The following is a 72,089-nucleotide window of genomic DNA, read 5'->3' as shown; positions in this document are numbered from 1 at the left end:
TCAGTTCCAAACAGTTGCTATTGTTGAATGGAAAAATTTGGAAAAAAAAAACTAAAGTGTCTGAACTTGAAAAAGTACTTATCATTTCTCATGGAAGCATTTTAGCAAAATTACAGGAGCATTAGGGAATGTCCAAAGTTTGAGCAAGATGGGCTCACAGAAACCTTTCTATTTATGGCAAACATCAGAGGATGGAGTGATCAAAAGGGAATTTAAAATTAATGCTTGCTAATCCAGATAGATGTTAATTCCATTTCGCGACTGGTAATGACCCCTGGCTATAATTTAATGAACCTCAATCCAAATTAGAAAGTATGAAGTGGAAGCACAACCTATCTCCAACCTCAAAAACGTTTCGAACTCTACCATGATCCGGTAAAATGTTGGCTTCAATTTTCTGAGGCGCAAAAGGATTATTGTTAATTGATTACCTTGCACCTTAAATCATAAAAATAGGGGTATTTCAACAATTAAATCCCCTCTCTCGTATAATTCATATTTGACCCCAAGTGATTATTATTTGTTAAGAAATTCCAAGTCTCATATTTGTGGAACTCATTCTAAAGATGATGAAGAGCTAACAGCCGCTGGAAGACTAATTTGATGCCCAACCTTAAGATGTTTTTAATGGACTAAACAAACTCTCTGCAAATTACATATAATAAGTGTATTGAACTTCGAGGTGAATTCATTGCATTTAAAATGGTGGCAATGTCTTTTATATGGAAGGACTGCCAGTTTACATAGATTCTATTGGCGTTTAATAGATTCTCTTTTATTTTCACGGTAACCTCCAATATCCAATTTGTCAATTTCTTGTCTTTAACCTTATTTATTGCCACAATATTTACACAGTCTTGAACTTGATCTTGTGTCCACCCAAATTCCTCCAAATCACGTGTCCATAACCGTTCAATAAAAATTTCTTTTGGAATATCTTTACCCACATCAAAAACTAAATCTTTGGTTTCAGCTTCCCAGGCTTCTCTATCATGAAAACTAAGTCCTGAAAAGTTTACTTTTCACAACTTTTTATTTTCTCTGTGTTGTTGTTGTAGGGTTCAGGAGCATCATCGACTAAGGCCATATTGCTCTATGTATACTGTCTGTAAATTGCGTGTGTTCTGTAGGCCATTTTCTGTTTTCTGGACGGGAGAAAAAACTGTGCTAACCCCCGCCTGAGACCGATGAACTCCGCCACTTTGAGAAAAAGGCCCATAAAAATTCCTCACCTCATCGACAGGAGTCGAACTCAGGTCTTTTCCACCCTGTGTGGGAGGATGGCGATTTTACCAGCTGTGCTACTCATGAGGTATTGTCTCTATATCCTGATCCGTGCCCGTTTATAATATAACTCTTATTTCTAATAGTCCTCATACCTTTGCTCTTTAACATCCTTCAAAATGGGTCTGATAGACTGCAACAGATCTTACTTCATATCTTCTCTATTTGGGTGTTTCTCATTCCTAGTTGTTACAAGCACCATTTGGGCTTGGTCTTTTCTTAAATTTCTTTGTGTACTCAAGAACAATGTTCACATATGTTTTAGGGGCCTGAAAAACTTTCCTTTTATTCTAATCTCACAACTCGTACTTTATTTTCTATTTGTAACTCAGTAGTTGTTAACTCCAACTCGTCCCATAAGTCTAATATTTGTTGTAATCACTTCTAAATAGTATCAGTCGCAGCTTCAAATGTGTATTATTTAACTTTGCAATATCCATAAGCTCCAAATATGTTTAGTTTCCAGAACTATCCGGATCCTCACGTGTCCTTTTAACTGCAGGTTTAGGCTGTTCACTTCTTTTACTTCTTGCTGATGTCATAGCATCAGAGTGTAATTCAATCTCATCCTGCTCCATAACTTCTAAGTCAACCGAAGACTCCGTTATATCAACGTTTTTAGACTTGGATTATTTTTCACTCTTAGATTTCTTCTTTTTCCTTTTGGAAGCTGAAGCTTCAATATCTTTATCAGCTGTTAGCTTAGTTACAATGCCCTCGCCTGTGTGATCGTCATTTCGGCTGCTGTCGAAAGGATGTCCCGATCGATTTGCTCTATTTCTTCCTCCAGTATTTCTGCTACATACGCCTGAAAAGTTTTCTGAGACATTATCAGCGTAGCAGCTGTGAAGAATTGTGATATTATACTACCAACATCCGATTCATGGCACCTGCACGAAGCATAGTCCTTCAGGTGAGGAGATCTCTGATACAATGACATTAACATCATTAACGACATGTCGTATCGGCTAATTCAGAGCAGTTGTTGAGGAGACCGGTGATGCTTTTCGGGCGTATTAAGGTATTACTCTTTAGTGTTAACTGTTATACTGTTGGGACTACTTAGATTTGAGAACCAAGTTGAATTCTTCTTTGCTTCAGTTCCTGGTTTGCACTTCTACTAATGATTTTGAGTCTTCGTGGTGGATCTATAAGTGTTAGTTGGTTCCTTGGAGGTCCTCACAACCTTATGTTGAGACTTTTATGGTTTCTGCTGCCTTCATGGTGTTGCTTTGTGGTACCGACATTACATTGAGAACGAACCGAAAAGGGAATCTAAGATAATTGCCCTCGTGGGCAGCACAGTTGATAGGATCGTCGTCCTCCCCATACAGGATGGAAAAGACTTGAATTCCAGTATCATCGATGACGGAAGGAATTTTTATGGGTCTTTTTCACAACATGGCTGAGATAGTCGGTCTCAGCAGAGGGTAACATGGTTTTTTCTCCCGGAGACTCGGATATTTCGTCCAGCAAACAGGAAATCGACCTCAGAACATATGCAATTTACAGACAATATACACGGAGCAATATGGCTTAGTCACTGATGCTCTTAAAACCCTTCAACAACAACAAAGATAATTGTATATCAACTTGTTCAGTGGTTGTATATGTACGACATTGTATATAGTGGTCGGGTTGCCAGGAGAACTAACTGGAACTACCTAATACAATAAATAAATAAATAAAAATATCAACCTATTCTCAATGTCATCTTCAGTCAAGTCAGGAAGAGAGCCAGTGAAATATATGTCGAGTTTGTTGATATTTCTTAGTTAATATAATATAAAACTATAACTATGTACAATTTAAAGGAGTAGACAAAAAATTGACAAACACCAACTATAAACAAATATACAACAGTGTTAGTATGGGGTCAGTCTGCAAAGCCAGTGACCAACATCTCAGTAATCGATAAAATGCTCAGAATAAACTTAAGGCCCAGAAGCAAATTCGTTCAACAAGGACTCAATGGGTGGAGAAATGTGGCAGATGCGTAAAAACTAAATGTCTTTGGTTGACGCATAACAATCGTTGCTTTTTAGCTCTTTTTTTTTTTTATAAATTATGAATCAATCCTATTTGCTGATTCGCCTGAAATGTGGCTGCGCACATTAACTCGCCTATTATTAATTTTATTCCAAAAAAGGGGTCTGAGCCAAACTAGTTACATTCTTTCTAATATGGACAGTAAAGAAATTTACTGTAATTGGTGACCGCCGTTCTAGGACATAAATATGTTGCTTGATAGAGCTTTCTGGTTATCTATATAATAACAAAACTTCCTTCAGATTCCCTTTTGTACCACAATAACTGTACTGGAGTGCAGGTCGAATATAGTCGGGTTGACTCATCTAAGCAGCAAATTGGGAGTTGATTATTTATTTAATCGACGGTCCCTCTCTCTAAACTCCACTTAATAAAGATCTCTGAAGCATATGAATTATTTGTATTTCTTATTTGTTTAGTTGCTGTCCCATTCTCAATCCCTTTATGACAATTTCTTCTTGCAGCCTCTAAATTGGTCCATTAACTGGGAGCGAGCGAAATAATCTGATTTTGATTCATTAAAGAAAATATTTCTTCGTGTGGAAGTGGAATTCTTATTAAGTATTTTATAATAATTTAAATTATAATTTATAATATAATTTAAAAAGAACCGACCAGATATATTTTGTTTAAACAGCATTTTAAACATTAATTCAAAACGGTGGAATAAATGGACAGATCATCGGTTTAGAGGTATTACTCTTCACTTTGGAGTGAAGTGGGTACTGAGCACGTGCAGTCACCAGCGCGCGAGCACCACGTAAGATTTACACAAGCAATTAGGGAACCAAGGCCCCCTGAGAGATCTAACGAACGGATAGACAAAATCAACAACCTTTTCGAAATTTCATTAATGAACTTCTACTGATTAACTACTATGAATTTAACGTTGTAATTAGAACTTGAATAATGAATTAATGTGAAAGGAAAGCTGGAGCACACACACAGACAGTCTCAGTAGCTTATTTATATAACCCAAGTTTGCGTGGTATCATTGATGGACTCTCTAAACTTCAAGTCTGTTTCGTGCAAATTTCAAAATTAATTAAATCCTTGACCATCTTCTTACGCTCTTGGAGTAATCGAATTTCAGGGGAGAAGACGCTAGGAGATTACAACGGATTCCATATGGGTAAAAGAATACCTTGCGAATTTCATGTATACCATGAAAATATTCTTTCCACATGATTAAGCAGAAATACAAAATGCAAATTCCTTGAACAGTATGAATAAGCTGCAAAAATAATTTGCTTAAAACTTAGACAGTAAATTCAGGAGGCACAAATAAAAGTATATTTGACCACTCGCAAAACTAGCATGAATCTACATTTTATCAAAGTGGTTGTGTTTCTAGTACGCGATGGAATGATAGTAAAAGTAATAACTATCTGGTTTGGCGTAATAAAGAAGATACTTTTATAGAACTACAAAACTTAACAGATTTAATCCTCAATGTAGATCAAAAAGTAATTATATAATCAATCAACAGTGATACATCATTCCATGAGGAACCACATCATTTAAATGATATTTAGGATAAACAAGGTTCCTCAAGTGGATCGTCGATTTTTCTTTTTGGTTTGAAAAATATATTAAGGAACCTTCGCTATTCTGCTCATTATATGTATACAGTCATTTTCGGATTCTTGTCAACAATAATAGCAGGCCGAATTTTGGAAAACAGAGTAGGGACCATCTTTGTAGACAACCACACAGATGTCTACAACCATCATCATCAAAATTCCTGAACAAATACTGGAGCTCCTAAAATTTTATAACAGGGATCCTTGAATAACTTATCTATTCATGAAGAGACTCATCTCGTAATACAGTGGTTATACATTAAGGAAGCAACGTCCAAAGAGGTCACTATTCCTTGGGAACCTTGAGAACACGGAGATTAAGAGGGTTTCCCCATGAATACTATAGCTTCTCTTGATCTTAAAGAAGTAACCAAACAAATAATCTCAACCATCTGCACAGCCCTTCATCATTGAGAGTTCAGAATTATCAATCTAATTGCAGTGCCCACTTAATAAATGACACCACGTTTAGTCTTTCATAAAAATTCACGAGAAGTGTTCTAAAACCAAATTTAATCTACGATTTTTTTCATAAGAGTATAAATTCTATGAAAAATTGGTAGATTTTTATTTATCTGATTTCAGTGTACTTTGGTTTGGCTCGACACATATTTTTAACAAGACGAAATCCAAATTTACGAAATTCCATTGACTGGGAGACCACCTGTTACATTCGGACGGATATGATGAAGAAATTCTGTAGACGTTTAGCCTCTACAGGGACACCTTGAAAGTGGCAATAAAATTCCCGGAAAACAACTGAAGAAAAATTGTGGTCACGTTCGATGAGTTTGAAAATAAACAGAAGCGATATATTGTAGTTCAAACTTTCACCAACAAATGATGGTGCAAAGATTGTCCAGTAGGCTGGCAGGTTGAAAGTAATGACCAGCTTCATTAAATTGCTTTAACGTTCCGTGTTACGATTTTGTAATGGAGCAACGAACAAACGAATATGAAATTTTGCTTTATTGATCAAACTTTAAGTTGTACCACTGTGTTTGAATGCTATAAGCGGTTCAAAGACAGACGTGAGGATGTTCACGATACCCAAGAAGTTGGTGTACGTCAATCTCTCGAAATGAGATCATAGTTGCTAAATTTCGGAAAACTGTGTCAAGAGATCCAGATCGTCGTTTGACTCTCAGAATGATGGTTGATTAGTTGGATATTAATAAGGAGAACATTCGTAAAATTTTGAATTGAAATTAGGGAAAAGAAAAGTCTATTCAAAATTTGTGCCACTCAATCTCAAGTATAAGCAGAATCAAATAAAAGAAGAGTATCATCATGCGAAGACTTCATCTAGACTTCTCAAGACAATCCTAATTTCTTAGAATGTATTGTTGTTGGGAATGAGTGTTGGGTGTTTCAGTACGACCCAAAGACGAAGCGTCAGAGCATGCAGACTTCAAAATCATTATAGAGACCCAAAAAGTTTCGTATACAAAAGTCCAGGATCAAGACGATGCTGATCATATTTTTCGACAAACAGGATGTGATTCACAAGGAATTTGTACTTGAAGGGGAGAGGTCAATGTTACGATCTACGTACAGGTGCTTCAAAGACTATTGAAGCGCATTTCCCATGTGAGGCAGCAATTTTGAGAGAAAGGCAGCTGGTTCTTTTTGCTCGACAATGATTCTGTTCATTCCGCACTTGTTGTGAAGACATTTCTGAACAAACATGGCACAAACATCCATCCACCATACTTTCCCAATATAGCACCAGCGGACTTTTTTCTCTTTCCCAGGGTGAAAACTGCCCTTAAAGGAAAGAGATTTCAGGATGTTGTGGACATAAGGAAAAACGTAACCTACGAACTGAACGATATCTCATTGGAAGCCTGCGCTGACTCTTTTCAGAAACTTTTATAACGGTTTAATAAGTGCATTCAAGTATGGTGATTACTTTGAACAAAAATAAAACCATTTTTGAACTCATTCACTTTGTGTTCCTTTTATTGAACCAGTCCGTGAACTTTATTGCCACACCTCATGTATATATTGTCACACCTCGAGTATACACGTTTAGCAGGAGCCACGATTCAAGAAAAGAAAGACATTACTGGTTTCTCCAAAGCATCCATCTCAAAGGTTTTTAATGATTGGAAAGAAAGCCATTCTTCAACATCTCAAAGGTGTAAATGTGGTACAAAAATAATAATTCGAGAGCGAAGCAATCCTAAGGAGGACTCTACGGAAATATAGGATATCTCCTGTGCAGCAAATAACATCTGAATTTAACTGAGCTCAGAACTGCCCTATTTCAACCCATACAATGCGCAGGGATTTGAAGATATTAGGTATTGGTAGTCGCCTGGCTATTGTGAAGCCACTTGTTTCAGTGAAAAACAGAAAAATCCGCTTGCAGTGGTACTGAGAACGTCGTGATTGGACAGTAGAACAACGGAAGAAAGTCATGTGGTCAGACTAATCACGACACACTTCGTTTTGCACTGATGGTAGGCAGAGAATGTGGAGAACCAAACGAAGCGATGGACCCTATTTGCCTTGTTAAGACCACCCAAGCATGGAGGTGGTATCATGGTATGGGGAATGCTGTGTTGGGTCCACTGACACAGGCGGAAAGTCGAACGTTGTCCAGGGAGTACCTGAATTCTGTATGAGATCTACTGTACCATGCAAGTTACACTTTTATAAAACAGCACATCGTGCCAGAATCGTGCTATGGTTCTGAGAACATGACACGGATTTCCACCATCATCCCTGGTCCCCACATTCCTCCTAATCTCAATCCTTTTCAGAATGTGCTGGAGAGAACTATTCGGCAACGAAGTCTTCAACTTTCTTGCACTTGCGCAATATTTTTCTGGAAGAATGGTTACAGTTAGATCAAAACGCACTAAAACATTTCAGAGAATCCATGTTACGCCGTATGCTTACCGTTGTTCGAGACAAAGGTGGCCCGATTCGATACTGAATGAAGGTTTATATCTTTTTGACCAGTATGTTTATTATAAGTATCCTGGAATTTGGATTCGAATGCTATTATACGTATTACGTAGTTGGTAGTCTCTTAAAGCTCTGCAAATTAAAATAAATTTTAATTTGCAGATCTTTAAGACAAACCCTCATTGCTGATATGCATCCTGGAAGTTTATCCACATACCATCAGAATTTGTTGAATGGCGCCAGATGATTTTGATTGTAAGGTCGTTGTAACGGCTGTACTAACGTCAGACCTGTTGATAAACGAAGAGGATTTCTATTATTTTTGCTATAATTTATATTTAATAAATTATTTAAAATGTACTTTTAATAGGAACATATGCTGCCACAGGCTTCTACCAGCCTGTTTGATTTTGAATAGTTTGCCAAGACTTGTGTTAAGACTGTCATGTGTGGAAAGGGGCCAGTTTCAATTGGCAGCGGTGTCGTTAATTATAAAGCGAACCCGCTCTTAATTGATTGGCAGCATAACACCGACATTTAATAAGGCAGTGGATAGGTAGTAATTACTAAAAGTTCGCGAATTATCTGCTCCCAGTAAATACTTTTGCGACCTTTCTAGAAACACTCAAATTAGGGAGTAAAATTTTAAACCAAATAAAGAACTTTGAACATTTATAGGGCAGAATATTTATTTATAACAGAAGATAAACATGAACCTGCGGTCAACCCTTTAATTCGTAGAGCTCAGCCTAAACTTGTAGGTAAAACTTATTTGAAAGGAAAATTGTTTTAAATGTATTTTACTGTTTAAAAAAATATTCAGAGATTAGTATAGAGGGACAGAGGAAGTTAAAAGTTCAATATGTCAGATTCTGTGAACAAAGATCGTCTAAATAACAAAATAATACAAGGGCTGTTCGGAAAGTAGTGGCAACACTACTAAGCACATGCATGGATTAGCAGGAATCACGTAGACTACGTATAAAATGAGATGAGACGACAGCAGTATCAGCAATTTCGTATTCGTGCATGAATGGGTCAGTTGTTTCGCTGGATGGAGAGTTGTAAGTGCGTGCTGCAGGTGTTCTGGGCTATGTTTAAAAAACGAGATCTTGGATGAAATTGAAGTTATGATTTGCAGGAAGAGTACTGGCATGATACATTGACCTATTGTATCGTGGGCAGTAACCAGGTAATGTGAAAAAGGTGATGATTATTGTGTAAGAGCTAAGTTCGAATATTAAAATTGGATGCATATTTCAGGAATGCTATTTATTTAAATTATGATCATGATTTTTTTTTTTAAGGAAAAACATAAAGCTCTAAAATTTTTTTTTTTAAACCGTGTACTGTAGGGAACCTTTCGTGTGCAGCAAACCTTTCGTGTGTCAGAAAAAAAAAATTTTTCATATTGGTTCCAAGGGTTTTGCATATTTTAAAAAAAATAAAACTAAATTTTAGTTTATTTTAGAACAAAAATTAATTTTTGTAAAAATTAAGTTAGCATTCATAATAAAAAGATGCATTTTCTTAGTTAAAATGATATTTTCAATTTTTATTTAGAACCTTTTGACAGAAAGAACAACCACTAACTTTCATTTAGAATACATTTTACAGAAAATGAGTTGGATGAAATAACTAATAATTCGATAAAAATCGAATTATTAGTTATTTCGTTTGTACCAATACAAAGTTGGAGAATTTTATGTCTCTGTGAATTGTCTGTGGATTGTCTGTCTTAAGAGGAATTTTTGGATCTTCAAGGAGAAGCGTTTCAAGCCCCTTGAGTGATGAAACTGGGGGTAATCTGCTTCTCAATCTTCTATCCATATATGGCCAGAGTGGCTGAATAACGTTTAAGTCTGATGATTGTGCAGGCCATGGAAGATACAATACTTCGGGACGACTACAAGGGCAGAGGATTTCACAAGATACAGAGAATACGAGAAACAACACCGTATTTAGCACTCACGGACTTGAACCCCGGCACTCAAAGGACGTGTGATAGGACATAAAGAATACCAAGATATTGCTGCTCAAACCATTATTGATCCTTCTACAGGTTTGACTGTTGGCAAAAGACAATTACGATGATTTTCCTTTGGCATTGCCCTACGTAAACTCTTTCTGATGATGAGTGATAATTGTCTGGAAATATAATGGTGTGCAAAACTTAAGGATCAGTCCGGTTTTCACCTGTAGCTTCTAATCGGAGTGACCTGGATATGTAAAAAGCATATCAAAGGAACCTCGTGAGGTACAGAAATGATGAAGGAAGCAACACTGACACAACGGAAACAAAACGGTACAGAGGGACTTTATTCAAAAATGGCAACATAGCACTGGCTGCCATTATACAGATGCATCACTGCCAAAGATGGAACAAAGGGAAGAGGTGGTCCTCAGTAGAGATATGGCCACCCCAAGCCACCACCTGTACATACTTAGAACAATGTTGTTGATAAGTTCTTGCGGTAACATCGTCCATTCCTCTGTCAGCGCCATCTTCAGCTGGTGAACATTTTCTGATGGGTGTGGACATGCCTCTAGATGTCTCCCTAGGGCGTGTCATATGCGTTCGATTGGGTCTAGATTGGAAGAACGGGCAGGCCAATCCATACGAACAATGTCTTCACTTTCTGAAAGCATATCAACAGCTGCAGTGCGATGGGGTGTGGTGTTATCATCCATAAACACGAACTCGGCGCCAATGGCACCTCGGAACAGATGCACATGGGGAAGAATTACCTCAGTACAATAGCGTGCGCCGGTTACAGTACCGCCTTCCATTATCTGGAGTTGTGTACGTCCATCCAAGATAACGCCTCCCCAGATGAGAACACCTCGACCTCGACCATATCGATCCCTTTCAGTGATGATTATCGATCCCTTTCAGTGATACCGTGTGCCAACCTCTCGCCAGATTAACTGACGTCCAGAATCGCTGCCGAGATTGAATCTACTCTCATCAGTAAAGAGTACCTTAAGTAAAGATTTTGTGGGTGTAACCTTTAGAAATAGTGTTGATCCTAGAAATAGTGTTCATCATAAAGTTTTGCACACTAGTGTATGATGTGTTTCCAATCGTCACGTTTTTCTACTGCATCCTCTTTTTTAGCATTACTATCATTAGCGAGTGGCTTTGCCATACATTTCAGCTTTATGAAGTTCTCGAAGAACTGTTTTGAAGAACTTCGGATAGGCATAAGGGATTTATAGGGGACGTATAAGAATTACAAAAAACAGTAACATTACAGAAGTCGATACAAGATGCTGGAAAATATGGTCCCATGACATCCGCTGGGCGTATGATCGCCTCCAATGGATAAACAGGTCTGACAGCAGTGAATCATGCTCGAAATAAGGACATAAGGGCATTATATGATTCTGTTCCAATAAATTCCATTCTTCCACCTGCGTAGACATCAGCTCACCAAGTGACCGAGGATTAAACCTTAGCGTGCAATGAGACGCCCAAGGGAGTCCCACACATGTTCGAAAAGAAAATCTGGGCGAACCGCACCTCTAAAAAGTCACACATCGGGTTCGAGGATCTGTTTGCGGTGCCCTACTCAGTTACGGTACCCCTATCAAAATCATGAAGTTGCTTGCTGTTAGCACCTTTTGCTGTTAAAGCCAGATAGCGGTCCGTTCTGGTTGACGTAGCTAGCTCTTCTTGTAATGGTTCCTGTCTCCTGAAACTGGGTTTCTGTTGTTTCCATAGTGCCGAGACCACTGGAACCTCGAGTTTGCGGAGTTCGATTTAACGGACTTCTGATTTAATTGACATAAAAAAGTGACTGGTACCAACAGAGTGTATTCTGAGGTGCTCACAAAACAGAGGAAACAAGGAACTCATGACTCACAAGGTCCCATTCTGTTTATGGATAAGCTTGCTATCATTCTGTTTCTTTATTATAACCTCACTTAACAGCATATCACTATGGTCCTAAGAAACCTGATGAAAACAGGAGTACATAACTGAGTGTTGCGCAGATATTAAAGTTGTTAGAGAGAAATTACTGTAGTGTGTTTCTTTCTGAAATCTGTGAGGAATGTGGCTTGAAAAAAAAACCAAATCGTATTAGATTTAATGTATAAAGCAAGGTTAAGCTTTTAAATCTACAGGCAGTCTCTTCTTTGTGCTCACAGCAGAACAAACTTTGCCTTCATAACGAGTTGTATTGATATTGTACTATTTTCAAAAAAGAATCAAGAAATAGCTTGGATAAAAAGGGAAAAAATGTTTATGACTGACTTTGATCACCTATACTCGAAGTAATTAAAACACAGTTGATATTATTTTATCCCTTGCACTACTGGTTCAACTATAATCCTGATTTTACAATTACTTAATTTCGTATTTAAAATATTAACTAATTAAATTCAAGCTAATATCGCAAATCGATTCCTGGATCTATGAAGAGTTTGAAAAAATTCGAAAACTAAGTTTTCGAATGATATATATGATTAATCATTGTAGGTGCAAAACTCGAGGCCAATATCGTGAACATATACATTCAAAAGGATTTGTTATTATGGTCTTTCGATGTTTTTTGGTGAAGATGTAATAGTAAGTTTACAATCATTGGAGAAGAGAACACTAAAACCACAGGCGCTTCAATTCAACTATTTAAATTGAAATGAAAGCGTTCAATTACCCAGTAAACCTATTGCCTCCTTTTAATTTGGTAAATTGTATCCTGATAAAAAACATTCTAACCAAAAATGGTCTCCATTCATTACGAGCATGTTCTTGTTTTGTTATAAAAATTTACTAGCAGTTATTCGAAGTCCAGTTTTGAAATACCCTGTTTGTTATCAACTCATGGCGTTGTTTACCTGCTCACATTGCCTTTTAAAGGGAAATCAAATCTCCAAGCCTTACATTTCCTCCCAATACACTCAGAGAGGGTTCAACACCCCTCTAATTGAAGTTAATCGAGGGAAATAAACAACACACATTTAATAATAGACTTCCGGCGAAGCCATTACCTCTGTCCTTTGTCCTGTATTTCCTGGCTCTGCACCACAAGGAAGAAGTAATCAGATATAGCACCTGTTCCATTTACTTACGGAACAGGTGAAGCTATTTCAAAATCCTAAGGGAGTCAGTAAATTTAATGCCAACACCCACTCACGTTCGTAGTGACTAGCTCCTTTCAAGCACAGACACTCGATCAGTTTTCTACTCGCTGTCCTGTCCGTCTGTCTCCTGATGGAACGTGTGTGATCATTGTTTGGATGCCTCACTGAACGTATCTCTGAGAGTTCCCCTCGGTTAGCGACAGTCCCTTACCTTACAGCTCTCCTACGCTATTTCTTGGTTCACTGTGTCCACCCTCTCGTTCTGTTTTCCGCCTTGACTGCCATTAGTGACTTCGTGCGACCTCTATCAAATACAGGTGTAGATACCTTTCTCTCTCTGCCTTGTAGAAAAGTCTTTGTTGGCTCTTGAAAGACGTAGTGGGAATAAAAACCCCATAGAATAGCTTTCAAAAGTCAGGCAGACTCATACGTACATGTGTGTGTCATAGCAGAGACTCTATAGAAAGTATACAGGAGAAAGTCGTATTGAATTTTTCCCTCGAGAGTACAGTCCTTCTCATGAATAACTTTACAGAGATCCCAAGTGCGAATATTTTAAACGGAATTGCTAAAACACAATTTCCTTCTTACTGTATACCTGCAAACAGTACTCAACCTTTTTTTCATGGGAGGAAGGAGTTTATTCATCAAAAATCCAGGAGAAACACCAGCCAAATCTTCACCATGGTTGGATCAACAATCAGTTTGAATAGTAAGAGAAACTATAATTCTGTCAACTATTTCAAGAATCCCCTCTCTTCCTCTGCACACCGGGTGGAAAAAAAAACTGAGTTCGAATCCCAGGAGGAATTTGTATGGGTCTTTTTCACAAAGTGGCCGAGTTTGTCGGTCTCAGACGAAGGTAGCGAGGTTTTTCATCCAGCAAACAGAAAATCGACATCCGAACACACACACAGTTCACAGACAATATACACAGAGCGTATGTCCTTAGTCGCCTATGCTTCTAAAACCCCAAAACAACATCATCAACAACAAATACGGTCATAAATATCCTAATATTCTTTCGAAAACCTTGGTATGAGGTGACCACGATAGAAAATCGTCATGGAGAAGCATTAAACGCTCTTCTATAAGTCACCTGTTTAAATTAAAACTTCTGAAGAAAGCTTTTTATTAAAAAGAACAAACTCGCAGAATTACTGCTGCAGTTTAAAATAATATAAATTATTTTCAGTCCGAGAGAAACGTCACATTGTTCTTGAAAACTAGCCAAGTTTCTTGATGATTTGTGACATATTGTCACATTCGCTAAACCTAGTGGAAGAAAATGTGAAGTGTGAGAAATTTGTAACACATCAATAAATACGTCCAAGACAAGAGCTGTTTGTTTCTTTCGGCACCAAATTACCGAAGGAACTGTGAAAGGCGTGTCATCCGAACCGTTCAATTTTAAGTTTTCTCTGAGCGTTTTATATTGATGTAGCCCGTGCTGTTGCTACTGGCAATCTCAGATGGCGTATGCGTTGTTTATACGCTGATTCATGCACTACTCGAAAAAAATAATGGAACACGTAGAAAACATGGTGGAACTCGTTCAGCTAGCGATGAAGCAGGACAAAATTTGGTTTGTGGTGTACCATAAAATAACTATGAAATGAGGAGACATCGAGAAACTTCGGACATGTATAATGGATATTTACAGGGATTGCATAAAAATGCATAAGAATTACCAAAAATCACATTACAGAAGTGGATTAAAGATGCTGGAAAAGATGGTCACATGGCATCAATACGGCGCATGATCTCCTACAACGGCTAAACAGGCCTGGCAGTAGTTAACCATGCTCAATATAAGGGCATCTATAAGATTCTGTGGCAACAAATCCCATTCTTCCACCAGCGCAGACCTTAGCTCACCAAGTGATCGAGGAGTTGGCTGTCGGGGTGCAATGCGCCGCCCAAGAACCTCCCATACATGTTCAGTTGAATTTAAGTCTGGCGTTCATGCTGGCTAAGGCAGTTGTTGTATATCTTCAGTTTCAAGATATTCCTCCACCCCCTTGAGCTCTACGTTCAGTGGCGTTGTCGTGCATGAAAAGGAAATCTGGGCCAACTGCACTCCTGAAAAGTCGTACATACGGTTCGAGGATCTGTTCTCGGTACTTCTGCACAGTTACGGTACCACTATCAAAAACATGAAGAGGGGTGCCACAGTTGATCATTATTCCACCTCACACGAGAGCACCGCTTTCACCGTAAGTGTCCCTTTCTCTGATGTTGGAGGGATGGTACCGCTTTCTTCCTTGTCTCCAGATGAAATAGACTCGTCAGCAAACTTTTCAGTAGTATAACATTATTTACCTCTAGAAATAATGCAGGAAATGAACATTCTATGTGCACTTAATGAACAGTGGTTTCCGATTTTCAGAATCATAAATTTTATAAAATTTCAGCTGACAGCGGTTTTTTATTTATTCAGAGACGATAGATAAAAGTAGAATCGCCATCCTCTCCACACCGCGTGGAAAAGACCTGAATTCGAATCCCGGCAATGACGCGAGGAATTTTTATATGCCTTTTGCACAACGTGGCTGAGTTAGTGGGTCTCAGGATTGCTAACCAGAAAAACTTTCGAGCCTAAAGGCAAGTAAGTCGAGTCGAAGGGGTTATTTTACTCGAGAGAGAGTCCTCTGGATTTGAGAAATGCTAATGTATCACCTGTATACTCGTATAAAGACAATTATAAGAACGAAATGGTAACTATACACCGGTCAGTGGGACTTCAGTGATAGAGAAAATCATGGAGATACGAAATGGAATTCTGAAGGGTATATAACATAGTTTTGTTAATGGAAAATCATATTTAGCTATTTTGACAGTTGCTCAATAAGCTGAAAACAGGGTATGATTTCGACATTGTTATTTGGATTTCAACAAATAATTTGACGTTCTCTCACAAGAGTACTGTGTAAGTTGGAACATGATGGAACACTGGTAAGATTCTAAGATGGATTTCAGGGTGGATGTAGAGCAGGAGTCTCTACATCCACCTTGTATGTAGTTTTGATGAACGGTGACTCTTCTGATTGGTATAACGTTAGAGATGGGGTCCCCCCCAACGATCGGTTATGGGACTGATTTTCATAAATGACATGATGACGAGATAGAGAGTGTGATGTCACAAATTGCAGATGATGTAAAGATTAAGAGAGTGGTTAATAATCAACGCCAAACAGCGCTCATTCAGGATAACTCGATTAAGCTTCAAAGACGATCAGAAAAGTGGCAGCTATGTTTTATTGCAGCAAACTTCAAGATCTTACTTACCCTTGGGAAACAGCAACCCCAGAATAACTTATACAGTTGGTGAGATTGAATTAAAAACAGAGGAAGGAAGAAAAGAATTTGGGAGTTACGATGCAGGCGGACATGAAATTCTTCGAGCATCGACAGTCGGAAAGGAAAGCTCATGGTATCCTATTGAACTTTTACTTGTAGAGACAAGATGTCAAAACTCCACTATATAAGGCATTAAGGGTCCAAAGAATGGCAGACTAATTAGTGAAATCTGCAAAAGGGACATCCCTATGAGGAAAAACTTCGAATATGTGGGCTACTGATCTCAGCAATTAGGCATCTTGGAAGAGGGGACCTGAGTGAGGTCTATAAGACTCTGAGAGGGGATCCTACCTATCTTATTTTCAGGCCACGAGAAATCACCACATCTGCCCATTTGTATATGTCCATAAATTGCATGTGTTTTCTCGTGGATTTTCCTGTTTTTTGATGGACGAAAACTCGAGTTTCAGGGAGAGAAAAAAAAGCTTGCTGTCTACGCCTGAGAACTTTGAAAGGGACAGCAAGATGAATGAACGCGAAATTTTCACTCTTCTATGAATGATTGCAAATTACGGGTTGTCGGTAGTTTTCTTTTAGGCAGCGTTTTGTTATTTACTGGAACAAGTTTTTCCCAGGGTTAGTTGGGGCTAACCACTTTGGGGAAACGCGAAGGTCAGCTCAACTCTGTATAATTACTGACGTGAGATAGGACCACATTTTCTTTCATTATTATATTTTTGTATGTAGAATTTTTTTAAGAAAGATGCCAGAATAGGAGTAGCACCTGCCTTCCCCAGAAGTTGATTAGCAAAAAGAAACTTCAGTTGAATTATCTTATAAAAAGGCGTATAAATAAATTAGCAATTAAATTACAGGAAAAATTAAGTTTTATTTAGTAAATTTAAATTATTAGAACTTTAAATACGTGATTTTACATCACTGTAATATTGTCTGGAAATAAAGTAGGAAATGAAGATTCTGTATTCTTTTGATGAACAGTTGTTTCCGATTTTCAGAACCATAAGAAAGAGCTTTCAAGAGTTTCCTTAAATTTCAGCTCACCGCTCTTTATTTATTTAGGGTTCATCTCCCCGAATTGCTTTATATTTCACTTAATATTACATAACACTTATCCCAAAGAGTATGAAGGCATCTTTCATGGATCTTGCTTACCAAAGGTGTATTCTGATCCCTCTACGTATACAGGAACCTGTACGACTACCGTCTAGATGCTCAAAGAATTAACGGATCATGAAAGAAAACACTCCAGACGGCTGTATATTTTAGATTAGATAAAACGCACTACTCTTGCACTTGAGCACGTAAATAACATAGCCATTATAGATTGTAAGACACTCCAGAAAAAGTGCTGGTTTCACGCATGTCACATGATTGATGGGCAAGATGAATATAAAAACAAAAATTAAACCATAAAACGGTCAATCACGCAGGCGTCCAATGAGAAAACGAATATTACGACCCAATACGCCAGCATCTTTATTGTCACCATAAATTACTTCGTGGTATTAAGATAACAGAGAAAAGAACAGCTGGGGTTGCTCTTTCGAAAGATGCAGCTATTTCTCGTTAAGGAGAGATATTCCCTATCACTGCGTTCTCTCTCTCTCTCTCTCTCTCTCTAAGTCACTAATAAAAAGAAAAGGGAAGTTTGAGAGGCGCAGTTATAGTAATGATGTACATTCTACTTATCCGTCTTTTTTCTCCAGAAAAATCTCCAACCATAGCAGCTCTTTGGCTTTAGAAAAGCGACATTTAGAATAATCGATATGTATCATCTGTTCACAAAGGCAATTACTAACTCTTATTTCTGAGATTCGCATAAAATCTTTCGTTTTCCTTCTCTTTTTCTTCCTTTTCAATATCGTAATAATACGACCAGAAGGATGCTCGGTATCCGTGTAAAGGAATTTTATGATAAGTACGAAGAAGGTCATACGTAATATCCTTGTTTAGTGGTAAAAAAAATTCGGGAACTTCGAATTATTATGATCGTTAATGAATTTTAAGAGTCACATGCAGTATTTCATTGCTTGTTTGCAGTGCGAAACAGAAGCCGATGTTTTAAGTTTTTCTTTCAAATAATCAACCACCATAATCTAAAGAGAGCTAGCTAATGATCAGGATTGTACTCTGTTCACAATTTGCTATGACGTCAATAAATATCATGCGAATATTAAATTTATAGTACAAAGGGTTTCTAGAAAATTTTTAAATAAAACGTTCAGTCCTTGGGTTATTAAAATTTGATTATTAAAATGACTCCTTAACAAAATGAAACGCAGATTGTAACCGAGATAATCATAAATCATTTCCATTCAACAGGTGGACTAATCCGCGCTTCAATACACCGATTACCCACACACCATCCTGCTTCTACAGAGATCAGTCTGACCTGCCGATCATGTACGAGAACAGAATCATAAAATAAACGTTTATCATACTGAAAACAACTACATGATCACCAAATAATAGAAGTCCTCCTCGTTAGGCTAACCAGTCCTAAACATTAAACACGCTCCCTTTCAAATTATACGACGCAATGTGCGTAAATATTTTCAATGCTTGATTCTCTCCAAACAAAGATATCTGACCAAGCCCAAGGCAGCCAATTTTCGGATATCCAATATCCAGATTGAGCTAACTAATATTCAATTCCTCACCCAATTAGGGAAGACATGCTTTAATCTCTCAACGGCCATTCACCTTATCAGTTCCAGTCTGTTTTCCACAGTCCATTATGGGTCCACGTCAATTCATTGCAAGACAATTCGGGGCACAACAGTTCAGTGTACAAGACAATTCGCTGTATATGATTTGGTGGAAGACAACTGGTGGCCACGATAATTGGTGAGTATGACAAGTTGGTGTATGCATGCCAGTTCGGTGTATCACACAGAGATCAGAAATTTTAAAAAAAAATCAGTAGAAGGTTTAGAAAACAGGAGAAATTTTGGCGACTTAGAAAGGAGGAATGCAGAAATTTAGAAAAAAGAAAAGAATATATTTTTATCCATTCATTTTGTATAAAAGGATTCACACCGATCCTTCTCATAAGCAGGTTGTAAAGTGAGTACGTGCCTTTTCAGCATGACTCCGTCTGTATTGTATCACCTTTAATCCAGATAAGATTATTTATTATATTTTTAGGCAGCTTTGCTTTTTTTCAAGTAGGTTTGCCAACCTATCCTTAACCCATCCACAGTACTAGCCTACTACTAAATTCTTTCAATGAAAACTCTAGCGCGAGTGGCAAACCGAACGTCAAACTGAGCATCACCCAGTCAGCATCTGTTAATGATCTCTACTTTTGGTCTCTGGTACAACCCCCCCATCCCCATTTGTACTTCCTAAAAACATGCAACCTACAGAAGTAAAAGTAAAGTGCAAACAAGGTTCTCTTGTATCCAACCGTGGCACTTTTTTAATAAGATTTCCTAAAAAAAAGTAGAATGTGCATTCAGAAGGAAGGTGGATAGCATGCTTCATCAAAAAACATAAAATATCAAGGACTGTATGGTGACCACAAATTTCACCATTTACAGCACGCATGTTAATAGTTTGGATTTTTTATCTTGCTTAGCCATACACTGAATTCTCCCAAAGAATTCACCGAATCGTTCTGCAAACTGCATTTCCTTCTGTAATAAAAAGTTGAACCACTCTAAGAAATACAAACGATTACTCATCTCGAATAAACCAACCGAAAATTTGACACTCCAATTTTTAACCCGTAAAGCAATATTAGCTTCGTGAACTCAATACACCACTCTTCATTTTGGCCTGTAAATGAAGCTTTACTCTCGATTTTTCGTTCTCTCACTACACCTCAGGTCGTATAAGATAAAATATTCTAAAAGACTTTGGGCTTTTTGCGGAGGAGGACTGCGTTGAAATATGACCAAGGCGAAATACAAAGGGAAAAGAAGAAAAGAAAAACGTGGGGTCAGTAATATCCCAAAACACTTGTTCTAGCAGTAGTAACAGGTCCTAGTGCCACTTAGCGTTATTGATAACGATACCGTAATGGCATTGATGGCTATAATTTATTGCCAGTACCATTCGATGGCAGTACCGTTATGGAAACTTTGACAAATGTCTTCTTTTAAGGCGTTCCGGTCCGCTTAATGCGACATTGTTTCAGAGTCGCAATGTAATGTCGTATTTCCTCTTTATTTTTTCCCTAAGAAAACTTTCACCTCATTCTTAGTACTGGTAAGACGTACAGAATAGCTCTTTTTGCGGCAACACACACAAAAACACGCAGTGATAAGAAAGATTATAAGAAAATGATAAGAAATAAGAAAATAAAACTTCTTAATTGCTATTTAGATGTCTCTTTTTCGTTCAAACCCATGTTTTCTGATTCCGATCAATTCTAGTTTATTTATACATTCGAAAAATTTTCTATTCGATTAGGAAAAAAGTCTCAATTTGAAACGCTTACTTGTGAGGATTCAATGAAACAACCCCTTAATTTCATTAATGCAAACACTGAGCTTCGTGTCTCAAGGATTTTGTAATTCGCCGAAATTTTAAAAGCAGCTTTAGAGCATTCACCATCCTTATTAAATCTCTGAAAATGCAAATTTTTTGTTTATCCACAATCTGTGAAAGGTTAAAAATGACTCCAACTTTAGCATCGAAAAGTGTGGACAACTTTGACACAAAATGTCTTTCTGGATTGGTTTGAACAACTTTACTATTGTTGGTAAAGCATATTGCGGATCAAACGCATTATTTTGAAAAAAATTCAAAGAAAGAAAATAACACCTTAAACTTCTGAAATGTATTATGTTTTATACAGAATTATATCGCTAATTTGAAAAGCGTATAACTCTTTCATTTCTTATCCAAACTTAAGGAAGTTATGAATTATTTAAAGAATTCTTATTTTGAAGTCTGGAATCGCTAATCCAAGTTCAGTGATGTTTGAGTTAAACGGTGGGCATACAATGCCAAAACGTTGAGTAACAGAGAAAACAAACTTTTCTCGAATTTCTGAAAATATTAAAATAGTGAATACAATCAATGGAAACCGAATTATCCACGATAAAAGTAAATTATCCAGATCAAGAAAGAGAGATTGTTGTTGTAGGGTTTTAGAAGCATCAGCGACTAAGGCCATATTGCTTCTTGTATACTGTCTGTAAATTGCGTGTGTTCTGTGGTTAATTTTCTGTTTGCTGGACAAAAAACCAGAGTTTCCGGGAGAAAAAGCCACACTGTCCTCGCTTGAGAACGACTAACTGAACCACGTTGTGAAAGAAAGCCCATAAAATTCCTCACGTCATCGACAGCATTCGAACTGAGGTCTTTTCCACCCGGTGCGGGGAGGACAGCATTCTACCAGCTGTGCTACCCCACGAGGGCGAGCAAGAAAGAGAATAGGTTTAACAGTATTAACAAATGAATATGATTGGTCAACTTTCATATCTTAATCGAGATAAACCTATATGGAAATAATGGTAAAGGGTGATACTTGAGGAAGATACACTAATATGAAATTTAAACAAAATTCATAACTAATATAAACCATTATAAATGCTGTTTCTTCAGGCTCCTGAGTATTTGCAATCTGTCTCCTATTTTTGGTTAGTTTTCTCATGAGTTTTTCCTACTTTTCCAGACAATTTCATGAACCCAAATATTTATATTCTTCCAGGTAAAATCTCAGTGTATGATTTTCAGAAATGAATGACTTGATAGAGGGACTCGGCCCTCTGGTTCTTTGTTGTTGTTCACTGTTCGATGCATGAATAGTCATCACTATGTCCGTCCGTCCGCATGAATAACTCGGCTTCAAGTGGACGCATTTTCATGAAACGTTTTCATGCGTTCTCATACGTTTTCAATTCATACGAATTGAAAATAACTAAAGGCCCATTGCAACAGAGTTAATCGCTTTATCTTTGATAAGAGAGACACTTCCTTGAGGTGATAAGCCCTCGTGAGTAGGGCAGTTTGGATAATCACCGTCATTCCCACATCGGTGGAAAAGACCTAACTTCGATTCGAACTCAGGTCTTTTTCACCCGGTGTGGGAAGGACGGTGATCCTTCCAACTGTGCTGCCCACGAAGGCTTTGTTTTTGAAATAAAATATTTGTATATATTTCTAACAGCGAATTTCTTTCATACAGTTAGAGTTCATGGGTTAGGAAACAAAACTAAAAGTTTCGATGCAACAGTTAACAATCAGATAAAAATGATGGTAGAGATCGGTTACACCTTTCTCGAAGACAGTAATAAAAAAAAAACCCTTAAATAGAAACTATCTATAAGGAATGGAAGCAGTTTGGTTTTCATGGCAAATTGTAATCTATACCGCATATAACCCCAATAAGACCAAACATCGTTTGGAGTGCCCACGCGATTAGCACAGCGGTGGAAGAGGCTTGGGTTCTAATCTTGTATCAGCGCGAGGAAGTTTTGTTGTCTTTTTTCGCAACATGGCTGGGTTAATCGGTTCCAGGGAGGGTTGCATGGATTAATGTGCTGGAAACTCGGGTTCTTCATCAAAATAATAGGGAAACCGACCAAGAATGCGTGCTTTTACAAACACCTCATTACCTTAGTGGTTTGAGTGTCTAACACATATCAACACCGCACGTACTCTTATGTCGCTTTACTGTTTGTTGAATGAGAAACCTGAGTTTCGGGGATAATAAACAGTGCAATCCTCGCCCGAGACAAACTAACTGAGCCATTGTGGAAAAGCCTATAAAATTTCCTCTTATCATTGACTGGATTTGAACTCAGGCCTTTTGCACTTGGTGTGAGAAGAATGGGAATTATATCTACTTGCTACCCACGAGGGCATGTTCCGTCGTGGTATAGGGTTGCATTTCACGATTCGGAGAGGGACTGTTAGTCGTAATCTCGACAACCTTCAGTGACACCTTTGTGTACTGGCATTTTCGACAACCCTGTGAAACCTATACGCGTACAATTCTTTGGAATTGGACATTTTATTTTCTGACCCAATAATGGTTCATCCCATAAATAAAGACATGTAGAAATCACTTAATCTGAATGCTAAGAGGTTTTACAATTGGCCTAGCCAAACCAAAGTTTGAATTTGGATCACATAGGCAATATCTCTGACAAGCTGAAACATCGGATCAAGGAAGGCTTTGCAGCCCACTTCGATTGCAGAGATGGTGACTTCTAGGAGGAATGGTATCAAATTCCAACTGCTTGCTATCGTAAACTGTTCGAAAGTCTTCCCGAAAGAATCGGTGCTGTCATATATTTCATTAAACGTTACTGGTGCCCGATTATTTACGCCAGAAAAGTGTATTTGCTGATGTTCTTTAATGCTTATCTTAGAGTGATCTCTGACACACGAACATGGGCACCGATGACAATTTGATGAATGCCTCGAGATTATCGAAGGAACTTGAATAACATTTTCTGAAAATGCAAACCACAAGAAGAATATAAATTTAAGTGCTATGGTACTGTACTAAAACTAAAAGCAAGGAAGAAATGTATTTGATTAAATAAATATTACAACGGACACTAACATATAAAAACTCCATTTATTTAGAAACATTAAGTCATCTGTATGTCAAAAGGACTTTATCTGCTACGAGTAGCCATTTCCTTCTAAAAACACCTATAGAATGCGGCATTTTGGTGTACAAACTAGGTCTCTATATTTAATATATTTTTCTGTACAGACGTATATACGAGGTTTGTCGGTTTACTCCTTCGAATCTTCATCTGTGGTCGCAATTATCTTCACATTTGCACTTCACAATCCACATGACATCTTTCAGAAGAACACCATCAACATTGTCTGAGTTGCTACAACGGAAAGGAACTTTCATCGTGGTTACTAAGTGAGGTGTACAGCAATGACGTTTAGAGCAATAACCACAAAATTTTGGCTGGTACAACTTGATACTTGTACAATTCCCTCCATCGGAGAGTCTAACAGGAATTGCACTTTTTATGGTAGCACGACACGTGTGGTTTCTCTGAAAGAAAAAAAGTAATTGTTTTAATTGAAACCTATGTAGATTATAAATGATTAAATAATTAATTATTAATATAAAAATAAATATTTAATTAATTATATGTGCACACAAGTGTAAATCGAGACTCGTCAGACTACATGATCCTTTTTCACAGTCCAATCTTAGTGTTGGTGGCATCACTCCAGTCGACTCTTTCGATTTTTTACAGAATGAAGTGGCTTTCTATAAGCGCGTGACTACCAAATCTAAGATTCCTCAGCTCACGTCATACAGTTCCTTTGGAAATGGGTCCTTCTTTGTCTAAATTCAATTTTTCACTAATTTCTGCAGAATGGACCTTTTTTTCTGACGCACAATTCTCTTTAAATAGATATCTGGATAGATTCAGAAAATTAAATAAAAAATTACCTATATTGCACATATACTATGTTATCAAAAGGTTTGGTTCACTAATGAGTGATCACGGAAACTGCTGACTTGGAAAATATTGTGGAGGATAGAATGGTTGCGCAGAAATATAAATGAAGATGCAGAAGGTAGTGTAATTTCTTTGTAGAGTTTGCGCTTCTTGTTCTTTATTTCACAATCGTACCATCTGATGACATTTTCACAAACATCAGGTTGGAAAAACAAGAAAATAAAAACCGCAAGGAGACGTTTGCCTGTGCGCCTTTGGCCCAATGTAAACTCACTTCTATTCGGATGATCAATCTCCGCTGTAACGAAATGAGGTTTCTTTAAGAAACTTACTTTTCTGTAACCTACTGAATCTCTCATGTACAAACTATCAATAAATCATTATCAGACGATCCTTTGGGGTATTATGAAGGTCATTCGTCACTTAAAAGGGCGTCTGGATCCAGTTTTCGTCCTCCATAGAATGATTGGTAAGTTTAGATACGACGCGACAACTCAGAAAAGAATCGGAAGAAGAAATGTCCGATAATTCAAGACACTGCATCCTCACAGGAGGTTTCATGTGAATAGTTAACAATGCCGTCACGTTTACGAACAATCACTACATCTAGGTCGTTATCGTATTGGATTTCTACGGCGAACACGAAGTGATCGGAATCATAAAGTCCTGGGGTGTTTGTCTTTTTCGTTTGGTTAGTGTCTAGTTAAGAAACTCTTAGAAGTTGGCGAGATTCTGAAGGAATTAGAATGTTCATTGGGTAATCGATTGAATGCGTGTAGTAGGGTCAGCGAAAGAGAGAAGTGAAAGAATAAGCTATAAATTGGTTAATCCAATGATTTTTCACTGTTTTGTCTCTGAACCACAGTCTATAGTTAAAACTTTTAAACATGGTCGAAGAAGAATATATTGGGTACCCAATATAGCAATACTGCAGAAGAATATATTGGGTACCCAATATATTCTTCTGCAGTTGCATACTAAATGGAAATCGACCATGTTTAAAAGTTTTAACTATAGACTGTGGTTCTGAGACTAAACAGTGAAAAATCCCGGGTTAAGGGAGAAAAACCTTGCTATCTACGCCTAAGACCGACTAACTCTGCCACAGAGTGAAAAAGGCCCATAAAAGTTCCTCGCGTCATCGACAGGATGGTGATGATACCACTGTGCTACAGGCACAGATCGTCCCCTCCAACAGCCTGTACAGCTACTCCCTCAATCTATTCAAGCTGTTCACTTCCACAATATCAGACGGAAGCTCGTTCCATCAAACAACCACCGCCGGATAAAGGCAAACCTCCGCACATTCACTCTGCAACCATACCTTCTCAACTGGAACCTACGTCCCCCTTGTGTGTAGTCCGAGTAAGAGAAGGCGTAGTAGGATAAGAACATCAGCACAGCTCGCTCAATCTGTTCAAAGCCTTAAACACCTCAACCACACCATCCGGCAGGTACCCAATCTACAGACGCCGCAACTTGCAGCACTGAAGCCCCCCGGCAAGAGCACTATTGTTCCCCATCAATCCCAACGGCCTTATCCTCAAAAGTCCCACATCCTTCCCAAAATGAGGCCTCCAGACCTGCTTGCAGCACTCAAAATGCAGCTCGACCATTTTCCTACACAATGGAACAATTACTTCCCTACCCCTGCAGCAAAACCCTAGCATATCATTAACAATCCCTATGCGCTGTTCTGGCAGCTCCTCTGCACTGCTCAGAGAATTTCATATTTGACTGCCCAATTTCCCTTTTCATTTTCCACCACCCCAAGTGCAGCACCACACAGCTGGCATGTTAATCTGGAACCACTGCTACCCATATGTTGCACCTTGCATTTAGCATTATCATTAGAAGAGGCACATGATACAAGAAAGCAAGCTTATATAGCATCAGCAAAAAAAAAAAAAAAAAACTTCCCGTTCCATAATCCATTCACTCCAAAAGTTTGTCGAGTTCAGCCTTGAATTTATTTACTCTGTCAACTTCCACAACAACAGATGGAAGTTTGTTCCAGCAATCAACCACCCGCTGGCTAAAGGCAAATTTCCTCACATCTATTCTACAACTGTCTTTCCTCAATTTGAATCTATGCCCCGGCAGGTGTAGAATCTGAGCAAGAGGAAGAATTCCATCAGCATTGAGCTTGGTCAAACCATTCAAGGACTTATACTCCTTAATCAGATCACTTCACAGGTGCCTAGTCTCCAGACGCTGCAATTTGCAGAACTTAAGCCTTTCTTAGTAACACCAACCATTTGTTCCACTCACTAATCTCGTTGTCATTCTCTTTATTCGTTTCAGCAGCTCTACAGCTTTCCTAAAATGAGGCCTCCAGACCTGTACTGAAAGTGTAGCCTGACCATTGCCTTATACAACGGAATAATCACCTCCTTATCCCTGCTAGCAAAATTCCTATACACTGAGTGATCACCGAATTATGACCATCCCTATGAAAACTGAATGCGACCCGTTGACCACGTGAGGTACGAGAGTGCGGAGTTAGTCGACCTACGTAGCATAGATAAAGTGTCAGCGGTTCAGTAGGTAGTAAAATTCGGTGCGTGATGGGTAAAAGGAAGGATTTATCGGATTTTGATAAAGGACAGATTGTGGGTGCTCGACGAGCTGATGCCTCGATTTCCCAAACGGCTGAACTGGTGGGGTGTTCGAAAGCCGCCGTAGTTATAGTGTACCAGGAATGGCGTCAAAAGGGTCAAACAACGACCGGACGGCAATTAGTACTGCAAAGGTCAGCGAAAGGTTGATGTTAGAGGTGACCGCCGGGTCCGAAGACTCGTACAGGCGAACAGGTGCAGCACTTTTGAAGAGTTGACTACCCAATACAACATGGGCCAATCCGGAACAGTATCTGGCATGACCATGCGTCACAGGCTCGCACGTATGGGCTGTACCAGCAGACTACCTCTACGGCATCCTCTCCTAACCAAGGTTCATCGGCGTAAAAGACTGGTCTGGTGCAAAGAGCATGCAAGTTGGACGTTAGAAGACTGGAAGAAGGTGTGCTGGTCGGATGAGTCACTTTATTTACTCCACACCGTGGATGGTCGTGTGCGGATTTTGCGTCAACAACATGAGGCTCTTCATCCATCATGCATGTATCAAAAGTGCAGGCCGGTGGAAGCGGTTGTATGGTGTAGGGCATGTTTTACTGGCAGGAACTTGGACCCCTGGTGTATGTGGAACAACGTATCAGTGGTCTCCGCTATCGTCAACTGCTTGCTGACTGTGTACACCCCGCTGTTACACTTTTTCCCGAATGGCGATGGTGTCTTTCAAGATGACAATGCGCCGAGCCTTCGGGCACTTGTTGTGCGGGAATGGTTTCAGGAACACAGTTCTGACTTCCAGCATATCGATTGGCCTCCGAAGTCAGGCGATATCAATCCCATAGAGCACTTGTGGGACACTATGGAAAGGCATATCAGGCGTCTGGATACACCAATCACCTCCATACCTGCATTGCTGACCGCATTATACACAGCTTGATTGACCATACCTCCCGACATCTTGTTGAATCAATGCCACGTCGGATAGCTGCTGTACTGAGGGCAAAAGGATAACTTACGAAGTATTAGGTAGGTCGTCATAATTCAGTGATCACTTAGTGTGTATCATTGACAAGACCTCATGAGCTACTCTTGCAACCTGCCTGCACTGCTCAGAAAACTTCATATGTGACTGCACAATTACCACCAGGTCTTTTTCACTCTCCACTATCCTGAGTGTAGTACCGCCCAGTTGATATGTTACTCTGGGGTTACTGCTACCCATATGCAGTACGTTGCATTTGCCAATGTTAAAATTCAGTTGCCACCTCTCAACCCATCTGCTTAACATTTCCAGATCCTGTTGCACTAGCGTACCGTCCTTCCTCTCATTAACAACCCTATTAACTTTCGTATCGTCTGCAAACTTGGACATTAACCCTAATATACCTTCATTAATATCATCGATAAATACAGAAAACAACAATGGGCCACGGACTCCTGGGGGACACAACTAATAATATTAGTCCACGAAGAGCAGTGAACATTAATTATCACTGTCTATATTCTCCCACTCAACCATCTCTTTATTCATAGAAGCAACTTTCCCTTAATGCCATACTGCTCCAACTTGTACAGCAATCTTCCAGTGCAACAGTATCAAAAGCTTTCCTAAAATCCAAGTATATGATATCAAAATTATTTTTTTCACCCAGTTCCTTTGTGACCACATCGTAGTGTCCAATCAAATTGAACAAACAAGACTTCCCCTTAACAAACCCATGCTATGTCTGCATTATAACTGCAGTCTTGTCTAGAAGTTTTTTCAATACCAAACCTCAACCGTCATCTCTCAGCTCAATGCCCAATTTTTCTAGATCCCCCTGCAGCAGCACACAGTCATTACTGTCATTAACCACCCCCCCAACCTTCATATCATCCACAAACCCAGATATTAAGCTTGGCATACCCCATCAATATCATCAACAAACACAGAAAACAACAGTAGGCCCAGCCCGGAACCTTGAGGAAATTTACCGATAACACCAGTCCACGAAGAGCAGAATCCAACGACAACTCTCTGCACTCTCCCACCCAACCATCTGTCCATCCAGCTTCTGACACGATCAAACCACGTTTCAATGCTGCAGGTGCTTAATTTTAACCAAGTGTGTCTTTGAACTGTTTATTCCAAAACTGTTTAATGACACTTACAGATCAGATGCGTTCCAACTTCACAGTTTATAACCTTCACAGGTTGAAATGTAGGTTTCCCTACACTTCAACCTCTTCTCAACATAAAACAGGCAATTTTCGCGTACATCAAACCTTTTCAATATCGCTACCTCAAAAATAGAATTTGTATTAGAAAAATAATCTTTGCATTCGGCAATAATCCTGTCACATTAGTGAAGGGTAACCCCGCCAGGGTCCACCAAGCTTTTGCTTATTGACCTACTGTCAGCAATTTTCATAATCACTCTTTTTACTGGCTTTTCTTTCATTTTTAACTTATAAAAAAAGAGAAAGGTGTCTAAATAATATTTCAATTAATTTTAAAATTAAAAAATAATCTAACAAATAAATATAAATTCATTATAATTGCAAAAACAATATTTTATTTTTTGATTCAAATTTGAGGGGCGAACTGCTAATAAAGATATATTTTTCTTCCAATCCAAGTGACTCATGTTTAGCATATACTGAATTTTCTGTTAAAATAACTGCCATTAACACTTAATTTGTGATTAATATGTAAGCTATGAGAAACTTTCTCATGCCACGAAGAGAGAAATATTACAAATAGAGTGAAAATGAAAATTTAATTTGTACATTTATTTATTTACATTTATTTATTTATACATTTAGTTGCACAACTTAGCACTCCTACATTGGAGAAGTGCTTTTTATTTAGAGTAGTGTAATACCAAGGCAACTCGTGGTGAGGTGCCTTCGCAATATGGAAGCAATGCACTAAGTGGCAAACGAAATTTAACTTTGTTCAAAAAATGGCGACGTACAAATAATCAAAATATATAGAATTTTTTTGTATCTATAATGTACGTTTTTAAAACCAAATAAAAGTTACAATTAATTGAACTTCATGATTTCCGATAGATGGCATTACCTATTTCCATTATTGTTTTGATAATTATCTACTTTTATTTTTATAATAAAATTCAGGAAATCGTAGTTCAGCTCGCGGTAACTTGCGAGCTGAACGTGACTCGGGACACTAAACTGCAGGTCTACCGACTCGCTTTGTTTCGGTCTCATTCTGCCTCAAGCTATCGTGCGGTTAGGTTGTGTACAGAGTTTTTCTCTGATTTATGAATTGTGACTTTATTTATTAAATAATTTTGCAATCTTTACAATTTAAAATGGCATCAAGTCATAGAGGAGTTAAAAGAAAACGCGTGAACTTAAATGTGGCACAGAAATTAGAGCTAATTGAGAAATTAGAACAAGGTATCCGTATGTCGTAAATTAAAGGCCAAATTGCAACATAATTTTATATTGTACAGTACTGTACATTGTATTAAAGCTTTTTTTTACATTAAGAACAATAAAAAATGTCCCCCTCAGGTTACATTCGATTTAATGGACTTTCGACACCCCTTCTCCCCTCTTAGTCTGTTAAATCGAGGGTTTACTGTATTTTGTTTTAATTTCTTGGCAAAACTTGCCCAATCTTTTTTTTTCGTTCAAACGACTTCTTTGTAATTCCAAATCTCTTGAGAATTTAACTGAATGCAGCTTTCCAAACACACTGTGTTGCTCTTCCCAGAAATTCTAAATAACAAGTGACCCTATAAGAAAAATGTAGGACAGGGAAGGGGGAAGCAGGAGATGAAAAAAAAAATGCCTTAACTTTAGCAAATGTCTCTTAACAACCGCGTTTTCTTTGGAATGAGAGTACCACAAATCAAGTTTGGAAGAAAAGTTTGTGCACGGTACAAAGCAAATGTCTGCCTCTATTTGTGGCGTCTTGTATGCAACAGCAAAAAACAAAATGGAATCTCTCTCTCTCTCTCTAGATATTGTCTTCTCCTTCTGCAGTGGATGTTTGAACAAAAGGAACAGCTCTTTTATTCGTTTTTCTCTCATTGTTTGAAGGTGTTTAAGTCTCAGTTAATGTCAGTTCTGGAAAAAAATCGTCTCTCCAATGTGCACTTAAAATCCTAATGCTGTTTAGCCAGATTAACACCAAACTAATACTATTCGTTCAAATTACGCTTTTGACATAGAAATCGCAGAGAGGAACAAAGGATTATTACTGTCTTTCTTTTCTGCTGAACTGGTAGTAATTTTAACTTCTGTAGGGTAACTGAAAGAAATAAATATTTAAAAAATGCCGGATATTACAAAAAGACTGATTAAAAGGACAGTTTTCTTTTTTAGCGTAGAAGCTTACAAATAATTATTTTTTAATGATTCTGAATAAGGCCTGGAGATTTTCTTAAAGATTTGTCTGAAAGAAGATCTGTAGATTTTTTATAAGATTTATTCCCTGCTCTCCGTGTGGCTTTCAAACACATATATAAGAGGAATAAATGGAGGAAAATCAGTTCAGTGGATTGGAGCTGAACCATTATGCATATTTCCAGACAGGTAGGGAAGACACAGATAAGACAATGAATAGGATAAATATTTATTTTAAAATTATATTACTAAGAAAACTGATTTCAGCATATTTTATGCTGTTTGGATATGTGAAATATATCTTTATAAAGCACGCATTTTTCCACATAATTCTTGTTAAGTACAGCAAGGTGGAGGGGGCTTCCGAATAGGGGAAAACGAACATATTTTTAAGATGAACTCTTTCTATCATTTTTCTTTCTTATGAAAGATGGCTTTGAAAGAAGTTTAGCGATAAGTTTCTGAAGGAATAATAAATTATTTCTTTAAACTCACCCGCACCTGACGACTGATGGGTAAGAAGTCATTCATAGTGACTTCGCATGGCCGCATTTCACATATCCTGGTTTCATTTCGGATTTTGCATTCAGGATTGTCATTGGTCACTCTATTGGAAATTCCTACCCCGCATGTGGTTGAACAAGGCGTCCAGTCTGTAGAATACTTTTTGCAGTTTGGTTCTTTGTCTAAAGTGAATGAAAAAAAGCGATTTATTCATCATTGCAAATAACAATTTAGTCAAATTTTAAACAGATTTAGTTGTTAAAATATTTTAAATGATGCTGGATCTTCTTATTCATTTAGCCGTATACACAAGTTGATTTAAAATTCGAGTCCATATACATTAAACTCTTTAAATTCGGCGATCTTCTGGGATTGGGTTATACCAGATCTTTAAAGAGATATATACGCAGTGATTGAGTAATGTTTCTTTTAAATTAACATTTTAATAGTTTATAAAATCATTCAAATTTACTCAAATATACCGCTAGAAAAATTACTTGCTTACCACTCCACGTATCTGTTTCGCAGAGCCATTCTCTACAGCATGAACTATGGAATCGTACAAGTTTTGGATTATGACAGCTAGCAGATGGACGGATATTTTCATGAGGACATAGAGACACACATCCATAGGTACCATTCTGACATGTACACTGCGTACGGCAATCAATCTTAAATGTCTCCCCATCTCGGTAACTTTCCTTGGCAACCAGACAAGGTTTGGCTTGTTTAACTAGAAAAAGAAAGTGTATATATATATATATATTGGCGAACATCAAAATGTGGACGTTTTACAGTGATTGGTATTAACACAACAATCTGGATTAAAGAGTAAGATAAATTCACTAATTGACATTTTAAAACTTCAAAAGGAGAATGCAATATTTCGTGACCATTTGACTTTCAATTTCTCTCGAGATTTTAACGAGTTTCATTCAAAATATATGCAAACATATGATGTATAGAAAGGATGAATGGGGTTCACTTGGGGTTATCATTTGTATTCACTGCAATTCCGATGCTCTGTCACAGTTCCGCTACGGGGAAATATATTTCCTACAACCTATCCGGTTTTATCCCCAGAGAACAGATCGGTGGACCATTAATATACCATACCTTTCACGTTCATAAGCATAATAAATCAATTGCACATTCCCCCGCGTAGCCCGAATGCATTATCCTCTCCCCGTGTAGTTGGTATTAGTGATGAGGGACAATTGACCAGGGATTTGCTTGAGTAATGGCACGAACTTTCAATAATCCAGGGAAAGAGGGAGTTATAAATGATTGCAGAGTTAAGACAACGAATGATTTCTAATATTACGATATTTAATTATCTGTTTGCTAAATCTTTAGAAAGGTTCGGATAATGAAATCCACGATAGGGTTACTAACGTTCTTCAGTAAAATCAATTAAAGGAGATCTAAAAATAAGCTAGATTTATGACGACCTTGAGTGACATAAATATCGTGCTATATATGAATTATTACTAATTTTAAGAATGTTGAAGTGCTTTCCATTATCGTTAGATGGCGCTGAAAATCCATTAAATCGCTGATTATACAAGATTTTACTCCCTTGATACAAAGTTCGCAAGTTGATTCATTTCTGCGATGTTTACTGTTTATAATAGTAAATATTTATAGTCGATAATGCAGTGTTTGTAATTGTATTAGCAAGGTAAGCGTCACGTCTGAGTTTGTTGGCAGTTGTCTGCCAACGACAATTTGAAATTTATAAAACTATTTGTTCTAAGGAAGACTTAGTCATTAGAATTATGTCTGAAGTAGTTTGGTTATGGAATAATTTCATGAATATCATTTAATAAATTCGCATATATACATATTTAGAGTTAAATTTATATTCAAATGAAACAGCAAAAATTGCATTTGTGTATTTTTTTATCGCTTACAACTAAGAATTTCTTCAAATAAATGAATAAATGAATACAGTATTATACTGTATTCATATATACTATTTATATTATACTTTATAATGAGATATATATACTATATTATGAAAATTTTGGTATATTAATGAATAATGGGCATTTTTTGTATGTTATTGGTTATAAAAATATTACTTTTTTGCTTAATCATATGTATTCGTGTGTTAAGTAATATATTTGATTTCTGTTTCCATGAGAGAATTGTCATATTTCTTCCTAACTTTATCGATACTTCTCTGTATAAGAAAAGTGTACTGTGGGATAAATACCTTAGCAGGGGAATGCCTTTAATTATGCGAAGCTTTAATTTATTATGATTTAATTCAGGGATGGATAACCTGCAGGTGGAGATTTGTAACTGGAGCATTGTCCGTATTGGGTTATGGCCTCAGACCGTTTTCATGTAGCGCCTTAGAAAACTTTCCAAAATTCATGTTAAGCCTTTATTCCTTTATCTGTAAATTTGAGCAGCTTCTTTCCTAAATGAAATACTGTAAAATAAGTGATATAATTATCTCAGACAAGACATTGTTAGATAAGCTACTGAGATTAAAGTAGAGCAAGGCTCCAGGTGGAAGATGGTATACATTGCCTTACAATTAATATCCGATCTCCTGCCTTTAGACAAAAAAAAGAGCTTTTATTGTGCCATTTAATATATTTTGCTGAAACCTTTTATGACGGCCTTCAATCTTCGCGGCATACTCTCCACCAGTTTTTTTTATAAATGTCACGTGATATGTTCCTCCACTTGGCCTTTCACGCAGCCACCAGTTCGGCCTTGTTCTTTGGGCGACCTCGACGTGCACGTACCTGACAGTCCAGTACATCCCAAAGATGCTCGATAGGGTTCAGATCAGTACTCTGGGCTGACCAGTCCAACTTTTTCACACCCATGTCCTCAAACCCCTCTGTTACGACCCAAGCAGTATGGCATGGCACGTTATCTTGCTGATACAGGTGGGGGCCTACCCTGAGGTATTTCCACAATGTTGGAAGTGCATAATTGTCCAGGTGGCCCTGGTATTGCACAGCATTCATGGTGCATTCACGATAAGGCCTAATGGGCCCAAGTCAAACCATGAAAGGAGCCCCATACCATGACACTGCCGTACCAAACTTAATTGTTGGGAGGATACAATCAGGAAGGAAATGTTCTCCTGGCATTCGCCACACACAGGAATGGCCATCAGACTGGTAGAGTGCGAACCTCGACTCGTCTTTCCATACGACTGTTTTCCACTGCTCTACTGTCCAGGATTCGCGCTCCTTACACCATGTTAATTGGCGTCTAGCATTTGTGGAAGTGATCAATTCTGTTGAACTGTTGAGGTAATTCTGTTGAACGTATCGTCTTGCATGCCCACTCTTTCAATTGTCCGTTCGGAGCCGAGTCTGCATATTTATAACAGGTTCTGTGACGTGTTGCATGCATGGGACCTGTTTCCCCATCCATGGAGGAATGTCCGGATATTAATGGTAGGGCAATGTATATTCAGTTGTACTTAACAAGACTGCATTTGAATGTATCAAACAGTTAGGAATACTAATGAGAGCCTCACTGAACTCTGGGAAGATTCCCGACAAATGGAGAAGTGCTGATGTCTCCTCGATCCACAAAGTGGTGCCAAAGAGGAAGTAGATAACTATAGATCAGCCAGTTTGACTTCTCTTATAGCGAAAAATTATAGTCTATAGTTAAGGATGCTAATCAGGACCATTTGGACAAGAATGGAATCTCGATTAGATCCCAGCAGGGATTTCTTAACAGGACGTCATGCGTCATCAATCTGGTATATTGCTATGGTGTAATCATTAAGCACTTGGACGCAGGTAATAATTTTGATATCATCTATCTAGAATCTAGGAAAGCTTTCAATACAGACTATCGTAGGATGTTGCTATTTAAATTGGATGAAATTGGAATTGCAGGTAAGATTCTATGCTGGACTGCAGGCTGGCTAAAAGATAGGAGCAAACAGAGGGTTGTCATAAATCTTCAATTACACTAGCCAACAATTTTAAACGTTTTTTCGATAACATGAACGAAATCAACTGATGTTGACTAAATCGCATGTGCTGAAAATGAAAATGGAAGTAGAAAGTTCGTAGCACGTCACGTTTTCATGTTATGGCTTCGTGCTCCTTTTTCTCAAAAATTGTGAATTTTTACTAATCTAAATGTGTTTGACTACTTTTCTTGTAAATTAATTGCTTGAAATAGAAATGATGACCAGTAAACGTTCCAACTGGAAAAAAAATAACATATTTGCATTTAAGTAAGCAATTAACCCACAAAAGTGAAGGCAAAAATAGGAAATTATACTATTTACAGTTATCTTTCCCTCTTATGAGCAAAATGGTCCTTCCTTATCAGAAACCAGCAACAGTCACCCATCATTGCTGGACCCCATTGTCCTTGATACCTCTGCTCCATGGTGTGGATATCTTGGTGGAATCGTTCCCCCTGCTAATAACGTCCACTATTAGCTGTTCATCCGCTAATAACAGCGCTGAAGGATTCCCAAGCATCTACTTCAGTGGCGTTAAGTTTAATCCAAAGATTTCGTCCTTTAAAAGCCGCCTAATTTGTGGGCCTACGAATATACCCTCCCAGTTTGCATCACTAATTTTTGGAAACTAACTTTTCACGTATTCTAAACCTTCACTATTTTTGTCCAGAGCTTTTACAAAAAATTTAATGAGACTCAACTTAATGTGCAAAGGTGGGAGAAGCGCCACTTCAGGTTTCACTGAAAGCTTGCATTTGATGTTGAGTTTCCTGGGAACGTATTCTTCTCTGATGGGCCATTCCTTCACAGGAAACAACAATACATATTAAACTACCCTATAGTCCAAGCAACAAAGTGATTACTTTAAAATCACCACAGATTTTCCAACAATATTTCTTATAGTTTTAACTTTAAGGCATTTAATAGCAATGGCATGCTACCATAGGTTTTGTTCATGGCCACTGAATGAGCCACTGGGATCGATGTTTTGATATTATTATTGTGTAGCAAAACTGAGTTTAGAAGAATCAACGAATAATCTCCATTCTTCAGAATAGTGTTCAAACTCTAGTTCATCCAACAATCCGTTTACATCTTTACAGACACAAAGAGAACCTTACATTTTATAATAACCCGCTAACTTTTGATTTCTGTTTCTAAACGCAGAAATCCTCGTGGTTTTTGCCAGCAAATTCCACTGTTGCAACTTAGATCCTAATAGCTCAGCCTGTTTCTTTGAAAGATTTAAATCCCTAACCAAATCATTAACTTCACTTTGCTCAATTAAGTGTGGGGGTTTGTCATTTTCAGTAGTGTAACTAGGATCGGCAGAAGTTGAGGGGGCAGGTATGTGCTATAGCGACTCTTGCTCTTCTTCCAGGATAGTAATTTTGGGAACAGAAATCCTGGAGTCCCGTATAAGGGGAAGAGGAGCTACACATTGTTTAAGAATAAAAAGACTTGGGTGTTATGATCAAAATGACATGAAACTTTCCATGGAGTGTAAACAGGCCGATTAGGAAGGTACGTAGTTCATGATTTGTAGAATCTTTGCTAGTAGTGAGAAGGACGTTATTGTCTTTCTTTATAAGACGAAGGTTAGATCGCTTTGGGCTATTATATTAAGGGCTGGAAACGCGCCTAAGAAGGTATAGAACTTCTGGAGAGGGTTTAGAGAAGGCCGACCAAGTTGGTGACGAGTGTTAAGCGATGCACATATTAAAGAATGGCCTAGAAGATGTGGACTGAAAAGATTGACAACTACACATATATAGGGAGATCTCATTGAGAATGAAGGGATTGAGTAAAATGAATGATGAAGATCCATTCTCCCTCGTGAGTGAGACCCGAATTAGGAAACACAAATATAAAATACCATGGAATAACAGAAGTCTGGATCTCATGATTTCACCTATAAGTATCGGGTTGTCCAACGCTGGAATAAGTTCCCTCTCAATGTGGCAATAAGTCTGGATAAATTTAATGCGGAACTGGACGGTTATCTTCATAAAAGTATGAATATTCAGGCTTTTTTTTGGCTGAAAAAGGTTTGCTTACATTATTTGGTTTTACTAAAACTAATATTAATACTTAAAATCGAAGATAATAGATCATAACCTCAGAAATAAATTACGAATTGCTTCAAAAAGCATTCGGCCAAATATTGATACTTATTTGAGAAATGTCCAAGTCACAAACTCACACAAATACATTCTGTTTTTGGTTCACTTCTCATCATTTTATATGTTTTAATAATTGTTTGTTTTAATAATTGCAGTTACGATTTAACAACTCCTTGAATGAAGAATATACATAGTATAAATATAAAATTAAAATGCTGTATAATAAAGAATCTATCGTATAGTTATGCAGTATACATATTGTTCATCATTGAAATTTTCATCCACCCCACAGCTGAACAGACGTTGCTTGTCCTTCATTTAAAGGAATAAGAAAGAGATGATTAACGAAATAAGAAATTAACAGGAGGCAAAAAAGAGATTATTATTAAAGTAAATTAATCACTTAATACGCTACCTCTGCAAGTCCCTGATTTAAAAAGAGGAGATGGATAAAAACATTCCAATTGTCTTCTAGTATCGCATGTCTGTATTCTATCACATATTTCCCCCTGTTGGCGAGCACATATTAAACAGCAGCCACATCCATCTGTTACTAAGGAAACTCCTTCTGGGCAGAAAATGTTTTCTTGGAAACACTGACAAGGATATGAACATTGACCTCGTATCTAAAAGAAAGAAAGAAAGGAGGAAAAAACTTTCAGTTTATTATAAAATGTAACTGAGAGCAATGATCCTGTTTTGTTATTCATGCAGATATGTGAGACCACTCCTCTTATTGTTCATCTTAAAGGAGAAGAAGAAATATTTAAATAAAAAGAAACAAAGCAAGAAGAAATGATAGAGAAAATTGGAAAGTGGAATTCCATAGCTGGAGAATAAAAAACAAGTTAGATAAGAGTCTTCATGATGCTGTTTATGACGATATTTGTTTATCTGTCAATACTAATTAAGGTTATTATACTTTTTTAACTAAAATATCAAACTGAATACTAATTAAGGTGTGCATTTTGCTAATACATAGGTAACCGCTTCTCTACTTTTCCATCGTAAATCAGAATACACGAAAACGCAAATAATTGATTAAGAAAGTGAAACACAAATATCTCTGAAATCTTTTACAAAATGTGACTTTTAGCTTCAGATAGAAATTTCACTCGCTTTTAATGGCCTTAAAGAAGAAAACTCTTTAAATCGGATTTTTCCAATCAAAGTATAATTTTTTAACTTGGGAAAATCTCATTAAGGATTGTGTGTCTGATGTGAAACGAATTGAGTTTAATCAAGGCTAAATGAAGAAAAGAATATTAAAGGTTTTCTATTTTTAAAACTCTTTGAAGTCGACGTAAACAAGTAGAATGGAATCTTCCATTAGTTTATCGTAACAGACTTTTAACAAAAGAACAAAGAACTGAGTGTATAACATGAAAATTCAGACACTGACTTATTTATAGCTCGCAAATCTGATTTCAATCAGGGATAGAAAGGAAATAAAAGCAAAAGAAAGCAAGTTAAGGAAAAATGGAAAAATAATTTACAATACCTCATTAACCAGAGTATTTTAACATTTAGGATGGATAAAGATATTCATATGCACTGTACTAATGAGAGATATGGGGGAGGGATCATTGATTTCGTTAAATGTTTTGAAATCCTTATAATGGGTAAAATTTAGTTCGTTTTGAATTAACACCAAGTACGTTACCCTGTGAAGCTTTAGTGGTAATGTCTGTTTTATATCAAGAAGAAAACATTTTCTGTTATTGATACGACGTTGGCTAATGCTGATCTGTAGACAAAAAGCTTCTTTATGTTCAAATATATTCGAAAGAATAGTCTAAATTGCTTGTTGATACCAAAGAAACAAAGAAATCTTAGTTCAGCGACCCTTCTTGGAACCTATAAATACATAAGGGAGAATTTGTTTCATATGTATTCGAGGGCTGAGAATTGCCTTTGCAATCTCATCTCAGAGCGATTAGGGTGTTGTGTGTGGCACGAAACACAAGTTTCTGGGGAGGTTAAGTGCTGCAATGTAATTAGTTTGGCTCTTCTGACAGCTGTCGTGATGGCAGGAGAGGTATCTCCTGCTCAGAACTTCTGGATATAGTAATGAGTTCTCCACAAGATTCGCTTCATTATAAATCGCAATATACTTAGCAAATGTTCACGTTGACGTGCTCTCCAACAAACAGATTTGAATGCGTGGTAACGTCTACAGGTAGAAATTTGCTACTTAAAATTTTAAGCTAACAAGTCGTAGTTCCCGTTAATTTCAACAACCACACCAGCTTTGTCCTAAATAAGCAAAAAATTTTCATGACAGATCCAGGTTGAATAAAGGAAAAACTTTGGCCAAAAAAGTTGTTGTCCTGTCTTTTAATTGTGTGTTCAAAAACAGGTTTGTTTGTTTTTGGGAATCAAAATGGGGAAACCTGGCCCTCAAGAGGAGGGTGTGGCTTACACTAGGTTGAATTCTGTTCGATTATTTCCAAGATTAGAACTAGCAATCAGTTCCTAATATTGTTTGCATGTACAACATTACAAGACGTCGATTGAGTTCCTGGTGCTGATCTTCAGGTGAATATATAGCATCTCCTTATGATATCTCTGGCTCTGAAAGGGCCTGACTGCGATAGTTGGCTGGTGCATTATTAAGCATCAGCAGTTCCTGGTACTGCCTTCATGTACAACATTACAAGGCGTTATTGCAGTTCCTGTTGCCGTCTTTGTCATGAATATAGCACCTGCTCACGACAGCTTTCCTGTGCAGTTCCTGGCGCTGTGCAGAAGCTTCTCGTGCTTATTGTACTTGTAGTGACCATGGATATGACATCCGTTCATAATAGCTTTTGTCCGATTTCTGAAACGGTGTGGAAATCTCTTTAGTCCATTGTGTTCCTAGTGGCTCCAAAGAACTGAATGTATATGACTTTGTAAAACAATTCTTCTGAATCTGTGGAACATCGTACGTTTCCGGGTCTTCTAATAGTTTTGTGTTCTGCAATAGTGTCACCTGGAGTTATAGCCCAATTTTCGCTATTATGATTAATGAATATTGTCCTTACGTTACGGTGAGCTGACCATTGGTTCTGGCCAAGTCTGTATTGTCATACTTCGCGGTAAGTTATCTAAGGGGATCTTGACATATTGTGCTGGTTGGGTTATTTTATTAGGTGCGTGCTGCGCCTGCTATCTGGTCGGGCTCGTTTTAAGAGAAAAAGGGGCTGCAGTAGTGGGGTTAATCACCAAGGAGAATTTCCTTTGCTTTGTCTGGTAGGTGTCTGACTTGGCTCAATTGACGTAGTTTGGACATGTTCTACAATTTAGATAAGAAGGTTTGTGCTCTGCTGATTGAAACTTTGCTGATTAGCCACATCTTCAGGCATTAACACCTGCCTTTATGTCTAAGTTAGTGATATCTAGGTAATGGCATCCGTAGCCGAGTGGTCAGGGGCCGGAGTGCAGTAGCACATGCTCTTTGAGTAGACCGGGGTTCAAGCCTCTGACTGCCAAATACGGTCGATCTACCAACCTGCACTGGACAATATGGCAGATTATGGTCCATTTTCCACCACATGAATTATTGAGGAGGCCATCCTGTAGTGGATTGATAATGGCTGCTACTTACCTTTTTTTTTTTAATATGTCTGGGTGACTATTATTCCCTTGTTTAATGACTTTGATATCTAGTGTGATTTGATACTTACTGTGACTAGCAGCCTATTCTGATCAAACAGAGGAACCCTTCTAACTATTGGAGGGTTCCTCCGTTTGATCCTACTCCTCTCTTCTATTCTTTCTTACCTCTCCAGCTCCCAGACTTCTCCTTCTATAGCCTTTTAATTTTATCCTTATCTTTTGCCCTTGGTTAGTGCAACAGGTGATAGTAGATCCTGGCGGCCTCCACTTGGCGAGGATGGGGGTGGGACGTGGTGACCAGGTGTTGGTACTTCCCATCTATTAAGAGCCAGCTACCGGCCGACAACATAACAACACACCATATCACTACATTTACACACACAACATACAAATGGGCGGTTTTGGCATAAGCTTCTACACAAGATGTACAACGGAAGCTAATGGGGGAACCCTGGGATCCGCCTCAACAACACATGAATATTCCCCTGCGACTAGCAGCCAGACTTCGATGGTGGCTGTACCCATGTTTTCCATCCTTAATGACTTTGACATCTGATGTGATTTTAATGTGACTACCAGCTGAACTGTAATGATGGCTGTAGCTATGTTTGCTTATTCATGTAACAAATATGGAGTACATTATCAGCATCTTTATAGAGGGCATCTGAATCTCATCAGTATATATTATGTGAACTGCAGATAGTAGATTTGTGGCCCAGTTCCAAGTGCCAGGGATGGTAAACACCTAGGGGCAGTCACTGCCCTCTAGCTAGGCTAAGTGGCCAGTCACACAACCCAACTCAACACTACACTGATTGGCCTTTACATGTTGTTGACATCACATCATACACAACGGAATTGCCAAGGTTTGGTTGGCGCCGCACCACGAAATAAATAAATATATATATTTATTTATATAAAAGCTGCAGAAAATCACAGAGAAAATATGTGTATGTTACTCCAAATTTGGTAAAAAGACATGCTTTTCTTATGCAATTAAAGCAATGAACAAAAATAACTACAAATTTATTCAGAATGAATAAATGTCTTCCGCTCTGCCACGGCCATCTGCTCTTATTAGAAACGGCTGTAGGAACATGTGTTACATTCCTACAACGTGTGCTAATAATATGCAAATTTTATGCGTCTGACGGCACACTAAAAAAAACTGCATAAAATCAAACTAGAAATAATGCAGTTAATCTAATGCTTTACTAAGCAGCATATTTCGTTCTGCAGTAATGCTTACAAGCTACTACAGTTATTCAAATGTAAAAATAACTGAACGCTTTACCGACATACATCCGAAATTAATCTAATTAACCTTAACGATTTAAGGTCACTTTAATTTAAGCACTGACGTCAGCAACGATATTTATCGCTATAGAGAGAGAAACAGAAGATAAACGAGGAGCAGAGATAGTTGAAACCACTCGTTGCAATTACAGAATTGCCAAATTAACTATCGCCATCGTGATCTAATGAGCAATTCACCAATCATTTCCAATTGATGTAATGCAATACGATAAGAGCTGAAGGGCAAATGGAGTCCCAATGGTAGCATTAAACAGGTTCATCGAACGAGCCATAAATTAATGAAGATTAATTCAAATTAAAATTAAATCTTTATTTAAAATTATAAATAACATTACCCCAATTTATTTTATCCAAAGTTTAATGCTTGAAAAGATCGATCCTGACTTCTTTTTTTTTGGTAAGAAATATATTCGGGGAACTGTTAGAAGTGCTCAACTTTTCTTTGTCCACTTGAAGTGATAAAAGGAACGTTGTACTCTTTTTCGGTCGAATCTTTCGTTTCATTCTCCGAATGAAATTCCATGCAAGGTCTTGTGCATGGTGATGTACGACTAGTGGTATGCATACCTACCGAAATGATTGACAAATACGCAATTATCAGGTGGATTCCTTTTCATTCGGCAGGCAAGAGCGCACTCAGCATTTCTAACGCAATTAGATTTAAAGAAATTTTAAGACCTCCGGATTTTCTTCAGCAGACTGGCACGTGGAGTGTTTTCTTGAGTGACACATACTTCAAATTGAAGTGCGTGCAGAAATTTCTACCCGTTACCAGCAACTTTAGGATTAGGTGACGCTGAATAAAGGACATTTGCTGACGGTTGAAGTATACAGAATTATTACTTATAATCGGTAGAAAAATGGGAACTGTTAACTGCAAATTCAAATATAAAGCAAAAATTTAAAAAAATCGAATCTCTAAAGGCTGTTTCCGAATTGGTATTCTCTTTCAGATGCATGCGCTAAAGAGAATTCTTATATCCGCCAGATTTACCCTTACTGCAGGTTCTTTCAGTGACGAATACATTATGGAAAACGCTTATATCCTTCGCATTTACCGTCCCTGAACGATGATGATTTGCGGAAAATTATTACGACTAAAAGAGGGCAATAACAAAAAAAAATCCACCCATATTTTGGGACAATATTTCTAACTCATTGTGCTTTTATAGTTTCATTTTTATATTTAATTTTATTATATTTTTAAATTGGCTATTATAGTTATTTTAAAATATATATATAAATATATTTAATTAGAAAAATAAATATTATTAATAAAAAAAACTGTTCCATGCGCTCTCCTACGTATGATAGGCTGCTTATCAGAGATGAGTAGCATTTCGGAGTTGGCTTATCACTTATAGTAAAACGGAAACGGAAGGTGAAGAAGAATGACGCATGCGTAATGAATGTACTTTTGTAGATGGCAACCATCAGAATTACCAGTCACGGCAATGAATTACAAACCTATTGGAAAAAGAAATAGAGGAGGTCCCAGAAAGAGATAAATCGAACAGAATGACATATACACGTCACTGGCGTGACGTGTATATGTCATTCTACTTATTTTTGGTACATGATGTGTATATGTTTATGTGCATGTTTATACATGACGTTTATATGTCTTTCTACTCATTTTTTGGTTAAAATGGATATAAAACATAGCTGCATATGTTGTACAATTCTTGGGTGTACGAAACCAGGATTTTATTAACAGAATCATATAGAAAAACCTAATTTTAGTGCATTATTTTTAGTTAAAAAATTTGTCTAAGAAGAGAAAACCTTTTAATAATATTTGTTCTGTTGGCTTTTTAAATAGTTCTAGAAAAGGATCTTTGAAAAACTAGTTGAAGATACAAAGCTATATAGAGGATCTGAGATGGAAACGGACTATCATTTTGCATTAAGCAATTAAAAATAATGATAATAAAACCGTTGGTTAAACTTTACAAGATATTTCTCATGCTAACATGATTTTAGGTGAAGAAAAATTTAAGAAAACTTTAGTGTATTCTCTAAAAGAGGTATATTTGGAGATTAAAAGGTCTGTAATGACAAGAAATGTGTGTAAGGAGCAGAGAAACAATCTTGGAAAGATTAAAATGTGAAACAAAAACAGAAAATAAGTATCAAGAAGGTTGAAAATGTTTTGGAATTTAGTTAAAAATCTTGGAACATGTCGAAAAAACGTAATTAAGTCAAAGATGAATGAGTATCATAGAGGAATTTCATTGCTAGGTGTACCACTTTCTTTTTCTCCCTACTGGATAACAGATAACGATATTGAAAAGATCGGTGCCTATGTAAACTGCATGATTGTAAATGGTGGTGTAAGAAAAGAACGGTTTTTTTATAGCAAAGGCCAGTTAATTTGCCCTTCTGTGGAAAGGACCTCATGGGATTTTAAAATCGACCAAATAAACCCTCGGAAAATTAAAGCTGCACATTTGAGGCGTAGTTTCTGTTTTTATCTAATCAGTGTGCTATTTAATTAATGAAGATGTGTTTCCACAATACTTCTAAAATTTCTTCAGGTTTATTTATAGAATGCAGTTTATGACGTCGATATCAAAGTAAAAATCGAAGTTTTAAATCAAATTAAGTTTTTAAAATTACTCCAAAGAGCAATTCACAGCTACAATTACAAAGTATGTTCCAGAAAGCAAAATATGAATACAAAACGTTGAATGGTAATCATAATTACGTTGAGTGGGCTTGTTTAGGTTAGATGTGTTAATTAAAATTCTCAAAACAGAAAAATATAAAGTTTGTGATTTAGTAACATGTTTATGATCTGTTTTTGCGGCCCAAAGGATTCAAAATGCATAGAGAATACAATGGTCTTAATTCTCACAACAGTACAAACTTGCCTTTGAACTCGTGGCCCCGGTATTGCACATCTTTCAAACACATAGCTTTCTATAGATTAACTGGCCATTTGCTTAATAGATGAGTCTGTTATGACAGCCTGTTTCAGGACTATCTTGTCCTTCAACAGATCGTGTCTAGTGACAACACGCAGACAAAACAGTTTTAAACAAGTTGTAAGATGTGAGTTGTAATGCGGTTTACGAAACCAATATTCAAAGTTGTAACATAGTTAAAGCTATCTGCTGAAAGTAGTGCAATACCAGGCAACTTATTACATAGGCAAGTTTGTTCTGCTCTGAGATTAATCTCTTACAGTTTTGTCAGCGAAAGATAATCAGGACAAGGACAAAAGACAACATATCAACAACATGCTACTGTTAATGTAGTTTTACAGTGGGCGCAGAGAAATTTCTAATTTAATTTAAGTATTACAGAGCAAAACAGTTTCCAGGATTCGTTGTCCCTTCTCCTCAGTGGTGAGCACCACTGAGGAGAAGGGAGTCTTCTCTCATGAAAAGCTGCAGAAAGGTGTTTGATTCTGAGGGCCTCTGCCATTTCGGTGGTCGTAAGTGCAGATGGTAACCGAAATTTCCAAGTTGTCCATTTCGACAGCCACCATTTCCTGGATTAAAGGCACTTAAGGTGGGATGAAACTGTGGATGTCCAAATCTCTCTGGCATATAAAACTGATGAGTAAACATGAGTGATGATGCATCTGCAGCCCACGGAGTGGTCCTGCAAATGAATGAGTTGCTCAGAATCCAGGTCAGCCTGCAAAATTTAGTAATTGCACGTATTATGCAATTAGCGTTCCTCTTGCTGTCACCACACGAAAAAACGAATTTTCGGGTGGTGCCAACCCTCGCCGGAAACCGACTAACTCGGTCAAGGTGCAGAAAAAAAAAACACAAAATGACTCCTGTCTTGAAACGCATTGAAACCCACGCCTTTTCCACTTTCTATGAAGGAAGGGAGGCTCAACCGAAGTAATCGGTTATCTGAACTGTTCAATACTCAGCTATTTTGAATCATCAGCATTCCACTATATTTAGGTACTTAATGTTCAAACTTAAAATTATATCGAATTATTAATTTATTCAAGTGGTTCTTGACAAAAGCTTGGGGAAGTCAATTAGTAGGTTACAAAGTAATTTAAAAAAGAAGCAAGCAAAGGAAAACGATGTCATATTATGGTTACCCGAGAACAACCTCATCCACTAATTTATTAAGCTCATAAATTACGGGCATTCTCCAGTCGGTTTGCCTGTTTTTCTGGACAAAAACCCCGAGTTCGTGGTGAAAGAAACGTTGCTATCTTCGCCTGAGACCGATGAACTCAGCCATGGATTAAAAAACCAATCAGAGTTCCTTGCGTCATTGAGAGAATTCGAACCCATCCTTTTCCACTCGGTGAGGAGAGAGGAATATTATAACTACTGTACTACATGCGAAGACAAAGCGAGCAGTAAACTGAATATAGCTTTCCTTTTCAACATGATCCCCATAAATATCTGTAACCTTTCCTATCGCTTTTTTCAAATTCTGGTAAACCGTTGAACAAAACGACGTCCGTTACTCTTAACAACTAGTGGCGCATATCATTTTCAACTTCCCCATCATCAGAAATATTTTCCCAACAAATTGCAAGGGATAGGTAAACACTGAGGGGAAGATGATCAAGTAGTTCTACGGGCTACCCTCCCACCCCAAATATTTATGGTCCCTTGGGTTACAAGCGCTGTATGCGGTCCTGAGTTGTCATGCAACAGCAGCACTCCATGTCTTAAGAGTCTAGGTCGTTTTCTGCGGTGTGTCTGTTATTTCAGAATATGATCCATCATTCACGCTATCTCCAGGTGTTAGCAAAATGTACAAGAAGGGAGCCTCATCGCTAAATATTCCAACATATTCTACTAGAAGAAATTTATTGCTAAAACCTACATTCAACATTCGCCAGTCCACGCCAGTGCCTTGCTCCATTGCCGAACTCCGGGGTGTCCTTCTGGAACGTTCCATTTCATGAAGATGGTAGGCGCACCTAATAAAGTGGCCACTCAATGTAGTTCCATATAAAACCGATATGGCATCGATTGCTATCACCATATTGTATATGTTTGTTACTTAGTGACTCCTCGTGTTATATTTATAGTTTGAAAGTAAATCGGTATAAATCTACGTGTGCTGTTTATGTGAGAAAGGGAGAGAGAAAGAGTAAATAATTCCTTTCTTTTCATTACCTTCAATCCATTTATCAAGTCATTTTCTCTTTTCTCCTCATCCTTGTTTTATTTTTTATTCTTATCTCGCTTTCATCTACATCTCATTCATTCTTTATTTCGCAGTTGTTACTTCATTATCTCTCTATCTTGCCCTTATCTATCTCTTGCCGTCATTTTCCACTTTCAATCGTTCATATGTCGTTGCGATTCTAATTATCTCTGCTACTTTCTGTTCTTCCTGCCCATCCATTTCGAACCTCACCTTCGTTTCTTGCCATGTGCTGATCTCTGTATCAAGGTAGGAGGATCTTTGAAAGACAATCATTTAAGGGCAGGCAGAGTCTGTGTGACAGAATCATATTTAACGGGCAGCAGAGGATCCTGCGAAGCATTCGGAAGACATCTCATTCCATGGCTGACAAGTCATTTCATTAATTATGGTCAAATGTTGCTTTCTTCAGTAGGAGAAGCACACTTAGGAGAAACGCTTTTTCCGCTATCAGGTAATTTATCTAAAGGGAATTATCGCAGTGCCTTCTTCAAGTAATCGCATTTAATAAATAGAAGAGGCTTAAAAGGTAATAAAAATAGTCTGATGAATCAAAAGCTGGATGCCAGGCGTGTAACAAGTTGATTAGAGTTGGAGACCGACGCTAGCGCAAGATGGATATCAGGCTACGTTTCATCATTCCCTCGGGATGAAGATTCGCATCAATTTATAGGTTTCAGTCTACCAGCACTGCCTTCTCGTGAATCATGCCGAATAAAGTTACTTTGAACTGGTTCTTTTATTGGTCCTTTCGATTCTTTGTGAAATGTACAGATAATATTTCTTCTACACTACATGACCAAAAGCATTCGGCCACCTCTCCTACCCCGCGAATATTGTTAGTGTGTCAGAAGTTCCCCACTCATGTGCATCTGCTTCCAATAAAAATCTAGTACAGCTGTTTGTGAAACAGTACGTTAGAAGCAATTATAGGTCGCGGATCGGAACTTACTTTCAACTTGGGACAGTGACTGAATATGAAAGCAACTTATGTTTTCTCCCAAAATCCGGCGCACTATGGCCACGGATGCCGATGCGCCTAATAAATCCCCAAACAAACAATCCCAAAATCCACTATGGACGATCTTATTCAAAGACTGAACGCTATAGGTGCGATCTCAACGAAAAATAAGTTTTGGATGACTCACAAATTGACAGAACTTGTTTGTGGCTATTTTTTTTGTGGCTAACACATGTCCTTTGCCCAAAAACAGAGGGCACAGGAACATCGGTCAATACATCAACTAGCTTAACGAACTGCATAATTTGGTTTCAATGCCAAGCTGTGCATAAGCCCGATATTATGGTTTCCAGTGAGAAACTCCATTTGAGGTGATGTTCCAGACATTGACGAACTGGAGAACAGTGGCAAAAGGTGATTTGGAGCGACGAATCTCGTTATTCAGTGTTTCATGTCGATGGACTTGTTTACGTATGGAGATTGACCGGAGAATATTTCCTGTCGGAGAGTTCCACCTCGACCATGAAGATTGGTGGATGCGGTTTGATGATATGGGACTGTTCCAGTTGATTCGGACTTAGTTCGTTCGTAGTAGTGCTTGAAACCATGAAATCCATGATTAATGCGGAAATTTTGGACAATTATGTACTGCGTACATTGTGACATTGCAAAAAAATCCCATTTGATAGAGTGCGAGGATAGCATATGATCGGTTTGTGGGCAATAGAGTCGAACCTTAACCCTGTTTAAGCCTGCGAGGAAAATGGAGTGCAGGATTAGGCTGGGGGAAAAACAGCCTTCTTCCAAATCGGTTTTGGCAGCTGCTTTGCACGAGTGGAGGAGAATTTCAGTTGCAAAAATTGCCAAACTAGGACTATTAACACAGGTTTTCAAATCTTCAAGTTCTTCGTGATAGTATAGTGGCTTCCTCACTTATCACTCGTTTGGAGAAGTGCGGGTTCGAATCCCGGCTATTTATTTTAAATATTAATAATTTTATATTTCATTTGTGACGTCACAACTTCCGATATTTCTTCTTCTTGCCCATAAGCGTGAATTGATGCGTATAACTGGTACCTTGGATCAGTGAGCTTGTATAAAGTTTCTGTTTCCTAGTGTTAAATTAAATTATAATTTTTATCTAATTTCTTTCTTGAATACGTTGAGTTTTCATTTATAAAAACAGTTTTGTAAATTTACATTCTGATAAATTCTTCCTCCAAGATTTCAATTTCAGTGCACAAAAAAAAAGAGATAATCAATAAAAACATTATTTAGCTGAAAATAGGAGATAGTTATTACCTGAAAACGTTGGTAAATAATAAAAGGAAGATTAAAAAATCATTTCGTATCGAAAATAAATTACATTTCATGTAATACAACAAATACGCCTAGAAAAACATTTAATAAAAAAAGGTTGTTCGCAATATTTCGATGTAATGGAGAAAAGGAATTTGTTTATTTACAAAAATCTACGTGATTTTATTGAACAACAAAAAAATTCAATTACCGGATTTTATTACAGTGTAATTCTCTTAGTTTGTTTTATTCGGGATTTTGTAAGTTGTCAACATTTCAGCAAAACGAAATCTCCAGTTTTCAGCAAAGCCCTGATAAAGTGGTGGGGGCGAGGAGGAAAGAATAAATAGAACGAATAGCAAATACAAACCAACAACTAAAATGCAAAACGACGCATGGCGTGATGCAGATAGCGACACATTCGTAATGAGTTAGCGAAGTTGCTTTTAAAGTACGCTATAAACTGGCTTTAAGTCTTCCATTTTGGAGGGGTGGTTTAGTGTGATGACGTCATGTTTAATGAAAAACCCACGGGGATGGTTTCTTCATTTCTCTTCTCCCCATGTTTTAGTTGCATTACTGAATGCAGAGGTTGGCAAATCAATAGTCGGATTGTCCTGAATAATTATGGTTATATACGTGTGTGCTGTCATATTTAATCTTTTTATCTTTCCACCGTAAGAGTTCTTTCTGGTGTACATTCTAGAAAATATCTGCAAGATGCATTTTGCTACTCAGATTTGTTCATTTCTATTGGCCAATGGCATTCCATTTGATGGTGTGACGTAGTGATGACGTCAAGGACGACTTTATGTTTTTCGGACCGAAGTAGAACAGAATGGTAACGAAAATGCGAGACGGAAATGACGCAAATGACGTCACTTCCTAAATTACAGTAATGAGGATAACTCAGTCACTAACGTTGATTTGGTAGAGTAAGCGGTGGGCGTGAACATAAAACGTTACATCATTCATAACTTCGGTTCTGGCTGTTCCATTTTAAAAATTTAAACAGTTTAATTTTCGTAAACGATGTTTTCACATAAAATAAAACATCTTTCGTGCGTACAGGATACACAAGCGTAGATTGTGGATGTATGATTAGGACGAGACTACATCGTCACAATCATACTTCTTGCAGTAGTAACTGCAGGAAGTATGATTTTGGCGTCGTATTATTCTACAAATGGATTTCGCTAACTTCCTCCAAGCCAAGGATGTTTCACATAAAACATCTTTCGTGTGTACAAGGTACACACGCTTTAATTTTTTATATAGTTTTCAAGAATAAAATAAATTAATTAATCTAAAAAGACTTTTATTAATCTAAAACCCAATAGATATTTAATATTATTCAATAAATTTAAATTTAAAATTATCAAAAGTACTTCGTAATTTTTTTTAATCATGCCCATATTTTTTAAAGATACCGTTATATGAAATTAAAAATACTTAAATACTGTTACAAGTTCAACGTTTCAGAATCGACATTAAAACAATATTTCTTTCGAGATTTCGATTTTTATCTTTTTTTAAAATCTGTTTCTTTTTTATAGGATGTTTAGAAATAATTTAAGTATTTCTTTCTATCTTTTTAGGTGCGTCAGCATATATGTATAATGCGCCTATTATCTTCGCCATTTCACGTGTAATAACTGGACTCCCAATGGACGAATTCTCGTGAAATTTTACATTTGAGCCTTTTAAAGGACTTGTCGAGCCATTTCCAATTTCAATAAAATTAGATCAATAAAATTTGATGTAATAACTCGACTCTCAGCGGGTGGATTTTCCTGAAATTTTATATCTGGGTCTTTTAGAAAGATTTGTCGAGCTATTCCAAATTTCATTAAAATCGAACTATTAGGAAACAATTATTTCTTTGTCCGTTCGTTCGTCCGCATGTAATAACTCGACTACTAGTGGATGAATATTCATTAAATTTTATATTTATTATTTTTTTTGTTATAAATCATGAATTTTTACTATTTTTGCTAAAGCGCCTGAAATATAATGAACGGCGCACATTTCGTTACTTGTTTTTAATAAAAACATTTCTTTTAAAAACAAAACTTTACCTTGTTCCTCTGCCTTTGATTATTTATGTGTAGGATCCCAGCTTTTCCCCTCATTATTTCATTTAAGTCTATCCCCCTACGTGCACGCACAGACTGACTGCAAGAACGTCATTCCCTGACTTCTCCTCCCCCTCCGTCTTTTGTATGTGGTCCTGCGCTCTTCTTTTATGACCCGTTGAAAACGTGACAATGGGTCATGGGAGTTGTCAGTCACGCTTTAGAATTATCCCCGCTAAAAAGACACAATGATTCCGAATTTTCCCGATAATGAACGATTTTATTATCGGAAATCCCCACTGAAGATGTACATTGCGAAAAACTCTAATCGTAATATTGACCGATACTTTTTGAAGTACTGGTTCACAATGGGGGAGGCTACAAAAGAAATGGGGTTACAACGAATGGCTTCCAGGCAACTTTTTTTGACAACCGCGATAAGAAGACTAAATTTAAAGCGTATCTGAAGCACACTACTTTTATCGTACGAAGAGAAGTCATTCAACAGACAGAAACAATTTATCAGCACAACGTTTAAGAGAATATCTCGATGTCTTTTTCAAGTGGAGACAGTTGCAAATGCTTATAAATAAATCGGAAAAAGAATAAAAGAAAATTTTCTATTGGACAGAAGCTGTAAATATCTCCTGACAACAAGATCCTCCTGTTTTCTTCAATTTAATCCATCATGCTCGTTCAATTGCACACACGTCAGAGAATCCATTTAATTAATAGCCTTTAATAATATTTCACATTAAACATTTTAAAGTTTCCAAAAATTACATTAGTTTGGGGTAATTTCATTAGAAAGGAAATTGTAATCGCTTCCTCCCAGCAAAATTTGCACTCCTTTAATAGGTAGCCACAAATGTCTTGATATTGGACTGAATGTTTTAATGAAGTTGATGGTTTTAATTACCTCGTAGCGACCGAACTAATTTCAGAGGTCAAGAGTAGCAGCCTCTTCATAGAATATGTTACTTGATAGCTTAGTAAAGTCATTAGCACGTACAATTTGAAATAATTACGAAACTGCTCGTTTCAACATCAAAAAATCGCTCTTGGAACTTCAAATTTGTAAAGTGACACTTATTGTAACGACTTAGTAAATCTTCCACGGCTCATCAACCTCCCACAGAAATTCAATCCTAAATAAAATACATAAATTTAGGATATGGTTTTCTATAATTAACAATTATTTTTAATTATTATTAGAATTTCGTAAAAATATTGATAGTAATTAAATCAAAAGTATTCAGAATAAAATATAGAAAACATAATAGATACCTTTGAAATTTTAATAGAATTCTGTTTTTAATTGCTATAAACTATTTTTAAACATTTCGAAAAATAGTTTATTGATTATTAACACTAATAAACATTTATATACAGTAACCCTCGATTTTACTTACTTCGGATTTAAACTTATCCATAAACACTAATGTGTTTATGGATAAGTTTGCCATCATAATCGTTACATGCTGGCCTGTTTTTCTTTATTATCATTTGTAGTGTACCATAATGGCTGTAAGAAAACTTGTGAAAAGACAAATCTGTACGCATGAGTGTTGCACAGGAATTAAAGCTGTCAGAGAAATTAGACTCTAGTATGTCCCTTTCCAGAGGATCATACTATTCACCATCATAAGGGCATTTTGTACTGTAAGCGCACCTGCTCTTCAGGTGCTAGCTGGTATACTTTCTCTGGATTTAGAAGTAATAATAAGAAGATTTAATTACAGGCTTCAAAGACAAATACTAATAGACTTCGCGGGTATAAACCTACACTTGGAATGTGACTCAAACAGAGAGAGGGGGAAAAGAAAATTCTGGATACTCATCACCAACTATGGCAGACCAGATGGGATGAGACTACCAAAGTGGAAGTCACTAGGAGGTTCCTTCCTCAGATAACCTAGAAAACAGTGTGTGAAAACGAGCTCTCACTCACGTCGCGTTGTCGGACATGGGTGTTTGCGTTTATAAAAGTGTACGAATGTTCACATGCCTATGTGGGTGTGCGAATATATGAGAGTGCACTTGTATATTATCATTTGTGTGTTTGAGATATGAGTCCACTTAAACTGCAATAAAAAAGGTGTCTGCCTCTGTCCTATTCAGGGTACTGTACTGAGTGAAATAAATGTGAGAGCATGGCGAGTGTATGAGAACGTCAATTAAGTGATTAATATGTGTTAAATTATACCCAATTTTTGGGGACATACCTACTTAGGAAACCTCTGCCTTGATGACGTCATTGCCTTCCACCTTTAGAGGCACGCGTGGACGCTGCTGACACAGTCTAGATGCATTCCTGGGGAACCCAAGAGAAAACTTTCTTCGCAGAAATCAACGCATTGTAGCATCGGTGGCAAAGTGTATTAACCCCAAAGGTTAATAAACTTTTTAATATAGTCCCCCAAAGGGGACTATATTGAAAAGTAACATGTTGCAGACTTTCCAGATAAACCCTTCATACTCAGGCCACGAAGTTTCAAAAACGGCCCTCGTATAAAACTTTGAGGAGATGTTTCCCGCATAGCTAACCACATCACTTCGTTATAATTAAGAGAAAATCAACAAGCGGATCAAGGTCATCCACTAGCTTCTCTACATCGCTCTCGCACCACAACGCCAACCGTTCTCATTAGCAAATTTTTGGTAAGTTTTGATGAACATTGTAGTTCTAAGAACATGATGTTTATTTTCAACTATTGGTAGTACCGCGAATAATATGGGTTAAAGGTTAACTCGCTGTTTTAATTACTGATCATGTGGAAACATCTCACACTTTGTTTTGATTAATTGATAGTTCTAAGACCCATACTGCAAATACCATCTTTCCACTGCTCCTTCTGTTATAGTTTATAATCTAGCTTCCTTCTGTAAAAATTATTTTTAAATAAGCGATTTAGGACCGAGCTGAAATTATTAATAAAATCTAAATTTCAGAATTGAATAATCTAATCTATTTGGCTGTAGCATTTTGAACAATCCAGCTGCTTCCAAATTAAAACACAAGCCCAAAATGAAGAACTCTGAATTCCCCCGTGTATTAAATAAAATAAGCTCCCCTAAGCTTTCCATCAGTGTCCCTCTGTTTCCTTCTTAGACTGAAGATTAACTTAGAAAGAGACGGGCATCTCTGGATGCATAAAATTAATGAATGCTGCAAACCTGTCTAGCTAGGGTTAAGAGGGAAATTCTCCGACGTAGCTTTCATTATTAAATTGATCTTTACAAAGTGCAGTGAAATCAAGCGTGCTAATTACAACAAAATGAACGTTGTCAGCATTCATTATATAATCGCAGTGGCACTTGTAAACCTCTTGGCATTTCGTCCGGGCAGATCCCTTCCCTTTTGATTAAAGCGGATTTACCAATTCTTACTTAAATTAATCCCTATTTCCGTCTGAGATCTGATTAAATGGACCCCGTCCTCTTTCGAGTGAGTCGAAGCTTATTTATGTGTTTGTGATGTGATAAAACTCTTCATTAGTGATTTTACGATTTCTGAAATGGAAAATTTTATAGCGTTTGCTTACCATTTGCAGATGGATCAGTTTGCTCAGGATATCAGATTAAAACGGCAATATGTTTTTGGTACTTTAAATAATACTTTTATGATACCATTCCCACAGATGATTACCATCCAATGTCTCTCCCTCCTTCTCTTTATCCTATAATGAAGACTTTCCAGCTCTTTATCATCTCGATAATATACAACGTGATGCTGAGCTTGTTTACTATCAGTATCATGAACTTACATTAAGATTAGTGATTTTAAAAATGAATAACCTTAATGAAACTGCCGCGGTGAAAGAGCTCATAGCATGCTTCGAGTCTGAGTAACTTTTGATTATCAGTAAAACAGCGTGGAACTACTTCATGGTAGATTTTGTTTGTCCAAGTCTTCTGTAACAATTACACAAATTGTTTCTCTGTTAAGTCGTTTTTCAATCATTCGCCGATCAGACGGAGTCAGTGTGAAAACTTCTTCTTCTTCTTCTGGGGTTCGATGTGATGTTATGTTCCACAAAATTCAAGGTCATCCAGAAAGCTTACAAATTTTGACAACGAGAAATGTTTGCTCTTTGTTTCACCGCTTATCACGATGACAATGCTTTGAACAACACAACAGTTCTAACAGGACTTCCGATACACAATTGGCATAAATGACCTTGTAAAGGAAAACAGTCTTGTTTAGAAATTTTTAGGTTGTTGTTGGACTTTAAAAGCATCGGCGACTAAGGCCATGTTGCTCTGTGTATATTGTTTGTAAATTATGTGTGTTCTGAGGTCGATTTTCTGTTTGCTGGACGGAAAACCAGAGTTTCAGGGAGAAAAAACCAAGCTATCCTCGCCTGAGATCGACTAACTCAGCTACATTGTGAAAAAGGACCATAAAAATCTTTCACATTGTAGACAGGACTCGAACTCAGGTCTTTTCCACCCGGTGTGAGAAAGATGGCGTTTCTACCAACTGTGCTACCCACGAGGGCAGGTAAATAACGTTGTTTCCTCTGTTAGTGTCATATTATGGAGATGGTAGTTAGATAGAGAGACAATATATATACTGCGTATACGCTGAATGTTGCTAGTGCATATCTCTAACAAACAAGTGAATCTCGTTACCACAAGACTATTTTACCAACCAGCAAATGAATTTCATTATTTGGGTTATTTCCTTACACTTTGCAGTTTTACATTTCATAATAGCGAAACGAAAGCCTCCGTAACGTACTTGCTTTAATAACCATTACCACTCTTTATTTTCTAACTCTTAGGCCCTTATTCATAACTCCCACACTTCTCAACAATAATCTTTGTAAAGCTTGATGCGAATGAGTTAGTAGATTGTCAGTTTGATAACATTGCTTGAAGACTGCAGCTGTTTCCCGTTGTTGACTTGTCACTTCACAAAAGATGTGATAAATACCATCACAAGAGTTTGTGTTCCTGTTTTGAATTGTCACTTACATTTTGAAAAGAGAAAGCGTTATTATAAATATATAAAGATAAAAGACAGAAAGAGAGAGATGACGGGCCATTTCTGAGTATGTTTTCCTACAACTAATAATGGCGTTGCATATATTCTTTAAAACATTAGTTTTATCTTTCCTCAATTGCCCTATAATTATAAAAAATAACTTCCAACATAATAGCTAACTACATTGTGTAGTTGGAAGTTCCAACAGAGGGTACTCTTCTGGCTAATATGCTTATAATAATTGTCCTTCTATTTCATTTAGATTAGGTATGCTCAGTGCGACTATTCTTGAATATGCCACTTCGTCTGGGGCAAAGGGTGCACAGTTTTTCCTCAGAAACAACATAATAGCTAACTACATTGTGTAGTTGGAAGTTCCAACAGAGGGTACTCTTCTGGCTAATATGCTTATAATAATTGTCCTTCTATTTCATTTAGATTAGGTATGCTCAGTGCGACTATTCTTGAATATGCCACTTCGTCTGGGGCAAAGGGTGCACAGTTTTTCCTCAGAAACTTGAAGAGTATTTTGGCAGCTCAAAACAGACAAACCGACCATAGAATGCACACATGTCGTTACAAGTAATATTCTGAATTCTCATGTCCTTAGTTTCCCTTTTAAAAAAACAGTTGTGCAGAAAGTTATCCCATGCTATGGGAAACTTACGAAGAATCTGTTGCTTCCACAGCATATCTCGATGGTGGCTTAAACAATTTAAAGATTGATGCTTGTCTGTAACGAAGATCGGTGGTTCAGGTGTTGAAGACTTCAGTATACGATCAGAAAATCAACACTGATATTGCTTGCTAATTTCATGAGTATAGGCACCACGTTTTCATGATGGAACATCAAAATCTCCTTATAGTTAGATGCTCCACCATGACAACTCCTCACTTTGCTCTGGTTGTCACGATTATTGAAGTTCTTGGTTTCTAGCAAGTCAAATGCTTATCATATCCTCCTTATATTTCAGATGTGGCACTTTGTAACTTTTACTTTTTCCTTTATATTAAAAAATATAAGGGGAATTCATATCAACTCTTCAGAAGGATTTTTCACTATTTTTTTGAGGAATGCAACAGTGTTGGGAGGGGTACAATTCATCAGAGCGGGGCTATTTAATTACACGCTAGCTGTTAGAAATATAAGTGATGCTGTTATGCATTAATTGTGCTTTCCCATCTCAAACCATATAGATTTGTTTCTGTATTTTTAAAGAACAAAACATAAATACCACATATAGCTTGAATTTCTGGCATGGTAACGGCACGCCGGTAATGCAAGTAGAGTGAGTCAGTCCAAAATACGCGTACGGACTTTCCTATAATCAATTCAGAGATCATCTCCATGGAAACGAAATTTACAGAACCTTTTTCAATGATCTGATTTAAAGTTCTTTTTATGAGGCCAGCAGTTTGGACTCCAAATACTTAAGAACTGTTTTTAAACTGATAAATTGATCCTCTTTGCTATTTTGTACACTCTGTTCTACATCGTAGCATTTATTATCTTAGCCAGATATCGTGTGCTTACCCAACGTACATGAAAACTTTTTTTAGCTTCACCTGCATTCTGAACTATTGAAGCCCTTTCATATCAAAGATCATCGCAGTTCAGTATCGATTTGGTGTTATTCTCAACTAGCTTGTCCAGTATTCTTGGAAGAGTGCGTGAAAACTGCCCATCTAGATGGTGAATGCGACCTACTTTTTCTATTGAACCGAAGATTGTGAAAAGAAACTTTTAAATGTGGGTCTCCTTAGTGCACCAACTTAAATCTCTCTCTCTCTATTTATCTATCTATCTTTCGCCTTTCGTCTTCCATTTTGTTATTTTCTCTGGTTCCAGAGCCACAAGAAAGGCAAACAAAGTTGTAAACATCTGATAAAGTTTATGTTTATGCATTTTCCTAAATAGTCGAGTCTTTCGTCCTTATGCTAAGTAAAATGCATATTTTTACACGTATGTCTAATACCTGAGGGATGGACAATACTCCTCTTTGACTTTTATATCTCATTATGGCCTTTGAAAGACAATTTTATTTTTATATATGGATATTTTTCGAAAAATTAAAATTGCAAGTATTAGGGACTGGTTAAAGGGAAGAAAAGTTAATGAATGAAGCAGCCTAATTAAAAGTGTAATTCGAAAAATAAATTGTAACAAAAATAAAACGTTGGTGCGTATTTTATTATGTAGATTTTATTATATTTATATAAACGAATTTGTTTATTAAAAGTATTTTGAAAAGCCGTTATTGAGTAAATTGTTATTCCTGAACCACTATTTGATTTTTCAATAATTACAAGATTTATTCTATATAAAACGTTTTATAATTTTAAGCTATACTTAAATATTTAATAAATTTTGTCGAATTTTTTATTAGTTAAATAAAAGAAAATTTATTTGGGCACCTATTTTTATAAATATTGTACTTATTGAACTGCTTCTGTTAAAAGTATTCTACGATCGAATTTACTACAATTCATTTCAAAGATTTTTAAAAGAGTGAATAAAATCGCTCCATAAATGGATCAAAATAAAAAGTAATCACGATCTAACTGATTATTAATATTTAATATCTTAAATAATGGACTAAATGCTCATAAAGTTCCGATTTATGAGTAATTATTCCAAAATTTCCCATTAAATCAACTTAATTTTTTTTTCAAGTTGATTTTAAAAAAATTGAAGAATTTTTTTTCAAAATTCATGAAAAAAATTTGTAAGGTGGCCTTTATACGTTTCTTTTGTAATATTTCGAAATTGTATTTCTCTGAATATCGTTTATATTATAAATTTTTGAGTCCTTGTCAATGCCAAAATTATAGAAGTCATCATATATAAATCTAGAATACGAATAATGTCAAATGTAATATTCTATAGAGCACAGCAGATAATCTAAACGGATTATTAATACGAAATATTGGTATGAAACTACTGATTTATGAAAACACAATCCTGAGATATTTATAGATTCAAAAATAAGCAATTTTTAAATGAAATCAAAAATTGCTTAAACTGAATTTTATATAAAATATTTTTGTTAATTTTCTTTCTGAAAAGTTTTTGAAATGGAAAGGGTAAATTTTTTTATCGCTAGTGTATACACTAGAGGTGATTCATGCACTTTTAGAATGAAAGATCGAACAGCAAATGTTTCTACGTATATTTACTCTCCCTAGTTGGACGTACATCTACCAGAATGTATGTTAAACTCGTTGGCTATCCTGCCATGGTCTGTTACGACTCGCCAGAGACCAGCTACGAGAAGGCAATCACATTAGCTTTTATGGAGAAACCGCAAAACGAATCTGACCATTTCCCATTTGCTAAATGCCAGCATTATGGACTGACACCAGCACGCTGATTTCTTCCGTTCATCCCGCAATAGAGGCAATATTGGCGTGTACAAAACTGGGCCCCCGAGTGCAGAAATCACAAATACACGACTGGATGGGTTTACTTTCTGTATGCGTTATCAGATGTTAATGAAAGAGAAGAATTAACGATTTCAGGATTAAAATTAAATGAATCTAATGAAAACTAAGGATTATAGCATTAAATGTGGAATGAATTTCTACATTTTTCCTTTTGATTAATGCTACTTTAAGCCCCCCTCTTTATAAACAACCGCCTAATAGAGATGGAATAAATGTATTCAGTGTTTCATGAGAGAAAGAAAGTGTTCAATTTACAAGCCTTCTTACCGGACCTAATTAAACAACAGACCCAATTAGTATATTATAGCTAGCATACTATTACTGCCAAAATTTCGGGAAAAATCGGACAGATATCTGTTTCGTTTATTCGAAACTTCCTAGTACACTTTTAAGACTATTTCTCGTAGTCATTCTTAAGTAAAAGTTTTTTATTAAATATTTAAACATCTAATATATTTTGAGCAGTTTTAGTTTTGCTAATTTAAATAATTTGAATGAAATTTGGCTTTAAATTTCTGGTTCATGCAACAGTTCATAAATATCAACTCATCATTTATGAATTCTGCTTTTTCATTCTCTGTTATCTTTAGATCAAGGCGTAAATTTAAAACAATTTCCAGAGATAAGATACTGTTTTAATTAAATTAAAGAATATAATGAAGAGAGGCTAAATTTTTATATAAAGTTTAAAATAAGGTAATAAAATTATTATAGTTGAAATAATATTTAAAATATTAATCTAAATAATACTAAAACAATTTATGTATATAAATTGTTTTAGTATTACTGGGACATAAATTGTTTTAGTAAAAGAAATATCACGGTTTTAGGAAATTTTAAATGTAATAGTTTACCCAGAAGATTTTATTTTCTCTATCTGCAGAGATTCATTATAAATCTCATATTTAGTACACCAAATACGAATTTATAAAAGGAATTCGCATTTCTGTATCTCGCAAAACTACTTATTGCTAACGTCGCAACAAGCTGATTCTAAAAAAAATAGAAATAAAAATAAAGACGACAGCCAATGAAATATTTTCTTTTCTTCTGTCTATAAGTGGTCTTAAAGGTTCAGATTTTTGAGTTTACCAGCTATGCCATCCTGCCGAGCACTCTCCTGTGGGCTAAAAGGATGAATTCCACGAGGACAATAGATGGACAACTGGGTTGCGTTGGTAGGAAAATCTGGCTTGCAGTCTCCATTGATCTTACTCAAGGAAGTGATGTTATTTTCATTGTTATTTCGTCTATTTTTCTCCTTAGAAGCAAATGTAACTTATAAAAAGTTACTGATACATTCAAACATCCTTTGGTTAAGTTTATACTAAGCGATCGATGAAGTATTAAAAACTTTCGAAGTACTGAAAGCAGATTTTCTTGACTATGAAAAGCTATCAAAATTTATTGTCCAATATTTTCTTTAATCCATTAAATTAAGCGTACTTCCACATTATGTACAGTGTGCTTGGAATATTCAATAAGCAATTACTAAAACTGAATATTCCGAAAATTGCATAACAGAGATCATGAGCTTAAGCATTTCGATTATCTGATCGAAAAGCTTAAATTACGCATTGAATTAAAATCTATTCCTTCCAGTGCTAGCAAAATTTTATAGAATATAAATGCATAAAGGATAAAACAACAATAACAAAATAATTACACGTCCTGGACCAATAATTCTCTTTATAAATAATGTCCTGACATCTACGTGTTATACACTCTGAACTCACCAACATACAACCCAAAAAAAGAATACGTTTTGTTCTTATTATTTTATTTTTAAATTACTGAGTAATCATTAAATTAATTAAACATATAACCATTTATTTATCATGAAAATTCTGTACTTTAATCATAAGATTCATGAGTTTTCTTTTTTCATTTAATGACTGCATTAAATGAGAAAAACAAATATTATTAAATTGCCAATAAAAAATCATAATACATCTTCCATCACTTGTTGAATATCAAGAGAAAGTTAATTCAATTCTTTAAATATTAATTCCGCCAATATTTTTAAATTTTCAGTATTAAATTTTGTTTAATTTATAAATATAAATTTTATTTATTTTGAAAATTTATTAAACTTAGATAAAAATTTTGTTAGTTATACTAACATTTACACACCATTCCAGTTAAGAAATCATTAAATGATGGCTTCATTATAACGAAAAACGAATGATTTTGTTTCTGAGTATCATTATAATGAAAAAGCGCATGATTTTGTTTGAGTATCGTTATAATGAAAAAGCGCATGATTTTGTTTCTTAGTATTTAGATTTCACATTGATATCTGCTGTTAATAAAATATGATCAGCAGCTGTAAATACATAATAAACAGCTAAGAAATTTTCTATCTTGAAAAATAATAAAATGCAGAAAGCTGTCAATACTTTTTTGATTTCGGATCATGTTGCCATTGGCAACCATAACATTAAAAGGTCAGTTTCATTTCAACTTCGGGAGTTTACATCAAACATATAATGATGGAGGTTTATATTAAACATGTAAACCTCCATCCAGTTGAAATTTAACATACATTTACTACCAAAAAAGATAATTTCAAAAGATAGTTGTGTTAGCAGCAATTAAGAAGTTAATATATAAATAAATACATTAACAATAAACAATAATATCACTTCATTCTCTGTTAGTTGAATCCATAGAAAAAGTTCTTACCTGATTATAAGGTTTGGAATTGGGATGTTCGTGCAAAAATTCCTCACATGAAAAGCATGGAGCACGTTGCAGGGCTGCAGGAAGCTCCAAAGTCAATAGCAGTAGCAGAACAAACCGAATGCTGGAGTTTTTCTCAGCAAGATGTGAGATGTACCGCTCCATGCTAAGCCTAACTCATCATTAAATAAGAAATGGATATCAACAGCAAAAAAAATAGCAATAATATTTACCCTGCTTCTAATCTGGCTAAGAGCCAAAAGATACCAAGGAACTAAAAAAGAAAAAAAAGAAGAAATTAAATGTTAAAAACATAAACGGTAATGCTGGTGCTTCTCCACGCTCTTCGATGGAATACTACGTAACCATTCACCGTCAGAGCAGCCGATACACGCGCGCCAAGCAAGACCCACGCTTTTGGGGAAGAATAATCGATGTGTGTGAGTGTGTGTATGAGAGTGTGGGGGTGCGTATGTGTGAGATCGCTCGGAGTTCGAGATGACGGTTCAGTCACGGAAAATGTGGCTTTGTTCTCTCTCCGACTCGTCACAACTGTAGGCATCATGTGATCACCCCACTTGCCACTTGTAATCTCCAGTTCCAGGTGTGCGTTGTTAGACAGTGCCACCTGGTGATGAAGTGAGCCGTGATTTGATTATTTTTCTATCGGGTACGTATTCTAGCTGTTGATTAATATTTGTAGATAAATCCATGCGTGTATTGAAGTGATGTGCCCAGGGAATTGAAAATAGGGTGGCATTTAGGAAGCTGGTTTTTTTCGATACCCATCTATGGGCTCTTTTTGATGCCATCAAATACGTTTCTTCAAGACCCCTTTTCTTTTATTTCACAGAAATAAAAATAAACACCCTGGTAGATTAATTATTATTATTAGCACACTTTAGGGATTACAAGTTGGATTTGTTTGGTGGAGTGTTTAAAATAAGAATCGCATTAGGCCGTGAGGAGCCAGTGCTATAAAACATTATTCCAAGGTTTGGTCAAAGCCGTGTTTCTTACGTAGCCTTTAGAAAACTAAGTTTGCTACTTAGTGCACTGATATCAGATTGTGGAAGCACCTTCGTCACGAACTGCCTTGGTATTGCACACTAAATAAAGCGCAGTGCTCCAGTGGAGAAGTGGCAGACGAGTTGAATATGTACTTTGCTACTATCTTTACAGTTGAAAGACCGGTGATAAGAAATCAGAGTACTGGAAATGAAGTGATATCAAAGTTAAGAGTCCAGAAGTGGATGGTATAGTATTAGTATTAATAGTGGCAAATCATACAAGAAAGCAAACTTACACAAATCTATTCTTTAACCATCCTTCCTCAGTTTGAATTTTTAACCATCACTCTCAGCAATGGGAAGAGTTCCATCAGTATTGAGTTGGCCCAAGTCATTCAAAGCCTTAAACATCTCAATCAGATCACCTCGCAGGTGCCGAATTGAGTGACAAGGATCTTATCATGTACTTCCTACTACCATGTCTGGACAGAATTGCAGATACTTACAAATTTAACCTTACCCTGTGACTTCTCAACATTGCTCTGTACTTGTTAAGTAAGTCCTCAGATACTCTTAATGTTATTAGTGCCAATGTGTCGACATTATCACCTTTTTTGCCTTTAAAAGGTGATATCTTCTCTACAACGTCATTAACCTTTGGCCCTGGCAGACGTATAGCCTGATCCTATTCTACTTATCCTTTTTGCACAATATATTTCCCGTTTCCCTGACAATAGCTTGTGGGGCCAGAGCATTCTGCTTTGAGGATTGCAGCTGTGTTGTCTGATGCGCAAGTGCAAGGTCAGACACACACACACACACACACACACACACACACACACACACACACACACACACACACACACACACACACACACACACACACACACACACACACACACAATGACTCTTGACTATCCCTTTCCAGATAGTTCCGCAAACATCAAACAAATAGTACATTTCGTGAGGCCATGATCCGCAGATAATTTTCTCCTAAGTTCTACCACAACCCAAAACCCTACCGCTACTTTGCGCCCTTTGCTTTGCTGCTGTGGTCTGTGGCATGTTTTCCGTTCAAATTCAATTTTATTTAAAATACTACACTAAAGTAATATACTTAAATGCAATAATAACAGTATGCACCGGTTAAGCAGCAATAATACGTATTACCCCTATCAAGTTTACGTTATTAAATATATATCGAGTTAAGTTATATATATTATGTTATCGAGTTAACGCTATATCCTTTCGCTTGTAAAGATATAAATTAATTATAGCAGCTAATAAAATTATCTATTAACGCCAAACTACGTGATTCGAGCTTTCGAGATACCTATTTACCATAATTAAGATACTAGAATTTCCCTACCACGCACTGCAGTACAAAGTTACCAGATAGGATATTCTCGGCAAATCGCTGATACAAAGGTTCTGCATCTATTAATTAGTAACTTACAAAATCTCTAGCTAAATTTAAAAATAAATGAATGAATGTGACTAGGACTATAAAGCTATTTATAGAATGTGATTTAATATGCTAATTAGGTCAAAATGGCAAAATATTTCGTAAATGTATCCATTCCCAGGAACTCAAAATTCTTCCACAAGTACAAGGATACTCTCTAACTAGATGTATAGTCTCGAACGAAATGTATTCATTCTGCCAAGCTAAAAAAATGCTGCATTTGAGTGTATCATCCTGTTGGGATGTTAATGAGATCATCATTAAACTGGAGGACGCTAACGTCTATTCAGTCCCCAAAAGGGATGCGAAAGATGTGATGGGCAACTGCAGATCAGTAAGTGTGACGTCAGTGGTAGGAAAGACCATAGAATCTGCGGTTGAGGGTGCAATGCAGAATCAATAGAACACAGCACGGGTTGATGAAGAGGAGGTCTTGACAATCTAGTTAATTACTTTTGACATTATTTACCTTGACTCCAGCAAAGCTTTTGGTATGTTTCCCCATGAAAAGCTATTATATAAAGTGGATAAAATTGGGATTAATAGCGCCTTCCTTGGATCAAAGGCTGGTCAAAATATAGGAGACAGAGAGTAGCTATGAAACAACATTCCTTAGGGTGGATTAATTTAGCAATTGGAGTCCCTCAGGGATCAATATTAAGACCACTTGTGTTTCTTATCTTCTTTGATGACATTGATGAGGAAATGCAGGGAAGTTGTCAAATTCTGTTGATGATTTAAAAGTAGGAAGAATGTTTAATGACCTGAACCAGATGATTTTGCTTCAGAATGACTTAGATTGGTGGCATAAGTGCTCTGGAAATTTTCTGCGCCCATAATTTTCTTCCAGATTATCCACCCTCAATCAATTCGTGCTCCTGGAAAAGCATAGGATTCAAGTGACAAGTATGTTAAAAATATTAATAAATAATCTTATCTGGATTAAAGGCGTTGCAATATGGACAGAGTTATGTTGAAATATTGCAGACTTTCCAACCTGCCTCTTAGAAGGATCGGCACGAATCCTTTTATAAAAGATATATTACTTTCTTTTCATGAATTTCTCATTCCTCCTTTTTAAGTCACCAAAATTTCTCTTATTTCTAAAACCTTTTACTTCAATGGTATTGTTAATTTCTGACCTCTGTGTGATACACCAAATTGTTGCGCATACACCAAATTGGTTTATCCACCAATTGCATTTCACCAATTTGCTATACACAACATTGTCACATACGAGTATAGCAAAATGTCATTGACAAAATTGTCCCGTGCATCGAACTGTCATGCACTATTTGTTATGCACAGAATTGTTATCAACGGAACTGTCATACAAGGAATTGGCTTGCACCAAATTGACATGGACCCACATAGCACATTCGCAAGTATCGAAGAGGCTGTCAATATCCTATATAAGACGATGGTGAAACCGAATTTAGAATATGGTGTTTAGGCCTATTATGGGGCCTAATAAATGTTTGGATTTCATAAAGTTTACTTTTAGGCAGCATGTTTGGAGATCACTGGAATGAACTGTCTGCCACGGTGGTCCGTGCGATGTCTTTCTGTTTCCACGTCTGAAGAAAGCTCTGAAAGGCAAGCGTTTTCTGTCAGACACAACGATGCATGCAGAACCACAACCGAAGCACTTCGCAGTTTTTGGAAATAGGCTTTCAAGAAGTACTTAATGCGTAGGTACGAGCCTTTGTGGGTAGCACAGTTGGTTGGATCGCCGTCCTCCCCACACCTGATGGAAAAGACTTGAATTCGAATCCTGTCGATGAGAGGAAGAATTTTAATGGGCTTTTTTCAAAACGTGGCTGAGTTAGTCGGTCTCAGGCGAGGGTAGTATGGTTTTTTCTCCCAGAAACTCTGGTTTTTCGTCCAGCAAACCGAAAATCGACCTTAGAACACACGAAATTTACAGACAATATACACGGAGCAACATGGCCTTAGTCGCCGATGTTCCTAAAACCCAACAACACTACCAACAACTTTATCAAGGGAGAGTATTTCGAAAGGAGAAATCCACAGAAGATTCAGATGATGACAATTGAGATAAGATCTTGCAGTAGTCCGCGAATTAAATGATCGTCCCTCCTAATAGAATTTTCCTGTTTACCAGACGAAAAATCCGAATTTCTGGGATAAAAAACCATACAACCTCTACCTGATACCGACTAACTCAGCCACTTTGTGAAAAAAAGCCTATAAAAAGTCCTCGCATTATTAATAATATTATAAATTGTAAACAATGAACAGTACTTAATGCATTGAATAAGAACAATTTAATTTTTTTATTCCAGTTTAAAAGAAATTTGCCTTTACAAAGGCAATAGGGAGACCACAATGAATCATAAGGTTACGTCATTACAATCACATCTTGAAGACTCATTGATTAAGTGAAGACCTGTTCAATTTTTAAACAGTTCTTTACTTCTTGGCTGGACGAATTGTTGAATGAGGTAAGTGCCATATCCCTAGAAGCAGACTAAAGCCAACTTCTCTTGTTGAATTCTTTTCTCTTCTCCTTTTGCTGCAGAGATGAGATCTGTGCAGGTTATCAAATATGGATCTGTCTGGAATAGAGTATGATTGATGATTGCCAATTATATTAGATCGAGTAGCTTTAATATACATCGGTATAGATATAAATGTAGACATAGAGATTATATGAGAAAAATGGACATGACACATTTCGGGTTTCATTAGTTTTAAGGAAGTGAACACAGAATGAGTTCTTTTTCTTATTTTTGAGGAAACCCCGTTAGTCCGCTACAACGCAGAAGTGAAATAAAAGGAAAAACAAAAAGCTATAGTTTTTAGTTTTTTCTCCTTCATTCTTTTTAGCATCAAAATTAAAAGAGTATTCTCTTTTTCCACGATTTTTCACCGATATTCATGAAATTGAAGCAAAAACTCAATAACCTATATTTCTTTAATTACTACGGGCGTTGGTCATAGACCAAGTGAAGGCAGTGCGCAAAAAGCAGAGCGAAATATTTGTAACAGTGTGGAGACCCAGAAATGATTGAATTTTTCCATTTTCTTGCCCATTACTGCAGTGTAGATTGAATGAAATAGAGTGCAGTAAAAAAAACAGTTCAAACATTAATGGCTGGATATAATAGAAATCTTCTGGTATGGCTGGGATTAAGAGAATAGCCATCGCATCAAAAAGAAAAAAAAATTGGATTCTGTAGCGTGTTCGGTATAGCCTCTCGTCACGCTCCAATTTAAGAGGAAATTCATCTTCAGACTACTTTAGAATGACATCCTTATGAGACATTTATGACCTCACATTGAAAGCCGAATTAGTAAGCGTATCACATATTGAAACATGTCAGGGAATCAGCGACTATGGTAAAAAAAGTTGGTCAAAATTATAAAGAAAGGGTGTCATACAGAAAATTCTTTATACATTAAGCTATAGAGCCATGTAAGTGTTGTGATTATCATCTATCGTGGTCCAGTTAAGCCACAAACATCCAACAAGTGCATGGATATTCGATATGTCCGTCCGCAGGTAATAACTCGACTTCCTGAGGATATATTTTCATGAAATTTTATATTTTGGCCTTTTGGAGGAAGATTTGTTGAGCCTTTCGAAATTTCATTAAAATAAGGCTAATAAAAATAGCAATAATTATAATAATTATTATTACTATTATTTATTTTTTTCATACGTATCACATAGGCTATACATATACCGCATATTACAGCTTAAGTACTAGATATTTGTTGGCTTTTGCTGATTAGATGATTAAATGAACAATATAGTGGATGCGCCGAAACGAAATTTTCTCGGTTCGCGCATGAGTCGTTGCTTAGTAACAGTGAACTATTTAAAATAAGTATTGAAAGAATATTAATTCAGGAATCTCACACCAGGTGTTTCATGCCCCTTGAAAGACGTGGTTTATAAACCTACTATAGCAAGTGGCTGAGCATTACCAAATGGTATAATAGTTTAAAAATAGATGAGCAGAATTTGATATCACTGAAAAACACGGGGATTTGAACTGAGGATTCTGAGGCTATTTGAGGAAGGTCATTGATACAGACATTACAAGAAGAGGTGCTAGGGAAGACCCTCGGAGGAACCCTACTTGTCAGGGAGAAAGATTTTGAATGAACATTGTTGACAATAAGAGTATTTCGTCTCTGAAGAAGATAGATTTGGATCCAGAGAAGAAGAGGAGCCTGAATTCTGTAAATGTTCGATAGTATCAAAATTCTTTGCAATGCTATTCTGGAGGAAATCTTTCTTCAGTTCTTTATCGAGTCTTCAGATCATTTTTTAAAGACAGATATACTTTTTTTAAGTGAACAGAATAGAATTCAGCCTATTGGAGGCAAGCTTAAATCTTCATCATACAGATGGATACAGTAAAGGATGTCATCTTTGACTTCATCCTGAACTGTTTTGTAAGAATTGGATCATGCAAGAGAAGAGAATAATTTGAGTTATTAACTTGAGAGGCAGCAAAGAATTCAGAGAAGACATGAATAATTAGCCGAGGTCCTCAAACTGATATGTTTTTGTCCAGTCTAAGATAATGGATCTGCTAGCAGGAGTTATAATGGATTTTATGAGGTTACAAGAAACGTTGATATCATTATTGGTGATTAAGCTATTTTGAATTTTTAGCCTTTGCTGAAACTATATTTAGGTTTACTAATAGATGATGAGCTGGAATGTTTGAAAAAAGAGGAATGTGACCAGACTGAAGAGTGGAGCATATTGCCTTCAAGATACTCTTTTCCACAGAGACATCGGAAAAAATAAACAAGAGAGGATTGTGGTCTTCTGATCACATTGTTGCTTAAGTTAAAAGATACTAGTACAATTAAAATCAGTTTGGTTGTGTTGAATCTGGATGCACTCCATGAGCATTGGATTGGCATTGGTTGGGTGAGGTAAATAGAGGAGGAAAATATACGAGAAAGATGCGGGTCTTCAGGCTGCCAGTTTGAAAAAATGCTAATAAAAATCCATTAAATGGTACAGATTATAATACATATAATTATCTTAGAATGAATTAGGGCAACCCCATAACCACGCGATCCTTCATTCCCCCTGTAAATATTGCAATTGGATTTTTTATCTTTTTCACACCGGAATCATTAATGCCTGAGTTTGAAAGCGAGAAATTTTCTATTGATAATTGGTTGCTCTTTGTTTTCAGCCTTTCTAAAAAAGGAACATGTTAGGACTATCTTTAAACAGTTGAACAAAGACTGTGGAGGACACGAGAGGGGACTCAATACAGTGCGATGATTGACTGAATGATAAGTAGTGATAAAGGAGGAGTTAAATAGGAAACGGGTTTTCCGTGAACAAACATCACTAGATATTTTATGCTCAAAAGCAAAATGTTTTGATGCTGTCGAAGGTATTTGTAGAACTCAGTCTAGAAAGGCAGATTTTGGTCCAAATGGGAATAACAGTGATGAACAACAGCAAATACAAAGGTTTTGAAGAGGCCCATATCTGAAAACCAAGTCATTTTAGGCTGTGCAGTAGGATGTGGTGCATTGCACATGCTTTTATGTCCATTCCTAACACGTGGATGGCGGGTATGGTTAATATTTCCAAATCAAAAGAATGTTCGGGTATTTTTGGCAAGATAGTGTAAATTGATAAGAGTGTCTATAAGACACTTGTTTCGTGTTAATGATCCAGTTTCCCAAGAACAGGAAATTAGCTCGGGGCATTTGATTTTTCTAATTGAAGACGAATTCATCTTGATTTTTTGGACGATAATGAAAAACAGGAATATTTACCAGAAGTGTAGAAAGAAACTCGTTGCGATTTCTAAAATCTTTTTTTTTTTTTTGGTTTACCTTCTTTTCAGAACACGAAAGAAACAAAAATCATTCTTTGAAACTTGTGGTAAAGATGGGGTATTGATGAAGACTCCTCCTTATATCCTGGATCTAA

At 36.7% G+C, this 72,089-nt stretch overlaps 1 protein-coding gene across 2 annotated transcripts; it reads right to left on the bottom strand.

The window, feature by feature from the left end:
• Positions 1–23,830: 23,830 nt before the first annotated feature.
• LOC150087875 (CCN family member 2-like) lies at positions 23,831–64,207 on the bottom strand. Of its 2 annotated transcripts, none has more exons than XM_090370485.1 (5): positions 63,674–64,207; positions 38,576–38,786; positions 32,582–32,809; positions 32,068–32,258; positions 23,831–24,222 (listed from the first exon to the last, which is right to left on the bottom strand). In XM_090370485.1, the coding sequence occupies exons 1-5, from the start codon at positions 63,833–63,835 to the stop codon at positions 23,962–23,964; spliced, it is 1,053 nt and encodes a 350-aa protein (XP_090226611.1). In that variant the 5' UTR covers positions 63,836–64,207; the 3' UTR covers positions 23,831–23,961. The 2 variants fall into 2 exon arrangements, with proteins under 2 accessions (XP_090226611.1, XP_090226612.1); XM_090370486.1 differs by having other exon boundaries at positions 32,074–32,258.
• Positions 64,208–72,089: the final 7,882 nt, after the last annotated feature.

The sequence above is a fragment of the Mastigoproctus giganteus genome, chromosome 3, assembly GCF_048544385.1.
Source record: "Mastigoproctus giganteus isolate SK-2022 chromosome 3, ASM4854438v1, whole genome shotgun sequence".
Lineage (NCBI taxonomy): Eukaryota > Metazoa > Arthropoda > Arachnida > Uropygi > Thelyphonidae > Mastigoproctus > Mastigoproctus giganteus.
This window is presented reverse-complemented; position numbering and strand designations above follow the sequence as displayed.

Bases quoted from the DNA above. Each gene is read 5' to 3' on its own strand.
- LOC150087875 (XM_090370485.1), bottom strand. From the start codon at position 63,835: ATGGAGCGGTACATCTCACATCTTGCTGAGAAAAACTCCAGCATTCGG. The intron at 32,259-32,581 runs GTAAGCAAGTAA...CATTCACTTTAG, and splicing joins CGAAACAGATACGTGGAGTG to ACAAAGAACCAAACTGCAAA. The intron at 24,223-32,067 runs GTGAGTTTAAAG...TTTTTCTTTCAG, and splicing joins CCATCAGTCGTCAGGTGCGG to AGAAACCACACGTGTCGTGC.